Source organism: Lolium rigidum, chromosome 7 (genome assembly GCF_022539505.1).
Source record: "Lolium rigidum isolate FL_2022 chromosome 7, APGP_CSIRO_Lrig_0.1, whole genome shotgun sequence".
In the NCBI taxonomy this organism is placed as follows: domain Eukaryota; kingdom Viridiplantae; phylum Streptophyta; class Magnoliopsida; order Poales; family Poaceae; genus Lolium; species Lolium rigidum.
The window spans coordinates 304,767,134-304,839,222 of NC_061514.1; the positions used below are offsets into that span (position 1 = coordinate 304,767,134).

The 72,089-nt window shown below is 42.9% G+C and overlaps 3 protein-coding genes and 1 long non-coding RNA gene across 4 annotated transcripts; 2 read left to right on the plus strand and 2 right to left on the minus strand.

Moving 5' to 3' along the window:
* Positions 1–8,141: 8,141 nt before the first annotated feature.
* On the minus strand, positions 8,142–21,269 carry LOC124673096. The gene is made up of 7 exons (XM_047209224.1): positions 21,248–21,269; positions 20,777–20,883; positions 20,549–20,680; positions 20,321–20,424; positions 20,032–20,209; positions 8,361–8,459; positions 8,142–8,201 (listed from the first exon to the last, which is right to left on the minus strand). The coding sequence occupies exons 1-7, from the start codon at positions 21,267–21,269 to the stop codon at positions 8,142–8,144; spliced, it is 702 nt and encodes a 233-aa protein (XP_047065180.1).
* A 1,273-nt stretch (positions 21,270–22,542) lies between these two features.
* Positions 22,543–28,606, minus strand: LOC124673097. The gene is made up of 11 exons (XM_047209225.1): positions 28,236–28,606; positions 24,681–24,801; positions 24,518–24,583; positions 24,366–24,428; positions 24,169–24,273; positions 23,620–24,060; positions 23,351–23,524; positions 23,095–23,220; positions 22,921–22,992; positions 22,765–22,812; positions 22,543–22,665 (listed from the first exon to the last, which is right to left on the minus strand). Exons 1-11 carry the CDS (start codon positions 28,604–28,606, stop codon positions 22,543–22,545), a joined length of 1,710 nt encoding a protein of 569 aa, XP_047065181.1.
* A 1,379-nt stretch (positions 28,607–29,985) lies between these two features.
* LOC124678820 (F-box/FBD/LRR-repeat protein At1g51370-like) lies at positions 29,986–33,570 on the plus strand. Its single transcript, XM_047214672.1, has 3 exons — positions 29,986–31,002; positions 31,124–31,267; positions 32,995–33,570. The coding sequence occupies exons 1-3, from the start codon at positions 29,986–29,988 to the stop codon at positions 33,391–33,393; spliced, it is 1,560 nt and encodes a 519-aa protein (XP_047070628.1). The 3' UTR covers positions 33,394–33,570.
* Positions 33,571–43,287: 9,717 nt separating this feature from the next.
* LOC124670101 lies at positions 43,288–44,529 on the plus strand. The gene is made up of 3 exons (XR_006992413.1): positions 43,288–43,397; positions 43,480–43,533; positions 43,679–44,529. It is a non-coding gene; the product is annotated as an uncharacterized LOC124670101 (long non-coding RNA).
* Positions 44,530–72,089: the final 27,560 nt, after the last annotated feature.

The following is a 72,089-nucleotide window of genomic DNA, read 5'->3' on the forward strand; positions in this document are numbered from 1 at the left end:
GAAGATGGAAGTCAACTCATAAAATTTACAAAACTACCTAGGAGATTATTTGAAATAAAGTTATCACGTGAGGCAGCCGATTCACAATAAAGAAAAAAAAGAAAGATCTAGTATGTGAAGAGAATTCTGGTTCAGTGTTCAAAGAAAAAACTGATTTAGAGATAGGAAAACTTTTACCGCATACATATGTTAGCTTCTCTTGTCTGCAACCCATACCTAATATGTGAAAAGAATTCTGGGTCAGTGTTGAAAGAAAAAACTGATTTCGAAGGTAGGAAAACTTCTACCGCACGCATATGTTAGCTTCTCTTGTCTGCAACCTATACCTGATACCTCCTGCAAGCAATTCAGTGGTAGTAACAATACAAAAGTTAGATTCTCACGTAGACAGTAAGAAGCGAAGCCGATTCAAGAAAATAAATCGAGACCAACACCACTCAAACTTACTATCAACACGAATGTTATGAGAGGAATAGTTTTGCAGACTGGAGACGCTTGAGTGAAATTCAGTCATGGAAAACGTGAGAAACATGAACTTGGCCTTCTTGACGCCAGCCCGGTCTCGCCCGATTTCAACTCCTCCTGCGTAGCCGCACGACCACCTCCGGGGGGTAGCAGTGCCTTGCCGCCGCGAATACCATGAGCACCTCTGCCGGCCGCCGTAGCACTGACCCCCGCCGCATGAACGCCATGCTAGCTGCCCGCGCCTTGCGCCCGTCATCTTGGTGGTTCTGAAGTGAGATCATGGACAATGTCATGCAACTGCGCCGTCTCCCCATCCTCATCAGCTGCAGCGAGGAAGCGAGGGACGACACGAATAAAACGCGGCAGGTTGGTCGCTCGCTCATATTGAGGACGGGTGTGAAGGAGATAGAGGGGGAAACGGCAGGACGGTAAATGCTGCATGATGGGAGGTGAAACGGATGATAATCAATGTGTGGATTGGGGATGGGAGACGACAACAATGGCTCATAATTTGTGCATGCACTTGAAGAAGATAAATCGATAATGAATGGGGCTGCTAACAGAGAACGGAAACTGCTCGATCGGTGGCTGCCAAACTAATAGGGGTGACGTGGCTTCATGAAATTGCAGAGAATTCCTCCTAGTGGGGGATTGCTATTTAGAGATAGAAGATAATCTTCTATGATGGACAGGGAAACCTATGTATCGAAAATGAAGAGAGACAACAACATATCCAAAAAAAATTGCTTGTATTTATTCTCCATCTTTTTGGCCTTTCCGAAATTGAACATCTCACTCTTATGAAAACTAATTCTTAAGCCCCAGAAGTTGATAGAAGATAGACAATTAATTTCATATTAACATCATTCTGAAAATCATGTTCCATAAATAAGATCATGCCACCGGCATACTGTAGGATGGACACTCCACCCTCAACTAGATGGGGTATGATTCCACCTACTTGACCATCTTCTATTGCCCTCACTATTTTTTTTCGATAAAGGGAATATATTGATATCAAAACGATACAAATTACACCCAGCCTCTGCAACAACGCACCACCCTAATGGCACTACGGATGCACACAGCCAAAAAAAGGAAAAGAAAACTAAGAAACAAAAGTCCCGCTACAGCATCTCGGGCCTAACAACAGCAATACATCCACCGCCAAAACAACACCTGAAATACAGACTCTCCAAAAACGACGCCTCCAAGAAGGGAACAGTGCGCTAACACCATCGTCGTCCGATCAAAGATCTTAGGTTTTCACCCTGAAGATAGTCCCCGCTCTCAAAACAATGCCTCCAACAAGGTCATTGCCAGGCACAACCAGTTAAGGCAAGACATTGGATTTTCACCCTGAAAGGTAGTACTCTTAACTTCACATGTGTTGTCGCCCCCACTTTCATACCACTACTGTGAAGCCCGGAACACCAAGAGCTAGTCCTCCCCTCCGGCCTTCATGAACTTCCCTTCTTCCGACTTTCATCATGGATCCATAGTCACTTGATGTCAACACAGAAAAAGAGCTTCGCGCCTCTCCCTCCAGAACCAATCGGTCGGAATAAAAGCATGGGTGCGCACGACCGAATACCACCGATCCAGCAAACTCCAGGCAAAAAGCACTGTTACATCCGCCGGCGGAGCCTTCCGGAACTCAACACTGCGGCTAGATCACGAGTCCAGGCCTCCAGTAGGTCTTCCTCTTCACGCAAGAGAGACCCTAGGACCACCACCTTTATTCAGGTCGGACCCCCACATCGGCGACCGTCCCGGGCTGGCCATACCAACCCTCCACCGGCGAATCCGTCGCCGGCTTCCAAGCATCTCTATCTCACAGCCGGAACGCGGTGACAGATCGATAGATCCACCACCACCAACCGCAAGCCGACCCTCTCCGACGAAGAAGAGGGCCACCTCCACCGTCGTACCCAAGGCTGCTGCCCCGGATGACCTCGTGTCGCGGGTGAAACCCGAGATCGCCTCCACTCACCGACAAGAGGCGGGGGGGGGGAATTTGGCGCAGGCCATGAGCCTGGCTGCCGCCCACCACCAACCCCTACCGGAGTGCTGCGGAGCCGACGGGAGGAGGGAGGCTGCAGCACTGGCCGTCGCCGCCCATCCCACACGCCGTCCGCCAGGGGAGCTGACGGGAGAAGGGGGCGCAGCGCAGGCCGCCGCCGCCCGACTCATCCGCGCGCCCGCGATGCATCGAGGAGGGAGATCGGGCCGCCGTCACCAGGCGTCGACGAGGAGGAGCCCCCGCCGCCGCCACGCCCCGTGGGCCTTTGCCCCGGCGGCGCTACCGGCGACGGCGGTTAGGGCTGGGGTGCGGGAGGGTTACAGGGGTGCGGGAGCGGTCACGGTTCTGAACCCCTTGTTATTCTTGCCCTCACTATTAAGATAACAAACATATTCACGATGATTTTGAAAAGTACGGGGATTCGCGATCGCCTTGCCTCGACCCCTTTCTAGTTTGAAAATAATGACCGATATTGTTATTGACCTTAATTCCAACAGACCATCCCTCAACAAATTGCATAATTAGATCATACCACTTTGGTGCGAAACCTTTCATACGCAACATTTCCTAGCACTAGTAGGACATAGTCCATAGGAGTAAAAACAGGAGTGACGCACCACAAAAGTTCCACGTCGTTGGTATTTGGACAAAATACTGGCGGCGTACATAACTATAGTATGTCATCAGTATTTCAGTATCGGAGGCATGCCAAAGTTTGTTTTGGCCGCCGATAAACTAGGCCCTGGTGGCCCGATCCACGCCCAAACTTTGGTGGCCTCTCCTGGAGTTGGAGAGGACTTTCGCCTCCGCCGCCACCTCAAAAAATCTCAAGAAAATATGGCAGAGGTTTTTGGACGAAACTGAAGCTCTGGTATAAAGGGGGACCCGAGGCGACGCTCGAGAAGCGAACGGACCTGGGTGGCACGCCCAACATGTTTGGGCGCGCCACCAGGGCCGTCCAACCCTCGTGGCTTCCCTCACGTGCTTCTTTCGCTCACGGTCCTTCTCCGGGTGAAAAACTAATTAGGTATTTTTGCCTCAATTTTTAGTGATCCAGAAATTGTTGAAACAAATAAAATACGAAAAAAGGAGGTTTCCTGCCTCCCATGTACTAAATACCAATGAAGGGGATTTTGTAGGAAAGTCCCAAAAATCAACTAAAAATGCATAAATAAAGGTGCATGATGACAAATGACAATGAAAAGTAAACATATATGTAGTAATAATGATGATGCAAAATGCACGTATCAGTCGACCCTCGCGCCCCCGCTGCATGTGCTCCGATCAGCCCCGTGACATCATCACGCCATCGCCCCACCACGCCCTCCCCGCACCTTCGCAATCCTCCCTGTGTCGTCACCATCCTCACCGTGCACCGCCTTGGTCCTCCCCATATCGTTGATGTCCGCCTCATGCCGCCACCGTTCGCCTCACTAGCCAAGTGTTATCACCAGAATTTGACCGAGTCAGAGGTGGGCCGCGATCGAGATGGGCTTGAAGAATATTACATGGAAGAAATACGTGAATCGGCCTTTATATGCAAAGTTTGGGCTAGTTGCCTTTGTATCTGTAATATAGTAGATTACGTGTCGGTTAGTTAGAGTTTGCCTCGTGCACGGTTGGGATTATTCCCACGTTAGAAAGTCTACGGACTATAAATATGTATCTAGGGTTTATGAAATAAACAACAACCATCGTTCAACACAAATCAATCTAGGCGCATCGCCAACTCCTTCGTCTCGAGGGTTTCTTCCGGGTAAGCATCATGCTGCCTAGATCGCATCTTGCGATCTAGGCAGTACAAGTTTATTCGTTACCATGCGTTGCTCGTACTGAAGCCTTTTTGATGGCGAGCAACGTAGTTATCTTAGATGTGTTAGGGTTAGCATTGTTCTTCGTATCATATGCTGTCGTAGTGCAACCCTTATACATCTAGCCGCCCTTACACCTATCTTAGGTGTAGGGGCGACACCCCGCTTGGTCTTTATTTAGTAGATCCGATCCGTTACGGTTGCTCCTTGTTCTTCAAGGATTAGTTTAATATCTGCAATAGTTAGGCCTTACAAAGGGTTGGAGGATCCAGCGACGCGTAGGGTGTAGTTTGCTAGCCCTAGACAGGATATTCCGGGGATCAACCTCGTGTTGGTTTTTAGGCCTTGTCTAGGATCGGCTTACGATCACCGTACGTGACCGCGAGGCCCAATCGTGAGTAGGATGATCCGATTATGCGGTGAAAACCCTAAATCGTCGTAGATCGTTTTAGCTTTATCTTGATCAAGCAGGACCACCATATATTCGTACACCTCGTACGAATCATGGGTGGATCGGCTCCTTGAGCCGATTCACAGGATAACCTGAGAGCCGATCGAGGCTCGTATTTAATGTTTACGTGTATGCCATGCAGGAAACTAAGCGAGGCATCTCTATCACCTTCCCGACCGGGTATAGGTCGGGTGGCACGCCCTTGCACCAGCATCGGACGTGCGTGCCGGAGGCTTTGCGGGCCGTCGCTCGGAGGGACCAGGGCCAGCCGCAGCCCTAAGTTGTTCCCGGCTCTACTGTGTTGCCCGTCGTTGCTCGCCGGTGGGTTTCTGACCGCAACACCAAGTTTGGTGAGTGCCGCGACGTTGCCTTCTCCCCAATTTTATTTTATTTAGATAATTTGTTAGTGATGTAACTATCTGTTGGCTAGTGTAAATGTTAATATAGTGTTTAGATATTGGGAGTGACTATACGACAGGCAGCTGTTTTTCAATTCATAAACAGACACTTTTTGAGGACCAATCATTGATTGACAGCTGGACTGTAGTAGCATGAATCAGTTTTTGCAAAACTGTCTGTTTCAGTCCAACTAAACAGACACATTTTAGTTTCTGGGCTGACTTGATTACGATGTCCTTTTCGTTCGTTTGCCAATGAGTGAACTTTCTGTGTGAGAATCAAAAAGCCCAACAAGTAAAAATGAGAGAAAGCCCAAGCAATGAAAAGGACTCATCCGAGTGTACAGTAAAGGACTCCCAGCCCAGCACGTGAATCCCACCTTTTCGATCTTCTTCTCCAGCAAGAAAACGACTTCACGTGCTCCAACCACTTCAACCAAACCCCCCTTCCAGGGAGTCCATGCTCCTTCGTGGATCTAGATCCAAAAGCAGGATCAGCAACTGATGGAGGAAAAAGAGGAGCAATCACTGCGGAAGAACAAAGGAAAAGAACTTCAGCAAGAAACTCAACTTCCAAATCAAGATCTTATTCAGTCTGAGGTATGTTTAATGAAAATTATTGTCAACAAAAAATGGGGCAGCATGTTTTGATTTGTCCCTAAGTGTTTTGGGCAGTAGATGTACAACTGTTTGAACTGTTCCTAAGTCGTTTTGAATACTGCACAGAACACTGAACATCTAATTGCTCAAAAGATGCCATGTAACCAGTCCATGCAATCAATAAAGAAGCATCACTTAAAAAAATACCCATATGCTCACTCACATCTGTTCATGACACTTGCGGTCACTGAAGCCAACAATCTTGTACTCGGTGTTTGCTGGGCTTGTTTTTATCCTTAAATTCTTGAGTGCACGCTTGGCCTACAAAGTCAAGCATGGTACAGCTATAGATCAATACAAAGCATGATCGACATGTTTCATGAGCAAGTTGAAGAATAATTTTACCTTGCCCCAATCAATTTTGTTCGGGTGATCAACCTTCTGGTTGGCAAGTAGGAAATCAACAAGAGGGCCAGGTTTCACAATCATTGTTGTGGAAAACATCTGCACAAGCAAAAACAGTACTTGTAAATACTCAACAATCGCCTACTTCCATATGTGATAACAAAGTAACTGAGCTAACAAGCATACCAATATTCAGAGGGAGCCCACTCTGTGTGGCTCGGAAGCTGGAGTGAAATCCTCTACACCCCAGCACACCACCACCCAAGTCAACAAAGTTTGACGGATTGTTGTGAAAAAATGATTGGCGAACTAGCAGGCAGCCCCTGCAAACACAAGTTATACATGCATTAGATAGGGAGCAGCCATGCAAATTGGAAAATAGGCCTTCAAAAGTACATCTGAAGAAACTTACTGCTTGGCAGGGTGCTGTCTCAAAATGATATCAATAACCCGAATTGCTTCCTGGGTGTGCTCTGATTCCTGACCTTTCAGTGCCATTGCAAAAATGGCGCTCATAGGAATTTTAGCTGCAAAGGACAGCTCAACCTTAAAATGTGCCTATGATGCTTCCAGGAGGACTCCCATTTCCTGGGCTTCAATTTGCAGCAGTTCTAAAACCAAGAAAGTTACATGAGCAAGAAGATGTAGTAAAGACTGAATAAAACACTGTATCAGGACAACGTAGTAGAAATGGAAATAGCATAGACAGAGATGATTACTTCCAACGCCTTCTCAAACCACTCGGCGATCACCTTCATACTTCATATTCACCTGCACTCAATCAACAAAGGTCAGGAACAAATAGATGCTAACACAAGGAACTAGACAAACTTAGTGTAGTACTCATCAACCAAGTGTCATGTACTCAGTTTGCCGCTAACTGACATGCTGTTGGGAAAACTGAACATTGAGCCAAAAAACGAGAAATCAATAAATAAATTAATAAGACATGTGGTAACTAAAATCCTAGCATGCCTAAGCGTATGGCAACTGTGATTGAGTGAATCAACAACTGAACACTAACGCACAGAAGAGAGAATCATAAACTGAGAAACTGAACATACTGACCTTACTTAGAAAGTAAGAGAGAATCACTAACTGAATCGGAGAGATAGCTACCTTGAGTAAGACTACAATGGGATCGTGATGGCGCCTATTCGTGCAACATCTGGAGTGTCACACGGGCGGACAAAAAAAAAGCAACTGCAGGCGTAGGTCGGGGGTGCATCAATTAGGGAAATTTACAAAGAAAATATACAATGCCATTGCTCAAAAAGCAATTGAAATCGGACAAACAGAGAAGTGAACTTAGATATTGAGATAGTGAAATACTACATAAATTTTCTGAACAAACTCCAAAAACTGAGCACTACCTTGATGAAGTGAACTAGTTACTTCTGGGATGTATGCATAGTGCTAGATATAATGAAAGACAATGTATAGCAATAATATCTGCATTTGGTTTGGAGTGGGATATCCATTAGGACTACTCAAAGGAGAATCACTGATCCCTTTAGGACTCCTCAAACTGAAATTCAGAGTGTATTCTTGAGGAGTTTACACTGCATGACAACTCCTTCCAGAAAAAAAGAAAACTAAAAGCTTGATGAATAAAATAACACTAATCAAATGGAAGCTGCTACAGTTTGTTACGGGCCAAGTTGCTTCTTAAGATTTAGTGATTTGTACTCCCTTACAGGTTTCCTGCCTGACCACAAGGCAAGCATGAAGTAAAAATACTTTACGATATGCCAGCTGCACCCCATTGTGCCACATAAAATAGAAAGAGACATACACACACAGAGCTACCTTGAGGAGGATTGCAATGGCTGACAGAGACTAACGACTGCACCTGTAGGCCGGTGAGGAAACTGGGTTTGCGGGAATGCAGACTGAGATTGAGAAACAATGACTAAGAAAATTAGACAGAGAAATAGTGAATGACCTGACACGTCGCGCCGCAAGGCAAGCAACGGCTACTAGCTGGACTAGGAGCGGGGCATTTTGACTTCTTTCTTCTTATTTTCCTGGGAGTAATCCTTCTGCCACTGCAAAGAAGAAAGTAGTTAGAATATTTACAGAGATAACAAAGGAATAATATCTGAAAACTGAAGACTTACAAATAAAGACTGAAACTGAAAAATAAGAGAATGAGGAATGAGAGAGTGAACAAAGTTAAATGAAGACATAGAGCACTGAAGAGCTACCTTGAGGAGGCTTGCAGCAGCTGAACTGGTGCCCTGACGCAGACGATCGAAAACTGAGGAACTGAAGAAAATATTTTCCTGGGAGTAATCATTCTGCCACTGCGAAGAAGAAAGTAGTTAGAATATATACTGAGATACTAAGGAAAAACTGAGACTGAGAAATCGAGCACCTAATGACAAACTGAGACGGAGAAAACTGAGAAAACTGAAGAAATTATAAACTAAAGGCTGAAACTAAACTCAAGAAATTCTAAAACTGAAAATGAAGAAAGACTGACTTACTGACTAACTGAGAGATTATACAAACTGAGAGATTAAAACTGACAGACTGAAATACTGAAAACAGAAATGTCAATGAGATTATACAAACTGAGAGATTAAAACTGAGAAACTGAAATACTGAAAACAGAAATGTAAATAATGAAGACAGAATAAAGAAAAACTGAGAAAGTAAGAGACAAAGAAGAAATCTACAGACTGAAGAACTAAAGGCTGAAACTAAACTAAGAACTGAAGACAGAATTACTAAGAGACAGAGGTAATTGAAAAACTGAGGAAGAACTGCAGACTTAGGAAAGTAACTGAGCCACTAAATTAAAAACTGAAGAAATTCTAAAACTGAGAATGAAGAAAGACTAAATAAGTGAGATACTGAAGAAAATCTAAACAGAGGTACTGGGAAATTAAACTGACTTACTGACTAACTGAAGAAATTATAAAGTAAAGGCTGAAACTAAACTGACTTACTGACAAACTTTAACTGAATATAATATATTGTGTGCTTTACTATAATTTATTGTCTGCTTTACTGATAATCTGTTCTACATAATTTTCTGCAGATAATCAATGCTGCCAGCGGGATGACAGACGCTCATTATCAATTTGATGAATCAATGTCATTACAGGTACAAACAATCAACAAAAAAAAAGAAAAAAATTATATTATTTCATGAGAATTATGTATGCATAAAAACTAAACCTTCAAAATTCTTGCAGCAAGGATTCTCATACTTGTCTTTATTAAATGGCGATATTGAAGTGAACTACTCATCAAAAACGGCAAAAATAAAGGTGCTACAAGGAAAAAAAACATTATTATGTATATAAATCATGTTCCAAAATGACAAAAAAATTGCTTGCTTAACTAAATATGTTATTACAGGGACACACATTCTTGGATGATGAAGGAACATCTGAGAGAGCAACAAATCCAGGCATGCAAAACAACAATGAGCATGACGAAACTGAAGACAAACCATGGGAATCAAGCTTCTTTCACGACATGCAACTCGATGAGGTACAAATATATCTTTAAAATAGTATATAGTATCAGTTAAAATAGGTACAACAAAAAATAAACATTGTGGACATACTTTCGTTTCTAGGTTTTCGATGAAGTCAATGAACAAGATGGGACAAATAAACAAGACTTTGACAATTCATGCAATCTCGAAGGAAAGAAGGCTACCAATGGCGAAGGTGACGATGCAAAAATACATGATTCAGAGAGATCAAGTCAAAATGGAGAAGAACAAAACAAAAACATCACTGAGGAAGATGTGGAGAGATTCCTAGAGAATGATGAGCAAGGAACAGATCAAAATAATGAAAAAGAAACTGAAAGAGGTTGTTCAACAATAATAGAAGACCTAATGCCAGTGAAGGGGCTGGAATTCAAATCAAGGGAGGAGGCACACAATTTCTTGAACATGTATTCTTATGCTGCTGGATTTTCTATAGCTGTGGTCTCGGTGTATCGCACAACAAGCAAGAAGAGAAATAATGAGATAACAAGGGTCACAGTAAAGTGCAGTAAACATGGACACAACACAGATGCTGAAAATGAACAGGTGGTGGCACAGAGACAAACAACGGTGTTTATAAGGACTGATTGCAAGGCGGAGATGGTCATCAATGAGAAAAAAGGGGGTTTGGATAATAACTAACCTCAAGCTTGATCACAATCATCCTCTTGAACCAGGTGGTAGGTTCTTCCGGTCACATGTCTACATGACAAAAGAGGAGAAATCAAGAATAAGACATATGAAGCAATGTAACATTCCAACAAGGAATATTGTTTCAGTCTTAGCACACATGAGAGGCGGAATGGAGCAGCTTCCATACAACAAGCGCAAAGTCTGTAACTATGCATCAAGTGTGACCAGGGAACTAAAACACAATGATCTCCAGGAGAGTACTGACATGGTTCAACAAAAAACAAGGCTGAAGAACCTGGTTTTTACTACTCTCTCGACCTAGATGGAGAGAATAAGGTTAGAAACATTTTACGGTCGGATGCAAGGGCGAGGCAGTACTATGATCTATATGGAGATTGCATATGTTTTGACACCACATTCTTGACAAACAAATACAACTTGCCCTTTGCTCCATTTGTTGGCATATCACCACATGGAAAAACTTATTTGTTTGCTTGTGCATTCATTATAAATGAACAAGCAAATACATTTGAATGGTTGTTCAGACAGTTTCTAACAGCTATGGGTGGCAGACAACCTCAATCAGTTATGACTGATCAGTGTAGGTCCATGGGCAGTGCGATTAAGCTTGTTTTCCCAAAAGCAACACACAGAAATTGTTTGTTCCATGTGAAGAAAAATTGCGATGACAAAAATGGACCAACATTTGCGAGAGAATGAAGGTTTGTATGAGGAAATGCAAGACATTATTGATAACTCGTTGACAGAACATGAATTTGAAACATTATGGCCACAAATGATTGAGAAGCACAATGTTGCAGGCGTGAAAGTATTTGATGACATGTGGACCAACAGAAAGAAGTATGTCCCAGTATACTTCAAAACAAAAATTTTCCCATTTATCCAGACAACAGCTAGAAGTGAAGCAATAAATGCCTTGTTCAAAAAAGGAGTTGGTGCACAGTTTAGCATGACGAGCTTCCTAAGAGAGTATCAGAGAATAATGGACACGATACATACAAATGAAGATGAGTTGGACAACAAGGTTGAAAACAAGAAAGTCCTACCAACTAAATTCTTGACAAAGTACTACATAGAAAGACAAGCTCATGACTATACAACCTTGCAATTTTCAGAAAGTTCCAACACACACTCAAGGATGTTACAAGACTTCATGTTCGAGAGCAGGAAAAAGACAAAGTTTTTGTCTTGTTCCAGGCAAGCAATTGTGAAATAAAAGAGTACAGGCAGAGAAACTACATAGTGCTAGTAAACTTACCGAAAGAGGAATACTCATGCGTCTGCTGCAAGTTTGAGAAGGACGGCATTTTGTGCTCTCATATTCTAAAAGTTATGCTGCACCTTGAAGTGGAAAAAATTCCAGAAAAATACATCATTGAAAGATGGCGAAAGAAGAGCAAAAAAGTTAACTACAGACTTCCTGCGCCAGAAGAAATAGACAACAATTGTCTAAGGTACAGCTTATTAACAAGAATCCTGACGCAGACAGTATCAAAAGGATCTAAAAGCAGAGAAAAATGCCAATATCTGATACAGGAAGCAAAAAGAATAGAAGAACATATGGATGCAATGGACGAGTATCCGAAGACACCGGAGAAACACATCAAACAGATCATGCCACATCAACAAGAACGAGTCTCAAACTTGTTCAATGCATCACCGTGTGATGGTTCAAGTGCAACAATAGATATACTTGACCCTGACCATGCTCACACGAGAGGACGCCCAAGGATGCTCACAATAAAAGAGAAGATGAAGCAGAACAAGTTGTACAAATGCTCACATTGTGGCAGTGGTGAACACACTTTGAAAAACTGTACAAACAAGCATCTTGTTTTCAATTTGACAAAACCAAAAAGGAACAGGAAATCGAAAGCTACAGGTGCAGGTAAAAAATATAGTGCTACCAGATCAAACTCCGAAAAAATAGAATTACCAAACTAAACCTTATGTTTGATTGCAGGGACAAATTCTCCAGCCAAGAAATCAGCAAAGAAGGGGAGGAAAACAAGAGATCAAGTTCAAGCCACTAAAGAAGCTCAAGTTCAAATGATCCCCAGCACATACAGCGGAGAAGCATCTACAATAACTATGACCACATGTAGCGGAGAAGTAACTCAGGAAACTCAAGATCATTTGATCCCAACACACATGTAGCGAGCAAACACTCGGGAGACTCGGAAACTATTATGTACTGTATGGAAAGTGGAAACTATATGTATGATCCAAAAATGATATACTGCATTTGCACTATATGTATGATGTACTGAATGAAAATTATTTGTATGACCATTTTGGGTGCTTGTTTACTACAGAAAATGCGCACTAAAGAAATAAGTTACCTATGTATTTTTCTACAAATGGTTATAAAGTAACATGAAGGAACAACTTTTCATGATGTACTTGCATATTCATCGTTTCTCCCCAAAAATGGCTTGCCCCAACCTCTTCCTTGCAATGACTCGTATGACCACTACCACACATTGATGTACTGCATATACTTATTACACAAAGGCTGTTTCACTAAACCGACACATACTCAAAGTACCATACTGGTAATTCATTTACAAGCAAAATGACAGGAAAAGGCAAAAATGACCATGTACGAGAAGAGAGTACTGATGGCGTGTAACTCACACGTTCGTTGGGAACCCCAAGAGGAAGGTATGATGCGCACAGCAGCAAGTTTTCCCTCAGAAAGAAACCAAGGTTTATCGAACCAGGAGGAGCCAAGAAGCACGTTGAAGGTTGATGGCGGCGGGATGTAGTGCGGCGCAACACCGGGGATTCCGGCGCCAACGTGGAACCCGCACAACACAACCAAAGTACTTTGCCCCAACGAAACGGTGAGGTTGTCAATCTCACCGGCTTGCTCGTAACAAAGGATTAACCGTATTGTGTGGAAGATGATTGTTTGCGAAAACGATAGAACAAGTATTGCGAGTAGATTGTATTTCAGGTATAGAGAATTGGACCGGGGTCCACAGTTCACTAGAGGTGTCTCTCCCATAAGATAAACGGCATGTTGGGTGAACAAATTACGGTTGGGCAATTGACAAATAAAGAGGGCATGACCATGCACATACATATCATGATGAGTATAGTGAGATTTAATTGGGCATTACGACAAAGTACATAGACCGCCATCCAACTGCATCTATGCCTAAAAAGTCCACCTTCAAGTTATCATCCGAACCCCCTCCAGTATTAAGTTGCAAAGCAACGGACAATTGCATTAAGTATGGTGCGTAATGTAATCAACAACTACATCCTTAGACATAGCATCAATGTTTTATCCCTAGTGGCAACAGGCACAACACAACCTTAGAACTTTCTCGTCATTGTCCCAGGTGTCAATGCGGGCATGAACCCACTATCGAGCATAAATACTCCCTCTTGGAGTTACAAGCATCTACTTGGCCGGAGCATCTACTAGTAACGGAGAGCATGCAAGATCATAAACAACACATAGATATAACTTTGATAATCAACATAACAAGTATTCTCTATTCATCGGATCCCAACAAACGCAACATATAGAATTACGGATAGATGATCTTGATCATGTTAGGCAGCTCACAAGATCCGACAATGATAGCACAATGGGGAGAAGACAACCATCTAGCTACTGCTATGGACCCATAGTCCAGGGGTAGACTACTCACACATCACTCCGGAGGCGACCATGGCGGCGTAGAGTCCTCCGAGAGATGATTCCCCTCTCCGGCAGGGTGCCGGAGGCGATCTCCTGGATACCCCGAGATGGGATCGGCGGCGGCGGTGTCTCTGGAAGGTTTTCCGTATCGTGGCTCTCGGTACTGGGGGTTTCGCGACGGAGGCTTTAAGTAGGCGGAAGGGCAGGTCAGGAGGCGGCACGAGGGCCCCACACCACGGGGCCGCGCGGCAAGGGGGGGCCGCGCCGCCCTATGGTTTGGGCGCCTCGTGGCCCCACTTCGTCTCCTCTTCGGACTTCGGAAGCTTCGTGGCAAAATAGGCCCCCGGGCGTTGATTTCGTCCAATTCCGAGAATATTTCGTTACTAGGATTTCGAAACCAAAAACAGCAGAAAACGAACAATCGGCACTTCGGCATCTTGTTAATAGGTTAGTTCCGGAAAATGCACGAATATGACATAAAGTGTGCATAAAACATGTAGATAACATCAATAATGTGGCATGGAACATAAGAAATTATCGATACGTCGGAGACGTATCAGCATCCCCAAGCTTAGTTCGCTCGTCCCGAGCGGGTAAAACGATAACACGAGATAATTTGCGGAGTGACATGCCATCATAACCTTGATCATACTATTTGTAAAGCATATGTAGTGAATGCAGCGATCAAAACAATGTATATGACATGAGTAAACAAGTGAATCATAAAGCAAAGACTTTTCATGAATAGCACTTCAAGACAAGCATCAATAAGTCTTGCATAAGAGTTAACTCATAAAGCAATAATTCATAGTAAAAGCATTGAAGCAACACAAAGGAAGATTAAGTTTCAGCGGTTGCTTTCAACTTGTAACATGTATATCTCATGGATATTGTCAACATAGAGTAGTATAATAAGTGCAATATGCAAGTATGTAGGAATCAATGCACAGTTCACACAAGTGTTTGCTTCTTGAGGTGGAGAGAAATAGGTGAACTGACTCAACAATAAAAGTAAAAGAATGGTCCTCCATAGAGGAAAAGCATCGATTGCTATATTTGTGCTAGAGCTTTGATTTTGAAAACATATAGAGAGCATAAAAGTAAAGTTTTGAGAGGTGTATGTTGTTGTCAACGAATGGTAGCGGGTACTCTAACCCCCTTGCCAGACAAACCTTCAAAGAGCGGCTCCCATTTTATTTTATTTTTGGGTGGCACTCCTTCCAACCTTTCTTTCACAAACCATGGCTAACCGAATCCTCGGGTGCTTGCCAACAATCTCATACCATGAAGAAGTGCCTTTTTATTTTAGTTTTATTATGATGACACTCCTCCCAACCTTTGCTTACACAAGCCATGGCTAACCGAATCCTTCGGGTGCCGTCCAACAATCACATACCATGGAGGAGTGTCTATTTTTGTTAATTAATTTGGGACTCGGGAATCCCATTGCCAGCTCATTTTGCAAAATTATTGGATAAGCGGATGAAGCCACTAGTCCATTGGTGAAAGTTGCCCAACAAGATTGAAAGATAAACACCACATACTTCCTCATGAGCTATAAAACATTGACACAAATCAGAGGTGATAAATTTTGAATTGTTTAAAGGTAGCACTCAAGCAATTTACTTTGGAATGGCGGAAAATACCATGTAGTAGGTAGGTATGGTGGACACAAATGGCATAGTGGTTGGCTCAAGTATTTTGGATGCATGAGAAGTATTCCCTCTCGATACAAGGTTTAGGCTAGCAAGGCTTATTTGAAACAAACACAAGGATGAACCGGTGCAGCAAAAATCACATAAAAGACATATTGAAAACATTATAAGACTCTACACCGTCTTCCTTGTTGTTCAAACTCAATACTAGAAATTATCTAGACCTTAGAGAAACCAAATATGCAAACCAAATTTTAGCATGCTCTATGTATTTCTTCATTAATGGGTGCAAAGCATATGATGCAAGAGCTTAAACATGAGCACAACAATTGCCAAGTATCACATTACCCAAGACATTAATAGCAATTACTACATGTATCATTTTCCAATTCCAACCATATAACAATTTAACGAAGAAGAAACTTCGCCATGAATACTATGAGTAGAAACTAAGGACATACTTGTCCATATGCTACAGCGGAGCGTGTCTCTCTCCCATAAAGTGAATGCTAGGATCCATTTTATTCAAACAAAACAAAAAAACAAAAACAAACCGACGCTCCAAGCAAAGCACATAAGATGTGATGGAATAAAAATATAGTTTCAGGGGAGGAACCCGATAATGTTGTCGATGAAGAAGGGGATGCCTTGGGCATCCCCAAGCTTAGACGCTTGAGTCTTCTTGATATATGCAGGGGTGAACCACCGGGGCATCCCCAAGCTTAGAGCTTTCACTCTCCTTGATCATGTTGCATCATACTCCTCTCTTGATCCTTGAAAACTTCCTCCACACCAAACTTAGAACAACTCATTAGAGGGTTAGTGACAATAAAAATTAACATATTCAGAGGTGACACAATCATTCTTAACACTTCTGGACATTGCATAAAGCTACTGGACATTAGTGGATCAAAGAAATTCATCCAACATAGCAAAAGAGGCAATGCGAAATAAAAGGCAGAATCTGTCAAAACAGAACAGTTCGTATTGACGAATTTTATTAGGCGAACAGACTTGCTCAAATGAAAATGCTCAAATTGAATGAAAGTTGCGTACATATCTGAGGATCATGCACGTAAATTGGCTTAATTTTCTGAGCTACCTACAGGGAGGTAGACCCAGATTCGTGACAGCAAAGAAATCTGGAACTGCGCAGTAATCCAAATCTAGTACTTACTTTTCTATCAACGACTTTACTTGGCACAACAAAACACTTAACTAAGATAAGGAGAGGTTGCTACAGTAGTAAACAACTTCCAAGACACAAAATAAAAACAAAGTACTGTAGGTAAAAACATGGGTTGTCTCCCACAAGCGCTTTTCTTTAACGCCTTTCAGCTAGGCGCGTAAAGTGTGTATCAAGTATTATCGAAGGGTGGTACTTCTACAGCGGGGTGTGGATTTTTCTCAACCAGGCATAGTATATTAGATACATAAGTTTTAGCATCTCCCTTTTCATTAGTCTTAGGCGTGCTACTCTCATCAAACAAATTTTCAGGGAACAAGCCAAGCATAGTTATTTTCTAGTGCATCATTCATAGCTAAGAGTTTAGATGGTATTGGTGCTTTGATCTCCCCTCCATCATTAATATTATTAGTGTACTTTATTCTATCCATATCCATCTTTTCAAAGAGACTAACAAAATTGGTGTAAGAACCAAGCATATTAAATTTAGCAAAGACCTTTCTAGCCTCTCTCGCTATACCACCAAATTCTCTAAGAAGGGTTTCTAAAACAAAATCTTTCTTTTCTCCTTCTTCCATATCACCAAGTGTGAGAAACATGTGTTGGATTATAGGATTGAGATTAACAAATTTAGTTTCCAACATGCGAACTAAAGCGGCAGCAGCAATTTCGTAGGTAGGGGCAAGGTCTACCAAGTGTCTATCCTCAAAATCGTCAATGGTACTAACATGGTTGAAGAATTCTTCTATATTATTTCTCCCAATTATAGACCCACGTCCTACCGGTATGTCTTTCGTGGTAAAATTAAAAGGAAACATGATGAATCAAGTAAGGTAAATGCAAATAACTAATTTTTTTATGTTTTTGATATAGCAAACAAGATAGCAAATAAAGTAAAACTAGCAACTAATTTTTTGTATTTTGATTTAGTGCAGCAAACAAAGTAGTAAATAAAACTAAGCAAGACAAAAACAAAGTAAAGAGATTGAGAAGTGGAGACTCCCCTTGCAGCGTGTCTTGATCTCCCCGGCAACGGCGCCGGAAAAAGAGCTTGATGGCGTGTAACTCACACGTTCGTTGGGAACCCCAAGAGGAAGGTATGATGCGCACAAGCAGCAAGTTTTCCCTCAGAAAGAAACCAAGGTTTATCGAACCAAGAGGAGCCAAGAAGCACGTTGAAGGTTGATGGCGGCGGGATGTAGTGCGGCGCAACACCAGGGATTCCGGCGCCAACGTGGAACCTGCACAACACAACCAAAGTACTTTGCCCCAACGAAACAGTGAGGTTGTCAATCTCACCGACTTGCTGTAACAAAGGATTAACCGTATTGTGTGGAAGATGATTGTTTGCAAGAAAACGAGTAGAACAAGTATTGCGGTAGATTGTATTTCGAGTATAGAGAATTGGACCGGGGTCCACAGTTCACTAGAGGTGTCTCTCCCATAAGATAAACGAGCATGTTGGGTGAACAAATTACGGTTGGGCAATTGACAAATAAAGAGGGCATGACCATGCACATACATATCATGATGAGTATAGTGAGATTTAATTGGGCATTACGACAAAGTACATAGACCGCCATCCAACCGCATCTATGCCTAAAAGTCCACCTTCGGGTTATCATCCGAACCCCCTCCGGTATTAAGTTGCAAAGCAACGGACAATTGCATTAAGTATGGTGCGTAATGTAATCAACAACTACATCCTTAGACATAGCATCAATGTTTTATCCCTAGTGGCAACATCACAACACAACCTTAGAACTTTCTCGTCACTATCCCGGTGTCAATGCAGGCATGAACCCACTATCGAGCATAAATACTCCCTCTTGGAGTTACAAGCATCTACTTGGCCGGAGCATCTACTAGTAACGGAGAGCATGCAAGATCATAAACAACACATAGATATAACTTTGATAATCAACATAACAAGTATTCTCTATTCATCGGATCCCAACAAACGCAACATATAGAATTACGAGATAGATGATCTTGATCATGTTAGGCAGCTCACAAGATCCGACAATGATAGCACAATGGGGAGAAGACAACCATCTAGCTACTGCTATGGACCCATAGTCCAGGGGTAGACTACTCACACATCACTCCGGAGGCGACCATGGCGGCGTAGAGTCCTCCGGGAGATGATTCCCCTCTCCGCAGAGGTGCCGGGAGGCGATCTCCTGGATCCCCCGAGATGGGATCGGCGGCGGCGGCGTCTGCGGAAGGTTTTCCGTATCGTGGCTCTCGGTACTGGGGGTTTCGCGACGGAGGCTTTAAGTAGGCGGAAGGGCAGGTCAGGAGGCGGCACGAGGGCCCCACACCACAGGGCCGCGCAGCCAAGGGGGGGGGGGGCCACGCCGCCCTATGGTTTGGGCGCCTCATGGCCCCACTTCGTCTCCTCTTCGGACTTCTGGAAGCTTCGTGGCAAAATAGGCCCCTGGGCGTTGATTTCGTCCAATTCCGAGAATATTTCGTTACTAGGATTTCTGAAACCAAAAACAGCAACTGGCACTTCGGCATCTTGTTAATAGGTTAGTTCCAGAAAATGCACGAATATAACATAAAGTGTGCATAAAACATGTAGATAACATCAATAATGTGGCATGGAACATAAGAAATTATCGATACGTCGGAGACGTATCAAGTACATGCGGCGACCTCGTTCAAAAATAAAAGAAAAGGGAAGAACACGAAAAAGCACAATCTGGTAAAAACAAAAAAAGGAAGAAAATATGAATAGATCAACTGAAATAAACAATAGAATGATTAGGGGTCCTCCTCCTTTATCCGGGCTTGGAACCGGCTATCCAATATAGAGAAGCAAAAAAATGATGGATAGGCGGAGTTACCCCAGATTACCCCATACGCAAAAAAAACTAAAAAAAAACCCCCCAAAAAATAGAAGAAAATATAACGTGGCAAGAAAATAAAAATGAGAAGAATAAAAGTGAGGGTACTGCAAAAATGAAATGAATCAAAGTATATATGAGTATACTAGTTTAGTCTTCCAGGAAACTAAGACAAATAAGTACAGCAATGACTAATGGAGAGTTCTTATAAATTTACATATGACAAATATATATCTACTTCTTCTTTCCAATACAACAGAAAAACAGACCTATGCCTGCAAAAAAAGAAGAAAGGACTCCTATAAATGAACTACTATGAACCATATAAAAGGATTTTAAAACAACACCAAAAAATAAATATAAACCTGAATCTTGTAGTTGACAACAACTGATTTATCCACATTGTTCCTTTTGCAGAAATAGATCTGGTTGGCAAACTGAATCCTGATATGAATAATATCTTCTTTGGAAAATAATGAGCATGTGTCCACCTCTGGTTTGAAAATCTCCATAAATTTCATAGTGAACACTCCGCAATCGTCACTACGAATAACACACATAAAAGCCAATGAAAAGTTCAGAAATATGTATTTAACAAATAAAAGAACAATCAGCAAGTTGAACCATTAAATGATATAGAAGTTGTAAACTTACGCGTTGGCTTGCTTTGGAACCTTTGCATACATTACTGAAAAGTTTTTGAATATATTCTCTTCAGTTTTGAATATAATCTGCCATAGTCTTACAAAGTTGTTGATCTAAAGATGAAAAAAGGGAGACAAGAAAGAAAAAGGCTGTCAAAAATTAGTGATACAGATTATACACGTAGCCTAAAAAGATGAGTTAAATGCAAAGATAAAGTAAAATAAAAACCCTACTTACAAGGACATTCTTGATTGAAGTGTGGAAATCATCATCTTTGTTATACAGAGAATCAAGAAAAACGAACAACCTAAACTTGAAATCCACAGAGAATGTGAACCAATGACGTGAGCGGCATATTGGGAAAAAGAGCTAGAAAATCAAACAGATGGAAACACAAGTGAGAGTAGACTACAAAAAATGATGTTATTAAAAATGCTCAAATGGAAACAAGAATTATAAAAATACCCTGTCGGATAGCTCCAATCTTTTCCCTTTACTTGCTGATGCAGCACCAATAAAAGCTTTAGCAATTAACCCTAGCTGAACATCATTGTTATAGTCGAGGATATTTTCTTGAAAAAAGAACACCAAAATGAAAAAATAGGGTAAGCTGGTCTAAGAGAAATGTAGTAAAACTGACATAACAAATGAAAAATAAGGGATTGAAGATACTAACACCGATAAAAGAGAAGAAATGATGCCTCCCAGATTTACTAGGATGATTATCCTCAAACAGTTTGCGACAAAAAACTGGAATCAAGAAGTTATCAACATGCCCTTCTCTTTGCAGAGATTGTCCTAAGGATATGAAGCTACAGTGAACTTTGGAAAATTTCACACAGTACGACCTGAGAGAAAACCCAGTAAAAACAACAAAATAAGCAAACCAATAAAAAAGATTTGAACTCCTAGCTGTATGACCTGAATAGAATTAACCACACAAGTGATAAAACAACATATATAATATGAGGAACAAGGATAAGTACATACTTTTGAACTCCTTTTGTGTATGCCAATTCTACAATAGAACAGAAATTTTTGACATCAAGGTTTGAAACAGGGAAACGGCGATTCTGAAGCAAAGGGAGGACCAGAGGGTTTTTAGGCTGAAGGATGATAATATCATCTTTTGGGAGCTGTTCTTCAGCAACATCTTGTGACAGATCAACATGATCATCGTTGCTATTATGAAAATTACTTTTAATTATAGGCTGCTGATCATCTTTCTTTATGAACTTGTTATACAACTCATCACTTTCACTAGCAAGCTGAACTTGTCTCGCGCGGAAATCATTTGACCCATTAGAAACTTTTGAAGATTTCAAAATCTGTTACAAAAAGCATGGTACAAAAATGAAAAATCAGGAAACAAAACAAAGTAGAAAGTCGAAATAATTATATATACGACAATAAGTAAATCAATAGAAAAAGTGGATCAATATTAAAACATGAAAAAAGAAGAACTCATACATCTTTCGGAGAATTCTCATGTACAAGAATAGGAGCCCCTTTAGATCCACTTATAGTGCTGCTTCTATTACTATTCTTTTTCTTGTACCTCCTTGAGGCATCAGAAATGCAGACACATCCTATTAAAAAAATAATTAGAATTTTTATTTGAGAGAATGTACCTACATATACTACTGACTCTAACATACAAGGACAAATAAGAAGACGCATCGTACAAAGGTGTAGAAAAAACTTTACCTGCTCAACAGAAGCTTGCGAAAAATTAATCTTCGAAATAGGAGATGTGATATTGTTGTCGATCACAAAACCTCCAAAAGATATAGATTGCTGGACATTGCTGTTGTCATTATTGCTACCATGAATAACAAATGCTGAAGAATCTTTCACTCCAGTGGGATAGTTTTTCGACGATAGCAAAAACTGATCATTGTGCACTAAATGCGGGAACCTTGACATAACCTTTTTCAGAGGAAGCATTGTAGGAGCTACAAAACAGAAAATCAGTATGTTATCTACAAACAATAATTACTATATATCACAGGATATTCCTATACAAAAAAGAAATGATGACACAAAACAATAGTAAGTACACAAAGTACCTGTACTGACAGTGGAAGCCTCAGCTGTCTTAGTCATCACAACTTCTGGGCTTTCTGTTGAGGAAATGAATTAGACGATAAGTTGATCAAAAATGTGCAAAAAGATTATTATTCACTTCATTGCATCTTAATACTTTAAGAAAAGCCGTCTAAAAAATAAAGCTACAACAAAGGGAAAAGAGAGTTACCAAAAATTTCAATAAAATTGTTCTTCACTGAATTGCATCCTATTGTTTGCAAGAATTCCTTTTGGTTAATGAAACCCAGATTGCTTGCTATGTCCAACTAATCTCGACAGAAAAAGAAGAAAAAAGACATATATATGAAACACAAATGAAAGTAACAAAGCAAAGATAGAAAGGACACAATTAACATGAAGACAACCTTAGCTTCCGAACTGATTTGCTTGTTGCTGTCTAGAGATGCAGCGCCCTTGGATTTCACATTTTCACAGTTGGGTATGGCAGATGCTTCTGGTACTACTTTCGTTTCAGAAGACTTCAACTTCATCAAGAAATCCAACACATTACTAACACACACCTCAGATTTGCATACGGGAGGATGTTTCGAAGTAATTGCAGATTGAAATGAATCGATTATGCCATCTATAATCTATAATAAAAGTAGAAAAAAAGACAAGAAATATAAGGCCGAAAAACCAAAATTCATATAAGAAATCTAATGAAACAGCAAAAAATTAGTTTAGAACGTTACCTTGCCCTCAAGTGTACTACCAAATGTCAAGTGCAAGCTGTTCTTGAAAGCCAAAGAAAAACAAGATATTTCGGAACACATGCCGGGAGCATCCTTAACACATTTCGAAACATCTTGCAGCTCACCCTAGAAACCATAGCGAAAAAAGGAATCAAAACCATATGTATAATCCCGAGGACAACTGAATATAATCAAAACCATTTGCGAAGAAAAAAACATACTGTTAAAAAGACAATGAATATAATCAAACACACACCTCAGTATAGCAAGACGATAGGTTTTTCCTCAGATGTCTCTTCCCAAATATATTGTTCTTTGTATGGTCTAAATCAGAGAAGAATTTTACCAGATTACCATTCCAGACAGAAATCCTCGGAACACTTTGATCAATAATTCTAGCCCCAAAATCCAAAGAATCAAGATAATACACCTGCAAAAAACATTTCATATTTACACACCATCCAAATAGAACAAAAATATTGATGATAGCAAAGCATAAACAAATACTTCGAGTAATGAACTCACGGCAAGAAAATAGTAGCAGAACTCAAAAACCTTTGGCTTCCTTCCTTTCAATTTACAAGACTTGTTGTATTTATATACTCCAGAGATAAGATGTTCAAAAACAAGGGCACACACATCAAAAGAACTTGCAGATTCAGGTTGTTCGAGAATAGACAAGTAATCCGTGTTAGGGAGCTCATTGCTTGTAGGAAACAGAAAACACTTGAATGCAATAACCATAAAGCACACAAAAACTTCAGTGTCAGTCAAAACATCTTGAGACTTTAGCTTGTTGCCAAAGAAAGTGATGTGAGGCATCTCCGACAGTCCAAATAATTTCAAAATGAACTTGGCACCACCATCACTATCAGGCATAGGGACAGACCCAGAGTTTGGCAAACCAGTAACAAAATGAACTGAATCCTTGGAGATTGAGATAATCTTGGAATCATTTACAATTATCTGATGGGAGACATGGTCAACACAGGAACAGATCCAGCGAACAAACGGAGAAGGAATCTCACATTTCTCAAGCAACAAAAGATGACCAAAACCAAAATTCCTTATGACCTCCTTACGACGAAAAGTCAATGATTTCGAAATGTCACAGAAGTACTTAATGGAATATGAAGTAAATGATTCTCTGCCAATAGAATGCTCTTTGAACCGTTTGTTCTGAAAAAAGGTAAAAGAAGGTTGTGAAAAAGAATTCAAAGTCTCACAAATATGATAGCATTCAAAATTCATATATAAAGACGTCAAAAAACCTTAGAGAATAAGACAGACTCTTCGCAGAACTTGGAAAAGTCCCTCTTGAGAGATTTGATAGCCTATAGAAACATCAAGGAACAAGCAAAAAATAAGTATGATCAAAAATAAAACAAAAACTAAATAATTAGTTAAAAATGAACTAAAGAACCTCTTTGCGAAAAAACTGAAACAATGCATCATCCAAAACACTTTTCCTCCCTGGCTTTGCATTTTCCTTCCAAAGAAAAAGAAACAACAATGAATGAAAAACAATATATGCATATATAAACCATGAAAAGGTTGAAAGGTAAATGCACAGACAACTATCGTACTTTATCACTAGATGAAAAGCTATCCATATGTGACAACCCAAAATCAGCATCGTAATCACATGAACCAGTACGATTTAAATTCCCAGACAAATCATCGCCGAAACTTCTTCTAGCTTCCCCACTACAAAGCAGAAAAAAGATAGTGTCAGAGGATCACAAACAAAAACGAATAGGAAAGATATAATCAAGATTCAGACTGATGTTGTGTTTGTTCTTGCTGGAAAACATCCAGAATTGCAGCAACGGATCAAACAAAAAGGAGTTTTCAAGAAAAAGCACCTGCATGCAGCAACTATGAATTACTCATACTGGTAAGTTTACATTGAACATAATATGCCAACATGCAGCAAAATGAAAATGGTTTTCCAAGCTACATATTGCCAAACACTATGTAACTTCCGCATACTCGCCTGCCATCATGGATAATACTAAAAACTACTAAATGAGATTCAGCTAAAAACTAATTTCAGCTAAAAAGAGGGCATGTATGGCTGGTTGTATTTCTCAGGACAGATGTGTACACCTACTACTAAATCAGTCCATAAAAGGATGTCAAAATTTTGGAGTATCTAGATATATACACATTTTGACAAACTTTCAACATCCTTTACAGACAAAGTAGTCTGTAAATTCCACAATCCATAAATTCATGCACAAGTACAAACACTAGAGATGGTAGTTTTCCGAAGACAACAAATCAGTGCATTCAACATTCACAACCCATTCGACGTTCACACTAACAGAGACATGTATATAAGATCAAAACCTACACAGTTCAACTGTTCCAGGGAGCAGGTCGAGAATCTACGGCAGCAATTTCTGATCAAATTCAATACACAAGAAACCGATCTATATATTCAAGCAACTATACCAATTAGCAGGACAATACAACTGAATGAACTGGAGTTCCTACATTAGATAATACAACTGCACGAACTGGTGTTCCTATTCATGCTCGACAAAACACCTAAACGAAAACCAACCCAAATGCATGCTAACAAACCTAAGCAACAAAGTACAACATTCAGACCAATAAAAGCAATCATATAAAGTCCATAACAAATAAAACTGATGCTCAGGTATAATGACCCTGAAACAGATTGCACGTCCATAGTTCAATTCATCTGTCTGAGTTGAGTGTAAAATAAAGATATACATTCCATAATCAAGGGCATTTGAAACATTACGGTTAACCAGGAATTCTGGAAATTAACGAACAGATGACCAGACCACAGGGGTCAAACAAGGAATGCTGGAATTTAACAAACAGATGACCAGACCACATGACAGCACTATGCTCTACACTAGCAATCATTGTACGGTCATGTCAAAAAAGATGCCTATTCCAAAACTGAAGAACCTATTATCCAGGTAAACCTATGTTGAGCCCTATTTAGATGAGATGGCCAAACCATTACCAAAAAAAAAAAGATGAGCTGGCCAAACCACAGGGCAGCACTATGCTCTAAACAAGCAATCATTGTACTGGCACTGTCAAGGTAACTACACCAAAAAAGAACAGATGCACATACGATCAAGGTATGTATGATGAGCTTATTCTAGACCAGATGGCCAAACCACAGGGCAGTACTATGCTCTACACTAGCAATCATCGTACTGCACCTGTCAAACAACGAAGATAACTATACCAAAATGAATAGATAACCATACAATCCAGGTATGTTATGATGAATTCCTCCAGACTAAACTTATCCAGCAAGACAATCTAGGTACCCTTTAATGAACTTATTTTAGACAAAACTATAATGCTTACTGAAAGAAAGCCAATGCATTAGCTTAAAGCTGCTCTAAGCTAGCTGTAGTATTAATCTAAATGTATTCAAAGCTAACTTAAGCAGACAATAAAACAACAAACAAAGAAAATAATTTGCCCCGCAGATAGCTATCTAAAAGCAGCTGCACTAGAACACTAAGCACCAGTAACTTCAACCCAAAAAATTCAATGACCTAATAACAGGATCGCACTAGGTACTACTATGCCACATAATTGTACATAAATTTAACAAAACAAATTGTACATGTAAATGTATACTGCAGCACAGAAATGAACACCAATCGGATCAAGATGATTTTGAGGTAAGAATGAACACCAAATACACAATCTGTCTCATAACAAGCTGGACACAAAACTCCGACTGAACACAAAACTAAACCCTAACTAATACAAGATCGGAGCATACCATCAGCCTAACCTGAAAAATCAACTAAACCCTAATGTAATCAATAAGCTAGCGCCCCAATGTTTCCCTCAAAAAAGCAAGCTAGCGCCCACAAAACAGAACCCAAACTAAGGGGAGCTCAAAGACAAGCAGACAAAGACTAATCCAATGTGAAATGCTATGGAACCCAAACTAAACACAAAGACACTACGCATTATAAGTTTTTCTCAATTGAAACTCAGCGCTAATGAAACTTGAGCTAAATAAGATGGACCGATTCCGTGTGAAAATGATAAATTAAGAAATATATAAGTCATCAGCCTTGAATATTCATTCATCAATAAGTAAGATACCGACATAGTGAAGAAAGAAACTATAGAAGACTGATAGAAAATCCAGATTCAAACTAAAAAAAGGAAATTACCGACATACTGAAGAATACTTAAAACACATAGAAGGCTGACAGGGTAAATAATATAAATACTGTTTGATCCATGCACACTAACCAAAACATGAATGGCCATGTTCATCTATGATAATCCAAACATTAAAGACCATAGCTCAAAGCATGATGACAAAACGCATGACACTGCTACTTAACATAGGCCATATACACCAATGCAGCACTTAAATCCCAAAACGGTTCAACCTTCAAAATATACAACCACTAATAGCAACAAAATCTACCCACACTATATCCACTTTCAAAAGTTTCTCAAAGTCAAAAGAGGCACCATAACAAACATAGTCGAAGGAGAAAGGGGTACATTCACTAAAACCATAGACCCCATCCTCACAGAAATTAACATACTGTATATTTTCTCTCGGCGAATACATGTCAGGTGAATTAGTGAAAGACCTGCCTTCTCTCGGCGAATCAAACAAAATTATTCAGTGGAATTGGTGACCCTACTCTACTTCTCCTGTACATTTGGATACTGAGACTAAAGCATATTGCTCTATCTGCACTTCTATACACTGTGATTTGGCACATTATTTGGACCTTGTGACAGCAAATTCGTCCAAAGGGAATGGTGTTAATCACAGCATGAATCGTAACAAATCCCCATCCTTTATCCACACTCAAGGATAAAAGGGACTAGGAAGAGAAGCAGCAGCATACTTGAGCCAGGAAGCACCTAAATCCAGTGAAATCGAGACAAAACTCGAGAACTACAACCCCAATCAAACAACTAAGGTCGAAATCCAGTGAAATCGATACAAAATCGAGCACTACACACACGAATCAACAACAACTGCAGCGTCTCTCACAACTCATGCCGTCTCTCGCGCGACCTCGAGCACAACCTACCAGGCACCTGGCAACATAAATCGGAGAACAAAAAGGCAGAGGACATGGGAAACAAGATATTACCCATCACGTCGACGGGACCCAGATCTTCTGCGCTCGCAAATCGCTGACATCTTCCCCGGTGGACGGAGAAGAATAGGAGAAGCACATCTCCCCATCGCGCCTACCGCCGGCTGCGGCGACGCAGCACTCCCGGTACCGAGCGGCACCACCCCGCCCCCAGACGCAGTACGCGCAGTCGCTGCAGCCCCCGACCCCTCCAACACCGGTCGCGCTGCAGCCCCCAACCCCTCCAACACCGGCCGCCCTGCAGCCCCCGACCGCTCTGACACCGGCCGCGCTGCAGCCCCCGACCGCGCCGACACAGGCCACGCTGCAGCCCTCGACCGCGCCGACACCGCCCGCGCTGCAGCCTTCGAAGCTCCCCTCGCCATGGATCCGGGACAGAGCAACACGACGACGGGATAAGGGGAAGGGGAAATGAAAAATTCAAAACAAAGGCTGAAAAGGAAAAAGAAGAGACGCGGTGCGGGAGACTCAACGGAAGCTGAAAAAAGATGCGCCAAGATTGGTGAAGACATCGGACGGCTGAAAAAGTGGCTGTTTCCCAATTGAGAAACAGCTAGCTGTTTAGTAGGAAAAATGTAGATATTTTGTTATAAAATAGTGTGTACTCCCTCCGTTCAATAATATAAGACGTTTTAGACACTTTCAGAGTAGACTAGATACAAACAAAAGAAGTAAACCTACAGACAAAAAATAGACTAGATACAAACAAAAATGAATGAACCTATAAAATACCTTAGACGTCTTATAAAACTGTACTGAGGGAGTAGTTGTTAGTGATGTTAGTGTAGTATGCAGATAATTTGTTAGAAACATAGTGTAGTTGTTAATGTTGTTAGTGTAGCGTGTAGATAATTTGTAGAAAAAATAGTGTAGTTGTTCGTGATGTTAGTATAGTGTTTGATAATTTGTTAGAAAAAAATAGTTGGATGTTGGATAAATTATAAAGAAGTTCTCAAATTTTTGTTTAAAAAGTTTGATAATGTAGTAATCCCCGTTAATAGTTATAAGACACAGACTATATACAACACACTGTTGAACTTCTTTGGACGTTGTGAACAATGATTTTGTACCTCGCAAACATTTTTTTTAATCGCATATGATTTTTTGAACCATGCGAACATGTTTTTTTATGTACATGCATTTTAATATTTTTATATGAACATTTTCAACCTCGTGAATAATTATTTTTTGAACAATTCCTTCACACCGAGTGTGTATTCTTTGAGACGTTCTGGATGTTAAGCCAATCTCTAGTTGCAATTATATCTTCCCATAATTATATGTAGGTGTCACAAAAGAAAAAAGGAAATCTGTTTGAGATTAAGGGAAAATGATGCTTGGATGAAGCAATACCCTGCATTTTAAGTTAACAAATTCGTTTTGGAGATGTTATGTTAAGTATTTTATGCACACTATCGCTGCCTCACTGTCTAGGTGTCTGCTATACATAACTTGTTGTGCAGTGTTTTTCTATTTATTTTTCTCTTTGTGCAAATTCTAAGGATCTTCTAAACAAAAGGTAAAATAAGCGAGTGACCATGACTATGGCCCGTGAGCAACTCCTGTCGGAAATTTGGCCCAACCAGCCAACGAAACCCTAAACTAAGTCCACCACCACACAGCCAGCAGTATATAACAACGCCGCCGACCATTTCGTCTCGACGGAAATCCACACTCCATTCTAACTTGCCACTCGATCGGCGGAAACCCCAAACCGTCGCCGTCGTCGCCGTCGCCGTCGGCCATGGCGGAGCGCGCCCCGTTCAACGTCCTGGACCCCGCGGCGGCGGGCGATGCTCAGCGCAGGGGCTCAGACCCGCGCGAGCTGGACCGATGCATGGAGCAGATGCTGTCGTACATCTACGCCAGCCTCCCCAACTACCCCCTCTACCTCGGCCAGCAGTTCCACGCCGCCGGCGCCGGTCCAGACCGCGCCGACCGCATCAGCCGTCTCCCCCGCGACCTCCGGCGCGACATCGTCTCCCGCCTCCCCGTCAAGGACGCCGCGCGCACCGCCGTCCTCTCGTGGCGCTGGCGGACGCTCTGGCTCTCCACGCCGCTCGTCCTGGTCGACGCCCACCTCCTCCCCAAAGGCCAAGACTTTCCCCCGACCTACTCCACCAACTCGCAGCCCATCACCGCCGCCGTCTCCAGCATCCTCGAGGCGCACCCGGGGCCCTTCAGCTGCGTCCACCTCATCTGCAGCCGCATGGACTCGTACCGCCCCCAGCTCGCGCGCTGGCTCCAGCTCTTCGCCGCCAAGGGCGTCCATGACCTCGTCCTCGTCAACCGCCCCTTGCCGCTCGACTTGCCCCTCCCCGCCACGGTCTTCACCATCACCACCCTCACCCGCCTCTACCTCGGCCTCTGGAAGCTGCCCGGCACGGCCGCCCTGCGTGGCGCCTCCTTTCCCCACCTACGCGAGCTCGGCCTTTTGTTCGTGCAAATGGAGCCCGGCGACGTCGACTACCTCGTCGCCAGGAGCCCCGTCCTGGAGATCCTCAACATCCTGGGATGCGTGAAGGGGTTGCGCCTCCGCCTCGTCAGCCAGAGCCTTCGGTGCGTCCAAATCGCCGCTTCTATCATGGAGAACATCGCCGTGGTAAAGGCTCCATGCCTGGAACGGCTCATCCTCCATGGATCTTACAAACGAGGCGGGGGATTGTGTACCAGGGTCAGGATTGGAGATGCCCCCAAGCTGCACGCTTTTGGATACCTCAAGCCAGACCAGGTCCTAGAGATCCGAGACACCATCATCATGGTACGTCTGCTGCTCCCCCAGTCTTTTCTTTTCTTTTCTTCAGTTAGCAATGGTGTCCAGCGCTGACAGAGGTCCATGAATAAATTGTGTGATCTTCCTTCTTGAATTGGGCGAATTCCAGCCCGGGATAAAGGCGACCACAACAAGCATGCTCACAAGCGTCAAGATTCTGAGTTTGACTGTGCGTTTCGGAGTTCGCAATGATGTCAAGATGCTGCCTACCTTACTCAGATGCTTTCCCAAGTTGGACAGGCTGCATATCATGGTACGTATTTGCTGTCACCAATTCATGATCTCCTTACATTTCTACGAATTTCTGTTTGATGCATAGATTTACTTGAGGCCAGTTACTGTGATAGCTCTGTATATGGTCTTTGGTTTCCTCAGCTGTAATTTGAATGGTTATAGTGATGCAAGCTAGTTTAAGTAATTTTTTCATACGCTGAGGTAACTAGAACAGCAGCTGGATGACTAGGCAGTTATGATGTTTAATTTATGTGACCAATTATAGTTCAAATGACATGCCTTGCATCTATTGTTAGCCATCATGTCTTCTCTACTTTGTACATACATAGACTAGAATGCACAAATAAAATTGTGAAGGGTTTCATGCTCATCTGTTTTGTGTTATGACATTGCGGGCTTGTGGCACAATGAGTCATTATTCCAGTATTATGATTTCTCGTGATTTGGTTTTCTTGTACTAGTGTGTTCACTGTCCATATGAGGTACTAGTTTTGATGTTGACATGCATTGCTTACTTAGCCTTATGAAAGGTACACATAATAACTAGAACATTCGTGTCAACGGTTCTTGAGGGAGTATTGGTGTACCATAGTGCTGTACTGCTGGATGCTACTACTCTAGGTTCGTCATGTCATATCAGGAGCTTAGGAAACTATCGGCGCGGCTAATTTATTATAGAAAGATTATGGCGTAGGCTCATCACTCATGTGTGGAAATTTGTATTGAAGAGCATATCTGGCAAAATGTGGTTATGACTTAAGACGTACATTGTGGACTGAACTTTGCAGCCTTTACATCTTATTTGTTATGCATGAATTGTCATCATCATTTTAGCGTGTACATCATTCTCGGTTTTTCTCTCTCTTCACTACTAGACTATTTGGTAATTAGCGCATTCTGCTACTTTCCTCGATCGAAGTACAGTTATGACGTTTTTTTGCAGATCCAAAAGTTATGCAAAAGTTTAATTTGCAGTACTTAATGTTTTTAGCAGTTAGCACTACATGTACTACAGATTCCTTATATTTGATGAAAAAATGGTCAATTTTCTCATAATAAAATGAGTTTAATTATGGTATTGCGTTACCTTTTCTAGAGTATTCTTTCCAAGCTACATATCAGTTTGCCTCAGCTTATTCAAGTTTTCTTACATTCTTACCCACATCTCTCTACATGTTAGTTGAAATTTTTGATCTGAACTTCTAATCTTGCAGCAGATTATATTGCTCGCAGTTTCTAACGTCTTTGCATAGATGATAGATGTGGCAAGTCAATTTAATTACAGCTTTGTATGATGTTTTATATTTTTCTTATACAGTGTAATGTTAGTCATGTATGTTATGCATTCTATGCTAAGTGATAGCCTGTGAATAACAAAACAAGGTGATGATAACATCAGCGATATGACTACGCACTACGCATACTTACCCAATTATCATTGACCAATCATAGCTATAGTCCATGCATGGCCATCTTTTCTCAACCATTGGGTCATCTCTACACAGACTAGAGTGCACAAATAGAATTATCGGGGTTGCATATTTCATCTGTTTGTTGGAAATTTTGCTGTGCCATTTGTTGTGGCATCATCTTGATTTCTATTTCTTTGCATATTGATTTCTGGTATCTCCAGATTGTCTTCTTCCAGTAGGTTTAGGGTTGAATTTGATGCATGGGAGTATTTATTTGTCATTTCTCCCAACATTGTCAGTCCCACCTGTTGACTGATTGAATCAAATTTCGCAGAGTAAAAGATGTGATAAACCCACTGGTAACCTCAGCGCCAAGTTCTGGGAGGAGTCTGGTCCCATTGAAAATGTCGTCTCGCGCATCACCGTGATGAGTCTCCGTGAGTACACAGGGGAGCCAGGCGAGGTTGGCTTCCTTGAGTTCTTCTTTCAGAGTGCACGGGTGCTGAAGACTGCAATTATTGTGACGGCCAATCCAATCCACACACCGTTTTTGAAAGATGTGGCGTTTAACAAAGCGAGCAAGAGTTCAAGAAACATGGCAAGTAAATCCTGCAAAAAGTGTTTTGTTGGGAGTACCGGTCCTGAAGGAGGTCAAGTTTTAGACTTCAAAACTGGGGCAGAATTTTCTATCCCGGACCCTTTTTGTGTATTCGAGGTTCTCACCCGTTTCTAGTTTCCGCGGCAGAACGAAATGGGTCTCTTTTTGGCGCAGACTTTGTAGTATGGCATTTGCCGCTACATGTGGCCTTAGGCTGGTATGTCAAACTTGTGGCATGATGCTTGGTAGGAGCCGGAGATACTATAAGCACACTAATTAACTGATATTTATCTTCCCTGTGATCTGTGTTATGCTTGGTGGAAGCATTATGGACTGTTCTTTGCTTGTAAGTTGTGCATCTTGTCATACAGATCAGTTATTATCAGAGCACTTTTATGGTCTTCAGGCATGCACTGTGGTGATGATATACATGAGCTGTGTTAGGGTTGAGCAACTTCCCCAAATACATACATCTTACATGGTATTAGCCTAAACAACCGATCCCGACTCAAACCTAGCTGCCGCCGCCCCTAACCCTAGCCACCGCCGCTGGTCATGGGCGATGTGCCTCCCCCACTGCCGGTCGACATGGCATCGCCGCCTCCACCCGCCACCACCGCCGCCCCCGCCGCCACCATCACCACCGCTTCATGACGTGTCGCGGATGTACATCTTATTTGTTATGCATGAACTGCATGAATAGAAATCCTTGATCACCAAGCTTTACCATATCATATCTCGTTAGAAAATTTTGGCCTTGTTATGATGTTATTTCTTTGCTCCATAATTTCACATTGCATTGCTTGTTGCTTGTTCAGTACTACTTCCATTAGCAAACTTCAGGTAGAAATAATCTTTTCCCATGATGAACAGGGTCTGAATACAGTTTGAATATTATGAGCTGTATGTACCATGACAGGTGTCGTCACTTGTTCCAGTGTCCAGACCTGCAAATTGTACTTAATTAAGTAGTACCTGGTGTGGCGTGCAGCTAATCAAACCACATTTTCGAGTCTAGTAAAATGCATACCCTGTTTAAAGTATCCTAAAATGCCTACCCTGTTTAAAGTATCCTTTTTTTTTTTGAGACGTAACCGCGGTTCATTAAAATAAAACAGCAACATTACACAGGCCACACACGCGGATACACCTAGAATCCTCGAGGAAGACACGCACCCAGGCACAATTGCAGAAAAAACCTCCAAAGAAAGAAAAATTACAACTAAAGTCCTGGAGGACCTGGACCACCGCAATCACCGTCTTCTCCACCTCGCCGGATCGGAGCCAGCATCCTCGCCATCCTTGGCTTTGTGAGTCGCAAGAGAAACTCCCCACAGGCGGAGGAGACAAGTCGGTTGTGTCGCATCGACCGGGAACCATCCCGATGCTAAAGCTCGGATCGCGGAACCACCGATCCGGAATCGGCATGCCTGCCACCATCAAACCACCTCCCTGTACCTGAAGCAATATCCTTTCCCGACGATCCGCACCACCACCCGAAGTGACGGCCACCACGTCCAGAAGCAGCGCCCCCTTCTCCCTCTCCCTCGCCGCCACGGCCGTCCAAGAAGAAGAAGACAACACCACAAACAGAGACGCGAACCTCCATATTATTAAGAAAGCTTCGGCCACCTCTATCCCTGCAGTTAATCCACCATAGATCGAATCCACAGAGAAGAGCCGGCCTGGTTCCGGCGTAGGAGATCACCGGAGACCAGCTATGGAGGAGAGCAAAAGACCGGGCATCCGCCACGAACACGCCAGAACTAGCAACTCTACTACCTAATCTACTGCTATACAGAGAGGGCCGGCACCCTACAACATCTCTGCACCAACCGGCGATGACGCCGGCGGCGAGAGAGGCCGGATCTGGGCTTACCCGGCGGTGGACTCTCAAGAACAGAGGGCGGAGAGTGAGAGAGAGAAGAGAGGGCAGCACTACTTACTAAACTGAGGCACCTCTGTTTAAAGTATCCTAAAATGCCCCCAATGCTAGTAGTTAGCGTCACTGCTGACTGAATGAGGTGGGCTGACTGACAGCTGAAAAAAAGCTCCAATACTGGCCAGATCCCAGTTGAAAAGCAACCTCCAAACTGGATGATTTTCACAAAAATAACCTTTTAGTGAAAGTATTGCACAAAATGACCTTCCGGCGAAACTATATCACTCCGCTAACTTTTTTGTGTGGCGTCCATGCGATCGGCGCCACAAGTTATGTCTGCGTGATGTGTACTGGCGCCCATGTGAAAAGCGCCACACTACTCTTTATATTAATTGTCTGTCCAAAGGTGATAGAGCACTATGTTAGCTCAATTGGATGTAGCCTTTGCTTCCCAATCACAGGTCATGAGTTTAAACGCCCACACCTCCTGGTTTTATTTTTATTTTTAAAAATATGCTAGACATTGTAGTATGTTTTAAAACATGAAATCTAGCCATGTACTGTTTTGTAGATTAGTGAGGCTGTAACAATTGATTTTGTGCTCACATCTGACGCCATTATTGTCACCGATTGTCCTGTGTATAGGAAGTGATAGTTGTATGCTCAGTAAAGGATACAGTAGAATTGCAGACAGTTTGTGTGATCCTCCATGGATAATATCAGATCACTCGATTGTGTAGCATTCTCTTTTTCATTTTGTTACGTGAACAGAAATTTGTAGGACACTTGAACTACAGTTACAAGTACTACTACTTTTGCAACATGTGCCTGCACCTTTCGTGTTCTCTAACACTTGAACCAGTGTATACGCTATGAGCATTTCCATGTTCCAGTGTAGCAGGAACCTAAACAAATATAGGCTTCTATACTTAGCATCTATGTTGGCTATACGAACTGTTTCTCTGTATTTTTTTAGACTTCAAACTGCACTTTTTGCTCCCGCAATTTTTTCAGAATTCAGACACTTGAAGTGCTATACATGATCACTTGAGCAACATTGGTTAACAGCACATGTTTCTTGTCGTGGGTTTGATAGACTAATTGTTAATTTATTTTGAACGGTAGACTAATTGTTAATGACTTCCTATACACAGGACAATCGGTGATCGGTGACAATAATGACGTTAGATGTAAGCACAAAATCAATTGTGACAGCCTCACTAATCTACAAAACAGTACGAGGCTAGATTTCATGTTTTAAAACATACTACAATGTCTAGCATAATTTTTAAAAAATAAAAACAAAATCCGGAGGTGTGAGCGTTTGAACTCATGACCTGTGATTGGGCAGCAAAAGCTTCATCCATTTAGCTACCATAATGTTCTGTTTCCTCTAGACAGACATTATATATAAAGAGTAGTGTGGCGGGATATTCACTTTGGCTCATAGGAGCATTTGCTCCCACTATGTGAATCTACATTTTGAAGTGTCAAAAAATTTTAAAGTAAAATTTTTCATGTACATCTACACATTTTATGTTCGTGCACAAGTTTTCAAAAGAAACTAAAAAAAATTGTGGCTCCTGTAAAAAAGACAAATTTTGATGCTATAACACGACTACGTACAAGACATTTTTTTGTCTTTTTTGTACACGCCACATAAAATGTTGTTTCTCCATGAAAATTTGTGCACTAACAAAGATTATCAGGATGTACCCCAAAAAATTTATGTCAGATTTTTTTGACATTTTTAAAATTATTTTTTAATTATTTTTTATAATGGGAGCATTTGCTCCTATGAGCCAAAACGCCACCTCCTAGTGTGGCGCCTTTCGCATGGGCGCCACACACTTCGCATAGGGGCCACACAAAAGTGTTAGCGAAGTGAAATAGTTTCGCTGAAGGGTCATTTTGTGCAATACTTTCACTAAAAGGTTATTTTTGTGAAAATCGCCTCCAAACTGGTCACTTAAATCCAAATCACGATCATGCTTCATGTCCCAAATATTGCGGACACATTTATCAAATATATACTTGTCCAATTAAATCTAGTTTGTCAAACTTTCTGATACTGCACTGCCATTTTAGAGAAATTTATCCACAATTCTCATCCGCAAATTGATAGTATATATATGATTACATGATCTCTACTTTCTAAAAAGTGTGCCACAAAACTGAGCGCAGAGCTAGCTTGTCCACACGGTTCCAGGATAATACAGACAACAAAGAGGACTACAGCACAAGACATGCTTTCAGCTGACCAAAACACCAAACAGGAAAACACCGAACAGGTGGTGCTTACCTTCGGCCCTAGAGGCAGTCAACTACGTGGTCACCGGGTAGCAGTCAGGAGCGGCCACGAACTCCGGCGACCCCTCACGAGGGTGAGAGTGAGACAAAGAGGCTATGGTACATGAGCCGGCGTCCGAGCTGCAGCATCGTGTCGGCGTGGCCATGCATCCCCAGGAACGGTAGGAACCCGCTACCACGGCGACCTAGTATGACAGTGGTTCCTGCTCTGTTCATGGCCGTGAACTCATGACCTTCAGATTCTAGTTGTCCTTGGATTGGACGGGGAACAAAGTGAAAGATGTTGTAACCTGTGCATGATTCTTGCTCCACAAGTTTGTACGCTCAAACTGCTGAAATTATGCTAACGGCAGCCACGCAAGTGGAGGCATGTAATAGCATATGCTCGAGTCATACAAAACATTGTCTTTCCCAATGACTCTCAATTCTACACCCACACCGTGCTCTCGAGCCATGCACTGTTGCTATTTTTTCTTGCATACAAAAATAGTAAAATAAACTACTTGACTGTTCAGGTGTGGTGAAGATGTGTTGAATATATAGACCTCAGATTTATGATATCGTGAAACATTTGTCTCTCCAACTTCTGAAGAGGACAAATTGCTGGAATTTTGGACATTTGGCCTTTGGCCCATGCCCCATTATCAAATTCTGAAATTTACGTGACTCATTCCAAAAATCAGTGGCAGCACTAGTGGGGGCTAAAATTTAGTCCCACATTGCTAGACGTTGGGAGAGAGTTGGAGTGATATATAAGGTGGGCTGTTCTAGTCCTAGTAAGTGAGTGAGAAGAGAGAGAGCCCTCGCGCACTCCTCCTCCGTCGCCCGCCTCGACCCGACCCGACCCACCGCGGGTTGCGGGAATCTCGCCGAGCCGAGCTTATCTTTTTGCTGTTTGGGAAATTAATTGTGTAATTAATTTTGAGTTATTAACGGACGCGTTACTCAGCCGTTTTGTCTTCCGGTTTGTCTGGATCGTGGTTGTGTTGACTCGGACGTGGGCTGCACCTCACGACCTTCCCGAACCGCACTATATAAGTCCGTGCGCAACCCTAGCCGCGAAGACGAGACGCATACGCGACTACCTGTTTCCAGTTCATTGCGCCGCCACCTTCGTCTTCCTCATCCCGTCTGTCGGCGTGCACCGACTGCCGGGACAGTAGGCCTCCGGAACCCTGCCTCTCGTGAACCTGTACGGGTGAGGGGCAATCAGGTTTTTGGGGAGCGCTCCGACGCGACTACTGGCATCACGACGTCGTCATCGGACGACGAGTTCCTCCACACCGACAACTTCTTCCCGGACCTCAGTGACTTCTTCGGCAACCTCAACATGGGCGACAACGACGCTGCTGCGAAGTATGTGATCTTGTCGTTTCTCTTTCAGTTTCTGTTAGAGTTTCTTCTTCTAGTTTCTGTGGTAGATGCGATCAGTTTGTCTTGTTTACATGTGATCTATTCATCTACCTTACTAGTCTGCATGATTAGTTTATTTTTTATTTTCGTAGTCATGATTTATCAATTACTTGTACGGATTATTTCATATGGATATTTGCTTATATATTCAACAATCCAAAAACCTGATTATAGGCAGATCAATTCAAGCAGCGTTGCTGCCGCTACTCGACCTCCCCTCTTTGATGGTATGCATTACAAGAGGTGGCGCACAAAAGCAGTTCTATGGTTTATAAACCTAGGCTGTTTTAGCGCCACAGATGCTAGACCTGAGGGATCTCTCTCTGCAGAGGAGCAGGAAAAGTTTGAGAAGGTCGACGCCATGTTTAAGGCGGCCTTGTTCAGCATTCTTGGGGACAACATTGTTGACCCGTACATGGCTTTCGACCATGGTAAAGATGCGTGGGATCCGCTCGAGGCCAAATTTGGGATCTCAGACGCTGGCACTGAATTGTATGTCATGGAGCAATACTATGACTACAGGATGACTGATGAGCGCTCCGTGGTTGAGCAGGCTCATGAGATTCAGTCCCTTGCCAAAGAACTCGAGCAGTTTAAGTGTACCTTACCGGACAAATTTGTGGCCGGTGGCATTATTGCCAAGCTTCCTCCCTCGTGGAGGAACTTTGCTACTTCTCTGAAACATAAGAGACAAGAGTTTTCTGTTTCGGATCTCATTGGCTCGCTTCATGTGGAAGAGAAGGCGAGAGCAAAGGACACACGCGCTCGGAGTTTTGAGGGAGGTTCTAGTGCCAATGTGGTACATAAGAAGAACTTCCAATCTCACAAGTCTAAGAATAAGAACAATGGAAAAGGCAAGTTTGATGTGAAGAACAAAGCCTCCAACTCAACCAACTTCAAGAGGAAGACGCCTTATAAGAAGAAAGGGAACTGCCATGTTTGTGGCGCTCCTGGACATTGGGCTCCTGATTGCCCAGAACGCCATGATCGGCGTGAGAACATCGGCAAGTCCGCAAATGTTGTTATTGGCATTGATACTGAGATGAAGGACGTTGGGTACGGTATTTCTCCTACTGTCCTTTCAGTATGTCATTCTCCTGATTGGTGGATAGACACCGGAGCCAATACACATGTATGTTCTGATGTCTCTATGTTTTCTTCTTATCAGGTCGGAAGGACTTCCTCCGTGCTGATGGGAAACGGCTCACGTGCTTCTGTTCGTGGTGTTGGTACGGTGGATCTGAAGTTTACTTCGGGAAATACCATCCAGCTGAAGAATGTGCAGCACGTTCCCTCCATTAATAAGAATCTCGTTAGCGGATCGTTTTTATGTCGAGATGGTTTTAAGTTGGTTTTTGAGTCCAATAAAGTTGGAAATGGTTATGTGTGCGGAGGCTTGTTCCGCTTATCTTTGTGAGACTTATGTACTCAAATTATTAATCATGTTTGCAATGATAGTGAGTCCAATATTTGGCATTCACGACTTTGTCATTATAATTTTGGGTGCATGACGCGGCTAGCGAATATGAATATAATTCCGAAATTTGCTATTGTCAAGAAATCCAAGTGCCAAGTACGTGTGCAAGCTAAGCAACCACGTAAGTCTCACAAGACTGCGGATGCAAGAGACTTGGCACCGCTGGAGCTTATACATTCGGATCTTTGTGAAATGAATGGTGAATTGACAAAAGGGGAAAAGATACTTCATGACTTTAATTGATGACTCTACTCGATATTGTTATGTGTACCTCCTGAAATCTAAAGATGAAGCTCTTAATCACTTCAAAATCTTTAAAGCTGAAGCAGAAAACCAACTTGATCGAAAAATCAAGCGACTAAGGCCTGATCGTGGTGGAGAGTATTTTTCCAACGAGTTTGATTATTTTTGTGCGGAACACGGTATTATCCATGAGATGACGCCTCCCTACTCACCTCAGTCAAATGGGGTGGCCGAAAGAAAGAACCATACTCTAACCGATTTGGTTAACGCCATGTTAGATACATCGGGTCTATCCAATGCATGGTGGGGGCAGGCGATATTGACTGCATGTCATGTCCTAAACCGTATCCCCACAAAGAACAAAACCATTACCCCTTTTGAGGAATGGGAAAGGAAAATGTTGAAACTCTCTTACCTACGAACTTGGGCTGTTTGGCGAAAGTAAATGTGCCGATACCCAAGAAGCGCAAGCTTGGACCAAAAACCATGGATTGTGTTCTTCTGGGATATGCATTTCATAGCATTGGCTACAGATTTCTGATAGTAAAATCTGAGGTATCCGACATGCATGTTGGTACAATTATGGAGTCGAATGATGCGACTTTCTTTGAGGACATCTTTCCTATGAAAGAAACATCTAGCTCATCAATTCAGGAGATGCCCAGTTCATCCACTCAGGAATTATTTCCTAAACCTACCATGGCTATGGAACACTTTGATAATCCTGTGGAGGATGACAATGAAGCTCCCAAAGGGAGCAAGAGACAGAGGACTGCAAAGTCCTTTAGTCATGATTTCATTGTGCACCTTGTGGATGATACTCCCACTTCTATTTCAGAAGCCTATGCATCTCAGGATGCTGACTACTGGAAGGAAGCTGTCCGTAGCGAGATGGATTCCATCTTAGCTAATGGAACCTGGGAGGTTACTGATCGTCCTTATGGGTGCAAACCTGTAGGATGCAAGTGGGTGTTCAAGAAAAAGCTTAGGCCCGATGGTACTATTGAAAAGTACAAGGCACGACTTGTGGCCAAGGGTTATACTCAGAAAGAAGGCGAAGACTTCTTTGATACATACTCACCTGTAGCTCGACTGACCACTATTCGAGTACTACTTTCCTTGGCTGCCTCCCATGGTCTTCTCGTTCATCAAATGGATGTTAAGACTGCTTTCCTAAATGGAGAGCTTGAAGAGGAAATTTATATGGAGCAGCCTGATGGATTTGTAGTAGATGGTCAAGAAGGAAAGGTGTGTAAATTACTGAAGTCTTTGTATGGGCTCAAACAAGCGCCTAAGCAGTGGCATGAGAAGTTTGAAAGAACTTTGAACGCTGAAGGCTTTGTTGTAAACGAAGCTGACAAGTGTGTATACTATCGCCATGGTGGGGGCAAGGGAGTTTTCTTTGTCTCTATGTCGATGACATATTGATGGAGTTCCTATCTCATTGTTTTGAGATGAAGGACTTGGGGGTAGCTGATGTGATCTTAAACATCAAGCTGCTGAAGGATGACGATGGTGGGATTACATTGCTTCAGCCCCACTATGTGGAAAAGATCCCGAGTCGCTTCGGGTATAGCGACTGCAAATCTTCTCCAACGCCTTATGATCCTAGTGTGATAATTCGTAAAAATAAAAGAATTGCTAAAGATCAATTGCGATATTCGCAAATCATTGGCTCACTTATGTATTTAGCCAGCGCCACGAGACCTGACATCTCCTTTGTTGTAAGTAAACTCAGCCGTTTTGTGTCTAGACCTGGAGATGTTCATTGGCATGCTTTTGAGAGAGTTTTGCGCTATTTGAAAGGCACTGCGAGTTATGGCATTCACTATACTGGGTATCCAAGGGTACTTGAGGGTTATAGTGATGAAAATTGGATATCTGATGCTGATGAGACTAAGACCACAAGTGGTTATTGTTTGCACTTGGAGGTGGCGCTGTTTCCTGGAAGTCTCGCAAGCAGACCATCATTACGAGGTCGACTATGAAAGCAGAACTCACAACATTAGACACAGCCACTGTTGAAGTAGAGTGGCTTCGTGAGCTCTTGATGGACTTACCTGTGGTTGAGAAATCAATACCCGCTATTCCTATGAACTGTGAAAAACAAACTGTGATCGTCAAAGTAAACAGTTCTAAGGATAATATGAAGTCATCAAGGCATGTGAAGAGGAGACTGAAAACTGTTAGAAAAATGAGAAACTCAGGAGTTATAGCGTTGGATTATATCCATACGTCTAGAAACCTGGCAGACCCCTCACTACAAGAAAACCCCTCCTACAACAATACATACTTAGCAACGATCTGAATATTCGTTGTAAATTTTTATCATAGATACTGATAGATGCGTTGCAATATGCATCTGTTGTGGATATACAGATTGCAGCGAACAGAAAGTTTACGAGCCCAGCCCACTAAGATGGCTTACCTATAATCCAACTTTTAACCCCACGATCCATGGCCACGAACTCCCGAAGGATCACGCTCAACCGCATCCCTGCTCCCTGTGTCTCCCCTAAAACCTAGCCGCCGCCCTTCTCTCCTCCCGCGCTGCCTGCCGTTCCCTTTCAGGTGATGCGGCTACATCTCGCACTCCTCGCCTTGTATTGCTTGGATTGGGAGCGAGGACGTCTCCAAGGTCTGACTCGACCATGGCTTTGCATTCGTATACCACGAGAACCCCGTCAGATTTTCTCCCAGTGCAGCCAAGATGGATTCTACTCCATGACGCGGAGAGCTCTCGAACAGCCTCAGCGGCAAGTTGGAGCACGGGGACTCGGTACAGCAATGGAGCGGCAGAAGTTCAAGTTCCAGGTGCAATTTCTCCTATTTCCCCTTTATACTGTCTGATGTGTGCTCTGTCTTCTGTACATACATTAATGCGTTTTTTTCCTAGATGATGCACGCGATGGCCTAGTTGATGCGAGGGCGATCTGGGCAGTTACAGCTGGTGAGGAGCCTTCTCTGTTATCTTTTTCTTTTCACAATTCTGTTTGTTATTTTATTCGGTCAGTAGATACTAACCCCTGGAAGATTTGCAATTACGGTCTGGTTTTCCTGCGAGTGGCCGATGTCAACATTTTGTACTTGGACAGATCACTCACTGCCATGAAAGGGGAATCGCGACATGGATCTGACTAAGCTGAAAGTACAGACTCGTTTCAATAGGCCAGCTTAAACTTTTTCATCCATCTTGATCCAGTTTCACTATTGCTTCATACTGACTATACATTTATTGCTGTATAACAACATCAGCTTATATATCCTCACACTCGTTCTCTGTACCTGATCATATACTAGCTGGATAATAAACATCTTAGTTGCGCTTATAATGTTTATCAAGGAATTCATGTTTTCTGTGGTAATTGTTCCTAGGTATGTAGATATTTTTTGCCTTGATATTTATCAACGCATAATCTAGTTATTTGAGATTTGGAGCAGTCAATAATAAATGCACAGCAAGAATGCAGTTACAACTTTGTCATGGATCGTCTATCTAGATAAGCATATATCGATGGACTTGTGACATCTTGTACTTATAGTTATAGTTCTACATTTTCTGCGCTGCCATTGTATTTACTCTATATCTTCAAGAGATGTTAGCAAAGGACACATGGATGCTTAAAACATGCAGTCTTGCATATGAGTTTCTGATAGAAAATTCATTCCTGAAGTTGATGCCATTCGACTAGAGTATTAATCATTTCGTATACATACCCTCATTCTCTGTTTTGTGCAACTAGTAATTGGATTGACTATACCTATCGGTTTTTGCCAATTTGATACCATAGTAGATTTTTTTTTATTGCTGGACCAACAAATCGACAAACAACAGATCGGCAAGGCCTTACTATATTCAGATATAAGCTCTGAAGATATCGAAAGGAGGAATATTAGGAATGTATAGGGCTAGTTAGATTGTAATATTTTTGAATCAAGATTATAAGAGGTGTACTCTTCTGATAATTTTCATGTATTGTGATACTGATAAATATATAATACATATACATTTAAATGTTTCTTGAGGCAATGTATTTTTATTCTGTGATTATTGTGAGTTGTGTTAAGTCTCTTCTAAATATATTTAGTCGCTGAGACTAAAAGATAAGCGCTCTCTGCAGTCCATAAAATAATAATATATTTTGAAACAAATTAAAGGCATTTTTTCAATCCAAATGTTCAATCCTTTTACATTGTCTACCAACGCACACAATCGATGCATTAACTCCGTTGCTATTTTGCAATGCTTTATCCATTGCTTACCAACTGATCAATATGCGTTGCATTATGCCTTTGCAACACCAAAAAACGCAACGCATTTTTATCCGTTGGTAAATGCATTAGCAACGCCAATATGGACCCCTAGATACAGATAAATGCGTTGCAGTAGGAGGGGTTCTCTTGTAGTGCCTTCACAAAGGGACTATCACGAAATGTGATAGAAAATGCATCGAGGGAGATGGGTATGAGACCCACACTATGAGCTGCCCACGCTGGTAACCCACTCTATGTGATCGGAGATCCCGTGAATTAGAGCTGGGAGACAAGCTGTTGGTCAGCTGGGAGGAGAGTATATATCCCTATAGCAATTTTACAACTCCGTAAGATGCAATACTCTCCTAATCTGCATGACAGGTTGATAATTATCTTAATGTGTTCTAAGTGACTTATTTTAGTAGAGATGTTGTCCTGCAGAACATATTTTGAAGAACACACCTATATGAGTTTGATTGTTAAACGTCGCAATCTATGAGAGTTGGGTGCTCTCTAGTAAACTCATGAAAGGCCCTGGAGTATGACGTATAAGCTCCAAACCGCGAGGAAGTCTCGCGGCAGCCTAGTATCGGTCTAGGTTTTTTATGAAGCTAGTGCGCAGAAAACTTGTAGTTCCAGGCATAGTCCACTATCCAAGTTGCAATCTAGTGTAATATGAAGCCTTAAGTGGAAGTTCAACTTAACAGTCTCCACGACATACCGGTATATAAAACAATGTTCTGGAAACTTATTGATGAGATGTGCCAATGAGAGTTTGTGGGGGATTGTTGGAATTTTGAGCATTTGGCCTTTGGCCCATGGCCCATTATCAAATTCTAAAACTCACATGGTCCATTCCAAAAATCAGTGGCAGCACTAGCGGGGGCTAAAGTTTTGTCCCACATTGCTAGTTGGGAGAGAGTTGGAGTGGTATATAAGGTGAGCTGTTCTAGTCCTAGTAAGTGAGTGAGAAGAGAGAGAGCCCTCGCACACTCCTCCTCCTCTGCCGCCCGCCTCGCCACACCACGCCACGCCTCGTCTCGCCTCGTTACGACACGTCACGACGCGCCGCGCCGCGGGTTGCGGGAATCTCGCCAAGCCGAGCTTATCTTTTTGCTGTTTGGGACATTAATTGTGTAATCAATTTTGAGTCATTAACGGATGAGTTACTCAACCATTTTGTCTTCCGGTTTGTCTGGATCGTGGCTGTGTTGACTCGGACGAGGGCTACGCCCCACGACCTTCCCGAACCGCAGTATATAAGTCCCTGCGCAACCCTAGCCGTGAAGACGAGACACATACGCGACTACCTGTTTCCAGTTCATTGCGCAGCCGCCTTCGTCTTCCTCATCCCGTCTGTCGGCGTGCACCGACTGCCGGGACAGTAGGCCACCGGAACCCTGCCTCTCGTGAACCTATACGGGTGAGGGGCAATCAGGTTTTTGGGGAGCGCTCCGGCGCGACTACTGGCATCACGACGTCGTCATCGGACGACGAGTTCCTCCACACCGACAACTTCTTCCCGGACCTCAGCGACTTCTTCGGCAACCTCAACATGGGCGACAACAACGCTGCTGCAAAGTATGTGATCTTGTCGTTTCTCTTTCAGTTTCTGTTAGAGTTTCTTCTTCTAGTTTCTGTGGTAGATGCGATCAGTTTGTCTTGTTTACATGTGATCTATTCATCTAACTTACTAGTCTGCATGATTAGTTTATTTGTTATTTTCGTAGTCATGATTTATCAATTACTTGTATGGATTATTTCATATGGATATTTGCTTATATATTCAACACAAATAATAGCTGGCCAAATAATAAACTGCACCAGCCATTCATCAACCAACTCTACCTTGTCGTGAGTATCTGTAGATAATGAAGTAAGGAGAACCAATGCTCACATGTTTACCCAGTCATATGTCCTTCTATAAGTAAGGTATGGTGGTCAACATGTTTTTTTTTTTTTTTTTTTTTTTTTTTGCGAAAACTAAAACCATCTTATTTTTCTTGAAGTCACGGTGCTTCTTAGTTTCTAGCGCATCAAGAATGCAGCTGATATGTTTCAAAAAAAGAAAAAAGAATGCAGCTGATATCTTTTACCTACAGTAGACTCCTGAGCCTTCAAACCTAGCCTAGCGGTGCATACGAGTAATTTGTATCATATCCTCAAACCTATGTTGTAATGCAAATATTTTATACTCTCTCCGGCTCAAAAAAGCTGCACAACTTTTTCTGGATATCAATATATCTATAACTAAAATATATCTATATGTCCGTATCTATACAAAGTTGACCATCTTTTATAGGGACCAAGGGATAATAATCTATCATTTCTTCAAGGACAGTTGGCTGATTTTAGGAACAACGGGGTAGCAGGTGAGGCAAAAACATATAACTAGTATATAATCATGCCCCGCTTCTTTTTATTCGATGCAAATTCTACTTCGAGTGAGGCATCTTCTATAAGTCCGAGTCAATCCACGACGACTATTAGCGATTCTAGTTAGTGACATTGATCTCACTTTCGAGTGTAATGACAAGACAAGCAAAAACGATGCCTTCGACAAGTTAACGATGCCAAGCGACACCGCCATTGTCCGCCAAGACCAAGGCTGAGGCGCTGTTTTCACCGGCTGCCATGTCACCCCAAACTCAACGTCGAACGGATCAACACCACCGGTGTGGGACCCCAAGATCCCCCACACCAAATCCCAACGGGGCCGACCACTTCCGGAAGAAGAAGTCGCCGCAGCCATGTCCCGGACCGTCGCCCCGACGACCAGATGATGCAAGTGACACAATCCGTCTTTGCCTCCGGCCGCTGCACCGCGCATCATAGCGGTTGCAGGAGTTGGGGGGGGGGGGGGGTCACCTCGCACCCTTGGCAGCTCCTATAGCGGGACGCCCCGCCTCCGCCACACCGTGTAGCCTTTGGCCGGCGACGCCTACAACTACGGCGGAGGGAGGAGAGGAGGGTAGGGAGGGGGTTGGAGTGGCAGACGGCGGGATCCCCAGGGCGGTGCATCGCCGCCTCCGCACGGGGTCGCATGCGTGGGTAGGGTTAGGTCATGTCTCTGACTTGTCGAGTTCTTCCATCGCCACCCACATTAAAAATGGGGAGGATTACACTTCCCCCCTCTACACCCACTAGGGATGCACACGTCCATTAGGCATTAGTACTAGAATTTTTAATCTTGGTTAAGATAAAATCCTAGTCCTTAAGATAAATTAGAATCAGCCTAGACCTCAATTATACATAGGAACCTAAATTCACCTTCGTGCGGATTTGAACTCGAATGCTGAATTTGTACATCCACTCCCCAGTTACTTGAGCTAAGAGCATCTTCAGCGGCGTCCCATAAACCGTCCCCCAAAGCGATTTGGGGCGCGCCGGACCAAAAAACGTTCCCAACCACGTCCCCCAAACCCGCCTTTTGTTCGGCGCGGCCGATACGGTGTCCGATGCCCCGAGCCCGTCCCCGCCCCACAGGGGACGCTCCGGGGACGCCGAACACACCGAAAAGCGAGGTGGGGAGTGGCGGGGCCGATGCGTCAGTGGCACATTGAATTTTAACCTAACCGTCGCCTACCTCGTGACGGAAGTTATTGGCGCACAGCGACGGTGCAGTTCCCGCAGAGGCGCAGCGAAGCGTCTCGTCGCGCCTAGCTCTGCGTGCCGGCGTTAATGAGCGCCAACGCTCCCCCGCATCCCTTTGGCCTATAAAAAGGGTCGCCTCTCATTATCCCTCTCACACACAAACCCTAGCGCCTCTCTCCCCGACCCTATCCGCCACCATCTGAAGAGTCGACGACATGGATGGTAGAGGTGGAGGCCGAGCTGGCAGCCGTGGTCGTGGTCGTGGCCGCGGCAGAGCTGCACGCTCGCCGTCACCTGCGACGCCGTCGTCGTCCTCATCGTCGGACATGCAGGACGAGGAGGTGCCCGTGCTGTTCGAGTTCATCGTCATCCTCAAGGGTGACCCACACGCCCCATCCAGAGGCTGCCGGACACCTTCGCCGACTACATCGCCGGCGACGAGCGCCCGCGCTCACTGCATCTGCGGGAGGATGACTGCGACTGCTACTGGTGGATCGTCGACGTGATCTACAATGCGCGCGGCAAGATGTACCTCCACATCGGCTGGGAGAGGTTCGCGCGCTACCACCGCCTCCAAGCCGGCTTCGTGCTCGTGTTCTCCTATTTTGGCGACAGAGACATGAGAGTCAAGGTGTTCGACAAGACCCGTTGCCACTAGCACTACACCGCAGCGACAACGCCGAGGAGGAGGACGACTGACGAGTGTTGTTTCTTCGCAATAAAAATATGCACGGAGGTTTCTGGTTGTTCTTCCTCGGAAGAACCAACATGGGCGTCCTCACCAGCTGGATTTTCCATTTTGGGTGACTGGGTGTGCCCTCGAGTGTTCTTTCTTGGCAGCGAACACACGAAATCTTCGATGCCCGGCCTAGTTAGGTTTAGTTTTTTTGCCATGTTTTATATTTGTGTCAACCATGGTTCAAACTATGTATTAGTTTGTGGAAAACCATGTTCCAAATTATGTCTTCGTGTAAACCATGTTCCCAATTATGTATTAGTTTGTGGAATGTTTCTCCTCTTTATTAAAATAAAAATGCAAAAAAAATATTTTAATATTTGGGGGCGGTGTTTGGGGACGCGGCTGAGGAGCGACGTCTCCCAAACGCGGCACGAACGAAACAAGTCGTCCAAATGCTCAATCCAACGACGTTTGGGGAAAGATTTGGAAAACGGCGACTGGAGATGCTCTAACTCCCCATTTGTCTAACCAAATCATATGGCTGGGGAATGTGATCACGCAGCGATTTTGATGCTGTGACTAAAAGCACAAAATTTAAACATAAAGATAGCTATCCTAGCAAGGGAGCTTCAGGTGGTTGGTGCTCTCTCCATCCCCGTGAACTCGATCTTGACCTCTAGCTTCTGCTTTTAAAGGTACGGAAAGAAAAAAGCAAGCGTTTTACAATTATACCACGAATGCATAGACATCTAGGGTAATGGAGGACGAATCGAAAAATTACACTACCATCTATATTGGATAAAAATATTCATCGTCGTATCCTCCAACCGGTTAGACACCTCCGTAAATAGGTCGTGATACTTCACACATTGTAGAGACAACCATGAACGAAGCGTAGCAGTGCCGGTAGATAACCTGCACATGAGAAGAATTTTTTTTATCATTAAACACCTTGTCATTTCTACATAGTCACAGCGACCAAATAAGCCAAGCGCTTCCACCCTAATAAGTAATTTAAACATGTTGTCCATACCATTTAGTCAGCTGCAAAAAATATTCGCAACACTGCGTGATGGGCACAAAGTATAACCTATCTGGATGACTAACCATATAGATTTAGCAAAATTCCATTGGAAGAATAAATGTTCGATAGTCGTGTTATAATGACAAAAGACACATTTCTTATTTCCATGCCAATTTCGTTTCGCAAGGTTGTCCTTTGTGAGGATTACGCCGACGAAGATACCACGCGAAACCTTTATTTTCAGCGGAATCTGCATTTTCCATATTTATTATTATTATTATTATTATTATTATTATTATTATTAACTGGTACATTTGTCTAGATTAATACTTTGTACTAAGAATTTTCCGTTCTCTTGTAAATTCCATTGAAAATCATCATGTCCCCGCGTCAATTGAACCATAGCCATACGTTGTAGCAAGGCATCCCATGATGCTAACCAGGACCCGACATGCATCTTTGAATGACACATTTGGTAGTGAAGTTCCATCACCGTAGTGATCATTTCGCCTTTGTGGCGCACGAGATTGTAGAGAGATAGATATTCTTTTCGGAGTGTATTATTACCAAGCTATTTATCCCCCCAAAACCTTACTTCCGAACCATCCTTAAACGAGAACTTGCCATATGGAAAGAAAGATTTTTTCGTTGCCATTAGGCTAGCCCAGAAATGCGAGTCTCCTAGTCTCCAATAAACCTGAAACAATGCACATGAGCTAACATATTTTATGTTTAATAGTGTTTACCGTACCTCATCTTCGCTAAGAAGCTTAAATAACCATTTACCTAGGAGTGCTTTGCTCTTGACCTATAGTTCATGAATTCCATGTCCTCCTTGATCTTTGGGACGATAAAAAATATTCTATTTAGTTAGTCGATATTTCTTTTTCTCACTATCCCTTTGCCAAAAGAATCTTGATCGAAAGTAATCTAATCGATGCAATACTTCTTTAGGTATTTGGAAGAAGGAAATCATATACAGTAACATGTTACTTAGTATCGAATTAATGAGAATCAGTGTTCCACCTACAGATAATAAATTTTCTTTGTAACTACTTAAACGTTTTTAACCTTTCCTTGACTTGCTTCCATTCTGCATTTGTAAGTATCAGATAATAAACCGGATGCCTGAATACATGACGGAAAACTAGCCTTTCCCCTAATTGAACAGTTTAACATATTGGGAAGCCTCATCCTGAGCTTCACCAAAGAAAAATAATTTACTTTCATGGAAGTTTATTTCGAGCACTGAGAGCTGCTCGAAAGTTGATAGAATTAATTTTAGATTACTCGCTTTTTTTTAAGTCATGTTGCATAAAAAGAATTGTATCATCAACGTATTGAAGAATAGATAGTCCCATCCACTAGATGTGGGACAACCCCTTCAATTTGGCCATCATTTTTTGCACGCTCCATTATTATGGTAACATATTACTATATTAGCCACTATATTAAATAGTATGTGTGATAATGGATCGCCTTGTTTTAATCTTTTTTCTCATTAGAAAGTATCTGCCAACTTCATTATTAACTTTGATGGTCATACTTTCTCCAAAAACAAAATTATATATTAGGGTGCGCCACTCATGAGAAAAGCCTTTGATTCTAAGTGTGTTGAAGAAAGGACCACTTCACTTTGTCATAAGGATTTTCAAAGTCTATTTTTAGAATGACTCCATTAAGTTCTTTCAGATGGAGCTTATGTACCGTTTCATGCAGTGTTACAACCGTGCCCAAGGTATTGCGACCTTGCATAAAAACAGTCTATCTAGGACGTACAACTTGAGCAGATAATACTTGGTCTTGGACTAGCAAAAGTGCCCGTGAAAAAATTATGTGGAAGTTGATGTCGAGAAATTTGAAAAATAGATTCTATGACAGTTGAGGTCAAAGTATTTCCATATCTCATGCAATAAGTGGTGAATTGAAATTAAGAAACTTACAAAACACACAAATATAAACAAATAAATAGATAAACTCGCTTGCGGTGTAATTTGATTTTTTATGTAATGAGTTAAACAATAACCATACATAGTGTAAACATGGTGTAGATTCACATAAAGAGTGATAGGGTATTTCTAATCCTAATCTCTCAACTATTAGCATTAGATTTTTTTAATTCTAATTAATCTCAAAAAACTTGACACATGCATAGCATGGATAATTTTTCTCTTCCCAGCATCCAATCCTGATTATGACTCTCTTCCATCTCATTGTAACTATTTACATAGGAGTCTAAGGATAGACAATGTGCACCACGTTGGTGCACTAAAGTACGACAGGACATACCTACCATCATTACAATATATATAAATAATCACAATGCATTGTCGATGTATAGTTGTTCAACGTTGAGTCAAGACGGATCGTCTTACGATGGCATCCATCACAAGCCTTTGCTATGTTTTAGTACTCCCTCTTCATCTTTCCTCTCGTCGTACATGGTACTCTGAAGAAGGAAATTCTAGCTTCGGTTGCACCACCGCTTCAAGCATGGCGTTACATGAGCAGGTTTTCACGTGTTTGTAGGTACGCATTGGATGCGCAGCTGCTCAATTGACTGGACGTCACGCGGACGATTGGACGGGGAACTAAATGGAAGCTGTTGTAACTTATTCAACTCGTGCTACAGAAGTTTGTATGCGCAAACTGCTGGAATTATGTAAAACGCAACGACAACGAACGCAAGTAAGGGCATCTTCAACTGGCTGACCCAAACGGACGCGCTGGGCCGTCCGTTTTGGGCCGTTTGCGTGGCCGGCCGGACACGCGGACAGCGCCCCGCGTCCGCGTGTCCGTTTGGGTCGCACGCTGCACCCAACGCAGCGGCCACCCATTTGGCCATTTGGCCTATTTCTTTGAGAAATAGGTCATCTGGCCACACATACTTATAAATAGTATGTAACAAATATAGAAATAATATCTAACAATTATAGAATAATATCAAATAGCATAAAACAATATCAAATAAAATGTTGCATGATGAAGAAATAAAATGTGCCATAGTTCGAACAAATATAAAAATTACAAATTGAGATTGTCAACTCAATTTGGACGCTCTAGGATCTCCTTCTGCCTCTTCTCGAACCAAGCTCTCTTCGCCTCGCTCATGTTGGTCAAGTCGGCGTTCATGATCAGGTTGTCCTCGGTTTGGCGTTTGAGCTCAACTTCCTTCGCCTCCAACTCCACCTCTTGGGCCCTTGCCAGTGCTGTGAGCTCAATTTCTCTCTCTTTGAGCTCAATTTCTCTAGCTTTGGTCTTGGCCTTGACCTCTTCTATCTCAAGCTTCTTCTTTTGGACATCGAAGTAGTTCTTCCTGTCCTCATCTTTCTCCCGGCGCCTTCTCTCATCCCTCTTGTCCGTGGACACCTCTCTATCGGCATGCAGCTCCTTCAAAGTGCCAAACAATAACATGGACGAGGCATCACGCTTCAAGTCGGCTTTGGTTGCCTTGTGGCCGCGAGGACGACTTGCACGAGAAGCGGAGCTACCGCAAGGCTGGCCACCATCAAGGTCAATGACCGTCGGATCTTTGGCGGTCTTGTTGCCAGTCAAGGTCGCCATGTACCCGTCGTACCCCTCCTGGAACTTGGGGGTGCCTTGGAGTATCTTCCAACAATGAGGGAAGGCAAAGGTCTTTTCTCCATTGACCGATTTGTACCAATCCAAAGCTTGCCACGCCTAGAGCAAAGCGAGACAAGAACGATAAACATATGTGCAAACGTTGGAAGAATATGTTGAGGTTAAGAATCATACCAAGTCCTTGATGCCAATGCCGCTAACGGGTAGCCGCTTCACGTGATCATACGCCGTCTGGAATTTGTTGCATTCCGTTTGAATTGTTCCCCACCTCTTTTGGAGCGATATGTCGCTGCGGTCGCTCTCAAATGGCTCCAGTCCGTATTTGCGATGCTCATGAAAGTATTCATAGATCCAGCGCCAGAATGCGGTCCCCTTCTGATCGGCACCCGTCAATGCATCTTGCCCGATGGTCAACCATCCTTCGACCAGCACCTTGTCCTCCTTCTCCGTGTAGTTGCTGGTTCGTTTGCTTACGCAGCGACCTCGAGCTTGTGCAGCAGCGGCTTGCGTCAACTCCTGAGCGAACAACGGCTCCTCCTCGATGTTAATGCTGCCGGGACAGGCAGTGCTGTCCTGATGTGTGTCAACGGGAGGTGGCTGGGGAGCCTGCTCGGTCGAAGCAGAGGGCATGGTGGTCGGCATTGGCTGCGTGTACATCGGAGGGGCCTGCACGGTGGACAAATCGTCGAGCAGGTTCCGTGCGCCGGCCATCGCTGCTGCTCCCATGTTCTTGGGGCCTTTGGAGTTCGCCGGCGCACGGTTCAGGTCAATGGACGAAGGAGACGGCCCCGTGAACGACTCGCCCACCTCCGGTGACCCATCCCGTGACGGGTACGCGTACCGTGCCGACTGGGTCCCCAATTCGTGCGCGCCGGGCGTGTACCCAAACGGGGCTAGCGGCAGGGATGTTGACCTTGGAGGAAGGGGCCGGGTCACGGACGAGGCCGAGCTCCCCCCCGAGGCCGTGCCGGCGGCAGGGAGGATCAAGTGCTGAGCGAGCGCATGGTGGCCATAAAAGAGCATGGCATGCTCTTGCATGACGTCCGCCTTGGCCTCCGTCTTGAGTTGGAGAAGCTGCTCCGCCGCCCGCTGCAGCTCCTCCGCGGCAGCGATATCCCTCTTCCGTTGGTCGAGCGCCCTGCGGCGGTCGGCCCTCTTCTTGCTCTCGATCTTCCTCTGCTCCGTGGTGAGGTCGGCCTTCGCCTTCTTTGTCGCCGGCCCGGGCTCCACGACCACCGGCCCGGCCAGTTGAGGAGCCTCCGCCAAGGGAGGACCGGCAACGGCCGCGACCTGTGCCTCGTCTCCGATGGTGGCGGTGGCGGCGGCAGTCGCTTCGTCGGCCATCTCTAGGTTTTGGGAGTGGAGTGGACTGGGTGTGTTTTGGGAGACAGACAGGCGGGCCAGGGGCGGACAAGGGGAGGACGCGAGCGACCAGCATCCGGTGTCCGCGGCCACGCAAACTCGTCCCAGATTTGGGCCGGGTTTGGGTCGTCCCGGACGCCGCGGCCATCCGTTTTAGGGATAGGTCCGCGTGCTGGGCCACGTTTTTGTCCGGCTCGACCCAAACGGACGCGCGGGCGCGGTTTGGGTCGCGCGGTTGGAGATGCCCTTACAACAGATGCTCGAGTCATACAAGATCCAACCCTTGTTCGAACCGTGTTTCATCTTTATGAAACACTGTCGTTCCCAATGACTCACAATTCTACACCCACACCGTGCTCTAGAGCCATGCGGCTGCTATTTTTTTCTTGCATATGAAAATAGTAAAATAAACTACTTGACTGTTCAGGTGGTGAACTTGTGTTGAATATATAGACCTCAGATTTATGATATCGTGAAACATTTTTGTCTCTCCAACTTCTCAAGAGGACAAATAATAGCTAGCCAAATAATAAACTGCACTAGCTAGCCATTCATCAACCAACTCGACCCTGTCGTGAATATTTGTAGATCACGAAATAAGGACAACCAATGCTGAACTGTTTACCCAGTCATATGTCCTTCTATAAGTAAGCTATGAGGTGGTCAAGATGTTTTTTTTGCGAAAACTACAATCAGCTTTTTTTTTCTTGAAGTCACGGTGCTTCTTAGTTTCCAGCGCATCAAGAATGTAGCTGATATCTTTTACCTACAGTCGACTCCTGAGCGTTCAAGCCTAGCCTAGTCCTGCATATGAGTAATTTGTATAAATCCTCAAACCTATGTTGTAGTGCAAATATTCTATATAAAAAAATTGGTGACACTTATCTCTCTTAACCAATCCAAATATTCACACAATAAAGGTTTCACTAAATTTTGTTTTAATAACTGAATTTTAACATTGCGAAATTGCAAGTGACAGAGTTTTACGAAATGTTTGAGCAACTTACAATTTCGGAAAAGAGAGAAATAACTAGAGAGAAACTCTTGAATCTATAATTATTATATGTGTATAGACTTTATGGGATCTACACAACGTGACCGAACTTTGTCATGACAATTTAAAAGGCTAACTTAGAATTTTCTTAATATGGTTAAATCATAAAATAAATGTCTCTTTTCTAATATATTAGATATTTCTCTATTTGCAATTTGAACATTGTCTATGAAATGTTATTTTGAAATAAATGACTGAATATAAGAAACTACGTTTCATATAATTTAACATGAAATTTGTGCCGTATTTTCATATCAAATTTATATCAAGGCATAGGTTCCTAGCATTTTCTATTTATTTATCAATAAAAAGCACCCAAGGTTCGTCAGAAATGATGAAATCCAAGAATTGTTGGTTGTTATCATTCATTGCTAAATCCATCAGGATTTAAATGATGACATAGACATGCGTTTGTGTTTCAGTACATATATATAATCTGTGAGCTTCGCTGAGGTCTGTACGTTAGGAATGTAATCAGATCAGATTTTACCGCTACAATATATTGTACCATATTTTGTCGGCGGATTTAGAGTGGATCAGATAATGGTCGGTTACAGATTCTAGTATGTATACGAGGCCACAGATTCGAAACGAAAACGTATTGGACTTGGGGCAGAAAAATTAAGCAAATATGTACGTGCGAATGCAGGTCGGCAAACCATACCAAAAAAAGTAATTGATAAAATAAGTTTAACAAAACATTCTTAAAATAAATAATGTAGCATGTGTAGGGTTTCGTAGCATAGAAAACAAAAAATTTCCTACCGAAAGAACGAACAACAAGCCAACATCTAATCTAGTAGATGGTAGCAACGAGATGGGATCAACGTTTCCTCGAAAATTGCTAAGCGTTAACGAGATAAATCTCGTGGATGGTATAGTCGATCACTTGCCGCTCTCAGGAGCGAGTAGAATATCCTGATGGTGCTGCAACCGGGCAGCAACTCCGCACTCGGTCACACGTACGATGTTGATGAAGAAGTCCTTCTCCCTGTTCCAGCGGATAGTGGAAATAGTAGATCCTCCTCGAAATCACGACAACACGATGGCGTGATGACGGTGGTGGTGGAGATCTCCTGTAGGGCTTCGCCATAGCCGTGCGGGAGAGAGGTGGAGGAGGGTGGTGCTAGGGTTTGGGAGAGAGGGGTTGGGCGCCGGCCTAGGTGCCCTTGGGTGGTGCGGCCAATGTGGTGGTCGGCCCCTCCCCTCCTCTCCCCTTTAAATAGGTGGAAAACTCTAGGGTTCATTCATACTCCTCATGGGAGTCAACCTACCATAACAGGAAACCTAGTTAAGGTGGGATTGCTCCCCTTCCTTGTGGTGTGGCTAGTCATGGAGGTGGAGTTCACCATGGACTCCACCTTTCCACTTGGTGGGTCAGCTAGGGCTCGGGACTCCACCTGCCATAGTGAAATATTCCGGATGATTCTAGAACTTTCTAGAACCTTCCAAAAATTTATCGGACCATTTCCAAACTTGGAATTTGACTACCCATATATGAATCTATCTTCGTAGATCTTGACGCTAAATATGATTTTAGTCCATATCCTTTTAATGAAACCTTTTAATCACATCATGTAAAAATTACATCATTTCTGATCAACGATATGTCATCCACATAAAGTATTATAAATATTTCTCAGCGCTCTCACTTAATTTCTTGCAAATGCAAGCATCTTCATCGTTTCCGATGAAATCAAAACTCTTTGATTATTTCATCTAGTGAAGATTCCAACTCCTTGATACTCATTTCATATAGTAAAATTTGTATACCTATCTAGTATTCTATGGACTAGCAAAACTCACGGTTGTATCTTGTATACACTTTTAATACACACTTCTATATTGAATTAATGCACTAGCAAGTTTTTCAAAAATCCCAACTGTTTGAAAAGTGCTAAGCTATCTACTTTAACACCACTTTCACGTCTAGGCTTGATAAACGGGAAAACATGGGATAGATGGGTAGGTGCAACTATTTTTGGATTAAATAATACGTTAGTTGAGGTTTAAATTTGAGACCCCCTGACTCGGGCACTAAAATAAATTAATTCACTAGCCAAATTTAAAACGAACTATTGAAAACGGTAGGGCTATCTGTTTTAACTCTGTCCAATATCCATGAACTCCTGGCTTTCAACTGCTGCTTGGCCTCGGATTGGATGAGAAACTAAGTGAAAGTTGTTGTAACTATCTTGATTTTCGATAAAAGGAATATATTCATATCAAAAGATATCAATTACATCCAGCCTCTGCAACAACACAATACCCTAATGGCAGTACGGATGCACACAACCAAAAAAGAAAAAGAAAACCAAGAAAAGAAAAGTCCCGCTATGGTATTCCAGTTCTAGCAGCAACAATACATTCACCACCAAGACAACACCTGAACTCCAGGCTCTCCATAAGCGACGCCTCCAAGAAGGAAATAGTGCACAAGCGTCGTCGTCGCTCGATCAAAGATCTTAGGTTTTCACCCTGAAGATAGCCGTCACTCTCAAAACAATGCCTCCAACAAAGTCATTGCCAGGCACAACCAATTAAGGCCAGACCTTGGATTTTCACCCTGAGAGGTAGGAATCTAAACTTCACCTGTGTTGCCGCCCCCACTTGCATATCGCTGCTGCGAAACCTAGAGCACCAAGCAAATCTCTCAACAACACAAAGACTTGAACCGCCATTGCTAGCACTCCCATCCGGCCATCATGGTATTCCCCGCTTCTAACTTCGCCATGGAACAGAATAATGTCTCCATATAGCAAGAAAGAACAGAGCTTCCGGAATAAAAGCATGGGTGCGCACGACCGAATACCTCTTGTTCCAGCAAACTCCAGGCAGAATATGCGCTGTTACATTCGCCGGTGGAGCCTTCCGGAACCCCCACGCCGGTCAGATCAAGAAGTGCTGACATCAGGAAGATCTTCAGCTTCGCACAAGAGGGATCCTAGGACCACAACCTTTATTCATCTGAACCAGCAGTCCCCTCATCACCGGCCAGTTACCGGCCAGCAGAAGGAGAAGGCGGACCTCCAAGCACAGAGAGCCCAGAGATTAGCCCGAACGACACACACATCGATGAACGGGATCGAACCCTAGATGGAAAATCGAGCCGCCACAGGACCACGTGCGCCGCCTCGGCCTCCGCACCGCCTCGCTGCCGTGCGCCACCGGCACCGGTCGACGGCGCCACCGCCACACGCCCTGGTCTCCACCTGCGCAGCCATGTTGTCAACCTTCCCGTGCGAAGAAGAATCGACAGCCGAGCCCTCCCACCCTTCGTCGTCGACATCCAGGCATGGCCGCTGTCGAGGAGGCGGAGGGGATCTCGGGTGGCTAGAGTTTCTGGGGGACTCCAGAGCCGCCCTCACGCGAGCGGCCCGGGAGGGTATTTTTTCTGCTCCTTAATATGAGCGGCCCCGTAACTATCTTGATGGAGTGGTGTTTCGAGGTCCTGAGTGGGTTTATCCCTGTGGCGAGTGTGGGTGTACCCACGTGGTATTGTATAGTTTTTGCTTGGTATTTCGCAAACGAACTGGACGGTCTTACTTCTTAATTAATGAATAGTGTAAAACTTTTAGCTTCGTTGTTTATAAAAAAATCTTGCTCCAGAAGTTTGTACGCGCAAAAAGTGTTCTGCACAGTGCCGCCACGACAGTGGATGCCAGTAATAACAGATGCTCGAGTCATACAAGAGCCAACCCACGTCCGAACTGTGATTCATCTGTACGAAACACTGTCTTTTCCAATGACTCCCAATTCTACACCTACACAGCAGCTGCAATTTTTTCTTGCAAGTGAAATTTCTATATATATATATATATATATATATATATATATAGGTAAATTAACTGGTGCTACATGGTGCCCGGGATATGATATTGTGACTGGTGCTCCATGGTGCCCGGGATATGATATTGTGAAGCATTCATCTCTCCAAAATTTTCAAGAGGAAAAACAATAAACTGCACGTACTCGTCATTCATCAACCACCTCTACGCCCAGTCGTGAATATATGCAGATCACGAAATAAGGACAACCAATGGTCACATCTTTACTCGGTCACATGTTACTTCTATAGTTCTATAGTAAGCTAAAAAAGAGTACCCCAATTCAGACTGTGCAAAAATAGTCAAATAACTTGTCAAATCCTAGACGTAGGCAATGATGTACTCTACAAACTTGTCAAGTCTTAATTAGATATATACCTCGTATTTTAGACTGTAAAAATTGTCAAAAGTATGGATCTGCAACAGTGGACACCGAAGAATACAAGACTTAAAACCTCCAAAATTTGTTAGATTTTGTCATTTTTGTATGCCAAAATACAATGTGTTCAAGTTGTGATTTTACACATTGGTACAAAACATCATCACTGACATCTAAACTTTTTTCAGATTTTTTTGAGACTTTAAAATGTCCTTTCCATTTTGTTTTAAAAAGAGAGGCTACATGCAGCCCGAGCTGCATTGGTACTTACATATCAAATTTATAAACACGACACTGGTACCTACATTTGTGAATTTGTTTATCAATAAAAACACCCCAGGTTCATAAGAAATGAAGAAATCAAAAAAAAAATTGTTGTTGTCTTCCATTGCCGCATCCATTAGAATTTAAATGATGCCATAAACATGCATTTGTGTTTTAGTACATACATAATTTGTGAGCTTCCCTCAGGTGTGTATACGCTAGGATCTGGATCAGATTTTAGCGTTACCATATCCTATAACATATTTTCTCGACGGATTCATGGCGAATCAGAGAATGATAGGTTGCAGATTCAAGTACGGATATATGAGAGTGCGGATTCGGAACAAAATACAAGTGAACAGCTGCATAAATAGACTGGCAACTAAAACGAGTTTAACAGAATGCTCATAATGTAACATGGCCTGCCAACGCGTCCTGCTCATGTGCGTCGCGGTCAACGGTCATGCCGCGGAAATGGTGGAGGGGACGTAGACTCGTAGAGGGCCTGCCGGTGAGGACCAGTGGCCGAGCGGTGGCCGTGTAAGCCAGGCGGTGGCGGAGCTGCAGCATCGTACGTTGGCGTGGCCATCCATCCCAGGAACATTAGGAGCAGTAGACGCCCGCTGCCTTTGCGGCCTACCAGGATAGTGGTTCATGCTCTGCTCTTCCCCTTGCTGCTCTTCGGTCAGCGGTGTTAAGTCTTGCTCTTCCCCTTGCTGCTGGCCTTGTATTGGATGGGAAACTAAGTAAAAAAATTGTTACAACTTGTGTGTATGAGTTGTGCTCTAGAAGTTCGTATGTGTAAACCGCCGAAATGCTGCAAAATGCAGCCCGGACGATGATGGTGCCTAGCAACAGATGCTCGAGTGGTACAAACACCGTTCCATGATCAAACGGCGTTTCATCTTTCTGAAACACCGTCTTTCCCAGTGACTCCCAATTCTACACCAACACAATACACTGTTGTCATGTGGTTGCCAAAGTTTTCTCGCATAATATTTCAAGTGATGTAGGAATGTTGGATTTATAGAGCTCAGATATATGATATCGTAAAGCATCTCTCTATCGAACTGTACAAGATTAGAATCACAACCTGTACTAGAAGCCATTCACCAACCAAGTCCACCATGTCGTGAATATGCACATCGTGAATCACTTGCCATTCAGCAAGCAACTCCACCCTATCATAAATTGCAGATCGCGAAGAAGGACAACAACTGTTGCTCATATGCTTACTAGCTTAATATTTATTTATATTAATTTTCCTCCAATTACTTGTTCCCTAATTCCCGGTGCATGATGTAAAACCAATTAATTTAGTGAATTTTCTCTTTATGATCTTCAATATAGTTGATTTCTTCCATAGCCAAGTGTCAGAGAATGTGCATCATGTCCCCCAATTTATGTTGTGATGCGTGCCTCCTTCGGGCGTGCGGCGTGTTATAAACGCGACAATTTAAATGAAGAACGAACAAACCAAACCACCCAGGAAGACACAAGATTTCACCCTAAAAACCTCTCTAATAAAGAGAGAGAAAAAATGGGCACCTAACAGCGGAACTACACATCGTGAATAGTGCTTACAAACACCGTTATTGATTTTTTTTTTGAAATGGAAACACCGTTATTGATGCAGTGATCTGTTAGGATTGATCTCCACCGCACCAGAGCCCAACGGCTCTGGCATGACCCCTTGACCTCATCCGCGCCCTGATCGTGGGCGCCTAACCGTTGACTGGTTGGTGGGCTCCTGTCACTTGTGCTACATATAGAGTGGTGGGGCAGTGGCACGCATCACGAGGTTGCCTGGAGCTGCCACTCGCCCCACCGAGATGACCCACCGATCTGGGGTTTGCACAGTGCCGACGGGAAGCCGCCACCACTCCCTCACCCACGCATCGCCGTCATCGCCATGTCTATCCCGGCGGGTTCGTCTTCCTCCAAGTGAGAAGGTAAATGTTCACAGTACCCTCTCCTACCCGGTAACGATCTTCACCTAGTCGATCCAGCGATCTAGCACATATAACATTGGTATCAGAGCACTGTGTACTAGATGGTAGATCTTTGCTTCGGGTATAATAGATGGATAGAATGTTGCAAACCCTAACCCTGGATCGTTCAAAGATCCCCACAGAATCCGAAACCCTAACCCTAATTCTAAAAGTGTGGAGTGGGGAAAAGTGCGAACCGGCCGTTGCAGCGATGAACGCCAGCAGAGGGCGTCGTCTCTGAGCTTCTTGACGGTGGTGCGCCCACCTTCGGGTGCACGCACGCGCCGGCAAGAGGGCCAGGGAGGCGCCGCACCTCTTCAAGTCGCCGTTAATCCGTCGGGGTTTTCGGTGGGAGGTGGAAGTGAAAAGAAAGTGGAGAAGGAAATGGTGGGGGAGCCACGCCGAGCTGCGGCCTTGGAGAGCTCGCCTTCGCCGGCGCGGGCGCTCGGGTTTTCTTCCACCACCACCAGCGTGCGGGAGAGCGAGGCCAGGGGGAAATGAGTAGGCATGTCGGTGGGGACTTGATCTAAGAAAAGGACAGGGGTAGGGGCGTCGCCGTCGACCTCGCCGTTGCCGGAGCACCACCTCCCCGCCGCCAGAGAAAGAGACAGAGAGGAGGTCGTGGGGGGGGGGGGGGGGGAATGGGGCTAGGGTTTTGGGTGGCCGTTCGGGCCTCCTTTTATACCGGCCGAGAAGGACGCGCGACCGTCGGATGAGATCCGACGGCCAGGTTTGACGCGCGTGAGGCGCACAGGCCAGGCAGGATGCGGGCCGCCTGGCAGGCCCTAGGCAGGCCACAGGCCACGTTTTGGGCCGCAGGAAAAAGGCGCACCTTGCGGTGCGCAACGTCTGGCGCTTCGTGGGCTGTGGGCCGCGGAGCGTTTTTGGCCTATAAACAGTTTCTCTGTTAAATCTTTTTACAGAGGTATATTTGAATTTTAGGTCAGTTTTGGGCCTATTTTTTGCATGGTTTTTTCTAACAAATTGAACCAACAAGATATTTGTTTTAGGAAATGAAAAATAACAGTAATGTCTCTCAAAAGTTGAAAATTTAATAGTTTAAAGTTAAAGTTTCCGCTGCAATAGTAAAATAAGCATTTTTTGTCAAGTTTTTTCCTGAGCAAATTGAACCAACACATATTTGTTTTAGGAAATTAAGAAGTAACAAAGATGCTTCTGAAAGTTTTAAAGTTTAATGAATTCAAAGTTTCCACTGCAAATAGTTAAAGTTGCATTTTAATTTTGAAAAAATGCTAAAGTGATAATCAAAATTTAAAAAATGATTATTGTGACAATTGTGGTTATGTTATTTTTGGACCAAAGTTATTAATGACATGATCATGTTTCGTTGCAATAAGGTGTGCATTTACCTCTATTTTCTGCCCAACGATGATATAGTTTTAATTGCACAAACAGTTGTATGTTCTAATTTTGACCAATGTTGGATTATTGCATGCAATTGTTGTTATGATCTCATGTCATTGTGGTTTAAAGGAGGGTACTACTTGATGAGATGCATCAAGGATGTTCCAACCCTCAGAGGTGACAACTACATTGAATGGAGAAAAGAAGGTCGATTTGTGCTGAGGTGAACTAGGTTCCCACAGCTGGTCAGACCAAAAGATCCAGTCAGAAATGACAAGGATGATGATGCTGCATGGCAGAATAAAAAGTGGCTAAGTGCCATTTATAAAGAATACAATTGAGAATGCTATTGTGGGCTCAATTGCAGAGTGTGCTTCCGTAGGGGAGTATCTTGAAAGAATAAAGAGCCAGTTCAGTGGTTCTTCAAAGATATGTGCGATCCAGCTGCTGTAGCAACTGGTGATAGAAAAGTACACATGGATAGGGAAGGACATGGCAAGTGTGCCATATGGTGTAATAATGCTTATGTGGGTGTTGTCTGTGTGTAATGTGAGTTAAAAAGTGTTGTCCGCGTCAGACAAAGAACAAAAATAAAATAAAAGAACTGACGAATCATCGAAATTATGGCACTGTCGCTTAGGCCATATTTCGAGGGGGAGAATAGAAAGACTCGTTAAAAATGATATTTTTCCTCCATTAGAATTCTCAGACATAGAACAGTGCATCGATTGCATTAAAGGAAAATTTGTAAAGCAAATTAAAAAGGGTGCAAATCGAAGCACAACAACACTAGAAATAATTCACACCGATATATGTGGACCATTTCCTGTGAAAAGTGTGGATGGCTATGATTCGTTCATAACATTCACGGATGATTACTCCCGATATGGTTATATATCCAATAAAAGAAAGAAATGAAGTGTTGGATAAATTCAAAATATTCAAAGCTGAAGTTGAAAATTAGCATGATAAAAGAATAAAGATAGTCAGGTATGATCGTGGAGGGGAGTACTACGGTCGCCATACTCCATATGGCCAAGTCCCTGGACCTTTTGCAAGGTTCCTACAGGAGATTGGAATAGTCACCCAGTACTCGATGCCGGGCAAACCTTAGCAGAATAGAGTAGTTGAAAGGCGCAACCGTACCCTTATGAATATGGTGTGCAATATGATGAGCTATTCCACCCTACCATTGGGATTGTTTATTGTGGCGTTAAAAACCTCTATTCACATTCTAAACAGAGTACCAAGCAAATCGGTGCCCAAAACACCAGATGAACTATGGACAGGTAGGGTGCCTTCTCTAAACCACCTGAAAGTGTGGGGGAGCCCTGATGAGGCCAAAGTATTTAATCCAAACATCGCAAAGTTAGATACCAAAACATTCAGCTGCCATTTTATTGGCTATCCTGAAAAGTCAAAAGGTTATCGTTTGTACTGTCCAGAGAAATACACAAAGTTTGTGGAAACGAGACATGCTGTCTTCTTAGAGGACGAAATGATGAGGCGGAGCATGGTAGCTCGGAAAATTGATCTTGAGGAGAAGAGGGTGCATGCACCTAATCCGATGACTCAGGAGCCATTTTTGCGCTACCATGTGCCCCTGTACCGACGATCCCTGCGATTGTGGTGCAAGCACCTGTTTTCGCTCCACCCATGACAACGATGAGTGAAAATTCGGAACATGTCCATCAGGAGCCGAACGAACCATTTGTTGAGCATGAAAGGGAGCAACAACAGCCACCTCCAGAAGCTGAGCCACAAGTTGAAGAACAGAATGCTCCAGAAATTGAGGCCCCTAGAAGGTCTACAAGAGCTAGAAAATCAGCCATTTTGACTGATTATAAAGTTTACAACACAGAAACAATTCATATGTAAGGTGATCCCACTTCATATGAAGAAGCCATGAGAAGCCCAGATTCATCAAAGTGGGTGGAGGCCATGGAAGACGAAATGAGATCGATGAGTGTCAACAATGTTTGGGACTTAGAGAATATTCCTAAAGGAGCCAAAACAGTGGGCTGCAAATGGGTCTACAAAATAAAAATATGACTCCAATGGGAATGTTGAAAAGTATAAAGCACAACTTGTGGCAAAAGGATTTACACAAAGACAAGCGATAGATTACAATGAGATATTTTCTCCGGTCTCATGTAAGGATTCCTTCAGAATCATAATGGCACTAGTTGCACATTTTGATTTAGAGTTGCATCAAATGGATGTAAAGACGGCATTTCTAAACGGGGATTTAGAAGAAAATGTCTACATGAAACAACCCAAGAATTTTATCATGGAGGGCAAGGAAGAAATGAGATGCCGCCTAAAGAAATCCATTTATAGATTAAAGCAAGCCTCTAGACAGTGGTATCTAAAGTTTAATGAAACAATTAAAAGATTTGGATTTAAAGAAAATATTGAGAATAACTGTGTTTATACAAAGTATAAAAGTGGGAGATAAATTTTCCTAATCTTGTATGTGGATGATATTCTTCTTGCGAGCAGTGATGTTAGTCTACTGCAAGAAACAAAGAAGTTCTTGTCCTCAAATTTTGATATGAAAGATCTTGGTGAAGTATCATATGTTTTGGGCATAGAAATTCACTAAGATAGGAAAAATGGAGTATTAGAAATATCACAAAAGGCTTATTTAGAAAATATTCTAAGTAAGTATAATATGCATAAGTGCAATGCCACACCTGCCCCTATAGTCAAGGGCGACAGTTTTGGGAAATTTCAAAGTCCCCAAAATCAATACGAGCTCGATCAAATGAAAGCGGTTCCATATGCTTCGGCCATTGGAAGCCTACAGTATGCACAAGTGTGCAGTCGCCCTGACTTAGATTTTATCGCCGGAGTACTCGGTAGATATCAAGAAAATTCAGGTTTTGAACACTGAAAAATGGTAAAGAAGGCATTGCGCTATGTGAAAGGCACAAAGAACTGCATGCTAACATACAGAAGATCTGATTCCCTAGAAATAAGAGGGTATTCAGATGCATATTTTGAGGGGGATAAAGATGATAGAAAATCCACATCTGGATATGTATTCACCCTCGCAGGGGGAGCTATTTCGTGGAGAAGCTCCAAACAGACGATAGTTGCATCATCCACGATGTATGCAAAATTTATAGCATGTTATGAAGCCACGGGCCAGGCATTATGGTTAAAGAAATTTATACCTGACTTGAAAGTGGTAGATTGTATTGACAAACCACTAAAGATGTACTGCGACAATGAGCCTGCAGTATTTTATGCTCACAACAACAAGTCGAGTAATTCTACGAAACCGATTGAGGTTAAGTATTATGTTGTGAAACACAAGGTCCAAGATCAAACTATAAGTCTCGAGCATATAAGGATAAAAGATATGCTTGAGGATCCGCTAACGAAAGGCTTACCACCTAGCGTGTTCAAGGAGCACGTAGCCGGCATGGGTTTAAGGGAAATTCTTACCTATCCTGGATCATAAGAGGCCCAAAAGTAAAAGAATTTATTTCAAAACAGAGAAGTGTATTGTGGCTGTCTGATTCTATCGGCAATAGAGCTATGACGATGAAACATGCCCTATGGACTGATCCAAAATGAAACGAATAAAGTGAAAGTATAAAGTTAAAAGAAAAGTTGAGATCAAGGGGAGAATGTTAGGATTGATCTCCACCGCTCTAGCACGACCCCTTGACCTCGTCCATGCCCTGATCGGGGGCGCCCAACCGTTGACTGGTTGGTGACCCCCTGTCGCCTGTGCTACATATAGAGTGGTAGGGGCAGTGGCACGCATCACGAGGTTGCCTGGAGGTGCCACTCGCCCCACCGAGATGACCCACCGACCTGGGGTTTGCACAGTGCCGACGGGAAGCCGCCACCACTCCCTCACCCACGCATCGCCGTCGTCGCCATGTCTACCCCGGCGGGTTCGTCTTCCTCCAAGTGAGAAGGTAAATGTTCACAGTACCCTCTCCTATCCGGTAACGATCTTCACCTAGTCGATCCAGCGATCTAGCACATATAACATAATCAACCTTAGCCGGCGCCGGCCAGGGCGCCCGATGTTACCAATGCTACCCACCCTATTCTGTTACTGCTACCTATATATGGAAGTGCCGCAACAACAATGTTGTCTTCCAATGCCTGAGCCCTCGGAGACACTTTGTTGTGGCAGGCGCGAAGTTGCTTCGCAGGAGACGAGGGGCTGGCTGCACTACAAATTGGAGTGGCTCTTGCTGCATTTATATATGAAAATTCAGGTAAAGAGTTTTGTTCCTCCATTATAAATAAAACATTGACTTAGTAAGCATGTTAGGATTGGTTGTACTTATTCACAATTTGCATATTACGTACAATTAAGCGTCAGTTGTCCTTATTCAATCGATGTCCTTATTCGTGATCTGGATATTCATGGCACCATACGTGGACTTGATTGCTGAATAGCTAGTGCAGGTTATGATCATCCTCTTTAAAAGCTTGTGAGAGGAGTGCCCCAGGATGTCATGGATCTAAGCTCTATAGGTTCGACATGTCTATATCATCTAGAATGTTGAGCATAAGTATAGTTATTTGGTTACCCAAGAACAACCATGCACACACATTGCAATAGTGTACATTGTGTAGGACTGGGATTCATTGGGAATATTGTGCTACAGAAAAAATAATCATGGTTTGATGAAGCTGAAGACCTAGTATGACTCGGTCTTCTGCTAGCGGACACGTTCGTGGCTCGGACTGCATGCACCAGCAATCTTGCGGGTTGCCTATACTACTTCCTTAAAAAATTGGCGTGCGCTATGCGTCGGCCGACCGATCCACGCGCGGGGATCGATCGTAGCACTGTTGTTCGTTCGCGTCATCCAACGATCCATGATTGTCCCGTCATTCTCCTGCATGCATGTCGCTTTTGCTAGTGCTGTTGCGTCAGTAGTTGCTCAGGCTAGTGCACATCGCTTGCTAGTGTTTTTTCCTGTCGCATTGCATGCAGGTCACTTCCCCCCCGCAGTAGCAGTGGCACTGTGACCGGTCGCTATTCATGTCAGTTGAAGCTACATGTTGCGTGGACGACGGTGAGTATTTTGCTTACGTAAGGACAGCCCGAGCAATAAATGTTGTCTTCACTATTACTTCTTCTCTCTCCAACATTCTCTAAAAGATGTTACAATGGCATAATTTTGTACAATATAAAAGAATACAACACGGATATTCAGTTTAGCTCATAGGAGCATTTGCTCTTGTTGTATAAATCGACATTTTGAAATGTCAAAAAAATTTAAAATAAAATTTTCCATGTACATCTACACATTTTATGTTCGTACACAAGTTTTAGAAAAAAAACTAAAAAAATTGTGGCTCATGTAAAAAATACAAATTTTGATGCTACAACACGACTACGTACAGGACTTTTTTTTTCTTTTTTACACACGCCACATAAAATGTTGTTTCTCCACGAAAACTTGTGTACCAACATAGAATTTCGCGATGTACACCAAAAAAATTATGTCAGAGTTTTTTGACATTTTTAAAATTAACTTTTAATTATTTTGTATAATGGGAGCATTTGCTCCTATGAGCTAAAACGCCACATCCAATACAACACAATATTGTTTATCTAACATAATAAAAAATAGAATGATCATTTTAGACAATAATCACCAGCCATTTGAATAAAAATAAAAATAAAAATCATGTATGCAATATCAAAGTTCGCCAAAATTTAGAATCACCTATGCAACACCAAATTCGTCAAAACACAAACTTGTAGAAAATGCAAGAAAAATCATACAACATCGAACTTTTGCTTTCTCAACAAAATTTGTGCGAGATTTTTAAATTTTGAAATCACTTACACAACACAAAAAACCTCAGGAAAATTAAACTTGTAGCAAATGGTCAGATAACATTACGTCATCTCGCGTGTGCCTTCACAACAAAATTTATACATGGTTTTTTACATTTTAAAATCACCCATATAACATTAAAAAAAACCCAGAGGAAAACAAAACTTGTAGGACACGGCCGGATAACATTTCAACATCTTGCGTATGCTTTCACAACAAAATGCATACATGAATTTTTACATTTAAAAATCACCTATACAACATCTAAAAACCGAAGAAAAGAAAAAATGTAGCAAACACACACATAGCATTCTAACATCTGGTATCTGCTATCACAACGGAATTTATACAAGTTTTTTACATTTTGAACTAACGTATACAACATCGAAAAAACTGAGGAAAATAGCAAACAGTAAGACAACATTACAACATCTCCCGTCTTCTTTCACAACAAAAATATAAACAAGTTTATTACAATTTTAACGCACAAATGCAAAATAAAAAATCCAAGAAACAAATGTTGTACCATCGTCCAGGGTGGTACATCTCCATGGAAACACGTGAGCTTCGAGGAATCGTCGATTATACGGGCGTCTCCAGTGAGGCGACCTATCCTATCCCGGCCAGTCCGAAACGGTCCGCGTGGAATGACGTACATGCAGCGCACGCTCTAGCGACGCGATCCAAACAGACATACTCCGACGGACCGACCCATCCATTCACTAAATTTGGGTCACGGATGCGTCCGACCGGACAACACGCGCGTCCTCATGCCTCCCCCCCGGGACATCCACCAGTGGAAAGTGCATCCTCCGCCTGGCCTCTCCGGGCGCTCCCAAAATTCTGTCCGCGACATTTAATTTGTCTGATAGGCCGGACATTTGTCCAATTTCTGTCCGTGACGCGACCCAAAGGAGAAAATCAGACCATTTGAGTCACGGTTTTGGATCTCCCCGCTAAAAATGCCCTAACACCGGGTCGTCAAATGTCACTCGTGTTTTGTGCACAAATTGTTTTGATACTACTACAGATTAAAATTCATATTTCTCAACAACAACAAAAAGAAAACAGATTGAAAGTCATAATGGCTAGCTAAGACTACTCATAGTGCAAGTAACTTCACTAGTAACTAAGTGTCCAACTCAACAATTTTGCATATGTTACCAGTACTACTTTGATGTTACTAATCACTGTGAAACTGGTAACATAGAGTACTAACATGTGCATGTTACTACTCTACGTTATTCTCCACTATGACTAGTCTTACACGGCTACTACACGGACTGCTAGCTAGCATGTAAATCGAGAACGAGTGGACATACATGGCTACTGGGCTATGTGCCTATGCAGGGACCACTCACATGAAGCGGCCGATGCAGGTGACGCACGGAGCCAAAGCTAGCATCCCGGGAAAGAAAACATAGGGTCTTCGTACCTACTATTTGGACTTCTCTAGTTCATCAAGATTTGAGCTAGTAGTAATAAGCTTATACTAACTCCATTCCATATTAGTTAGGCTGATTTATTGCATAGATCAGCAACAACTAATATAAAATGGATTAAATTCCTTCCTTGCATTTCATACAATCGAAGAAAGGGTGTTGAACGTGGAAGTATTTTAATCCTTTGGTTTATGCTTGGTCATTACAAAACGGAAATTATATCCCGAGGCCCTGATGTGTGACGGAAAAATCGACTTGCCATGATAATATATGTGATTGGAGCCTGGCAACTTAGGGTCCGTTTGGTAGCCTGGGCCGAATTCCTGCACCACTACATCAGGGAGAAGAACCCAACTGCGCGTTCTAGATGAGCCACATGCCAGAAACAGCCCATCGTTTGGTGGCTAGGTTTCATCATTTGGTACTCAAGTGCCACTTTGTTTGGATGCCTGCAAAAAGTGTGTCATATGTTATCAGCCAAAGCACATGCGTTTGGTTGCCATTTTTGGCACATAATTTTTGCTACTCCTCACCATATTCAAATTTGGTAGCCTTACCATCACGCAACGGTACACAACAGCACAAAGACGATCATAATCACACTGCACATATATATACACAACAACACAAAGTTTGATTTCTAGTATGTCCAGATTGTCTTCTTCCAGTAGCTTTAGTGTTTAATTTGATGCATCGGAGTATTTATTTGTCATTTCCCCCAACATTGTCGGTCCCAACTGTTGACTGATTGAATCAAATTTTGCAGAGTAAAAGATGTGATAAACCCTCTGGTAACCTCAGCTCCAAGTTCTGGGAGAAGTCTGGTCCCATTGAAAATGTCGTCTCACGCATCACCCATCACCG

What these genes read in the sequence shown, in the direction of transcription:
- LOC124673096 (XM_047209224.1), bottom strand. Translation starts at nt 21,269, where the DNA reads ATGTTGTTTTATCACTTGTGTG. An exon ending in CTTCAATCAAGAATGTCCTT is followed by an intron (nt 20,425 to 20,548) that starts GTAAGTAGGGTT and finishes TTTCATCTTTAG; the next exon opens with ATCAACAACTTTGTAAGACT. An exon ending in TTGTCAACTACAAGATTCAG is followed by an intron (nt 8,460 to 20,031) that starts GTTTATATTTAT and finishes TCTTCTTCGCAG; the next exon opens with TGGCAGAATGATTACTCCCA.
- LOC124673097 (XM_047209225.1), bottom strand. Translation starts at nt 28,606, where the DNA reads ATGGCGAGGGGAGCTTCGAAGGCTGCAGCGCGGGCGGTGTCGGCGCGG. An exon ending in AGTCTGTCTTATTCTCTAAG is followed by an intron (nt 24,274 to 24,365) that starts GTTTTTTGACGT and finishes ACCTTTTTTCAG; the next exon opens with AACAAACGGTTCAAAGAGCA. An exon ending in TGACTTTTCGTCGTAAGGAG is followed by an intron (nt 24,061 to 24,168) that starts GTCATAAGGAAT and finishes GTCTCCCATCAG; the next exon opens with ATAATTGTAAATGATTCCAA.
- LOC124678820 (XM_047214672.1), top strand. Translation starts at nt 29,986, where the DNA reads ATGGCGGAGCGCGCCCCGTTCAACGTCCTGGACCCCGCGGCGGCGGGC. An exon ending in TCCGAGACACCATCATCATG is followed by an intron (nt 31,003 to 31,123) that starts GTACGTCTGCTG and finishes GGCGAATTCCAG; the next exon opens with CCCGGGATAAAGGCGACCAC. An exon ending in TGGACAGGCTGCATATCATG is followed by an intron (nt 31,268 to 32,994) that starts GTACGTATTTGC and finishes CAAATTTCGCAG; the next exon opens with AGTAAAAGATGTGATAAACC.